The sequence below is a fragment of the Brassica napus genome, chromosome C2 (genome assembly GCF_020379485.1).
Source record: "Brassica napus cultivar Da-Ae chromosome C2, Da-Ae, whole genome shotgun sequence".
Lineage (NCBI taxonomy): Eukaryota > Viridiplantae > Streptophyta > Magnoliopsida > Brassicales > Brassicaceae > Brassica > Brassica napus.
In genome coordinates, this window is record NC_063445.1 from 23,707,674 (window position 1) to 23,776,449 (window position 68,776).

General features: G+C 38.4%; 11 protein-coding genes, 1 long non-coding RNA gene and 2 pseudogenes across 20 annotated transcripts in view; 4 read left to right on the plus strand and 10 right to left on the minus strand.

Moving 5' to 3' along the window:
• The window catches only part of LOC125582091 (glutathione S-transferase T3-like), a 6,762-nt gene extending 6,134 nt beyond the window's left edge, over nt 1-628 (minus strand). Inside the window, exon 1 of the mRNA XM_048748591.1 lies at nt 1-628. This exon is cut by the window's left edge and continues 4,432 nt beyond it. The gene's annotated coding sequence lies outside the window, so the exon portion shown is untranslated.
• A 10,870-nt stretch (nt 629-11,498) lies between these two features.
• Nucleotides 11,499-17,236, minus strand: LOC106379434. Its single transcript, XR_007319943.1, has 5 exons — nt 12,627-17,236; nt 12,428-12,543; nt 12,187-12,344; nt 11,974-12,086; nt 11,499-11,886 (listed from the first exon to the last, which is right to left on the minus strand). It is a non-coding gene; the product is annotated as an uncharacterized LOC106379434 (long non-coding RNA).
• Nucleotides 17,237-20,326: 3,090 nt separating this feature from the next.
• Nucleotides 20,327-21,677, plus strand: LOC106381276 (ESCRT-related protein CHMP1B). The gene is made up of 2 exons (XM_013821167.3): nt 20,327-20,969; nt 21,208-21,677. Exons 1-2 carry the CDS (start codon nt 20,645-20,647, stop codon nt 21,492-21,494), a joined length of 612 nt encoding a protein of 203 aa, XP_013676621.1. The 5' UTR covers nt 20,327-20,644; the 3' UTR covers nt 21,495-21,677.
• On the minus strand, nt 21,638-22,539 carry LOC106381277 (jacalin-related lectin 19-like). The gene is made up of 2 exons (XM_013821168.3): nt 22,156-22,539; nt 21,638-22,077 (listed from the first exon to the last, which is right to left on the minus strand). The coding sequence occupies exons 1-2, from the start codon at nt 22,375-22,377 to the stop codon at nt 21,769-21,771; spliced, it is 531 nt and encodes a 176-aa protein (XP_013676622.1). The 5' UTR covers nt 22,378-22,539; the 3' UTR covers nt 21,638-21,768.
• A 236-nt stretch (nt 22,540-22,775) lies between these two features.
• LOC106381275 ((R)-mandelonitrile lyase-like) lies at nt 22,776-25,309 on the minus strand. Its single transcript, XM_013821166.3, has 3 exons — nt 24,750-25,309; nt 23,148-24,651; nt 22,776-23,039 (listed from the first exon to the last, which is right to left on the minus strand). Exons 1-3 carry the CDS (start codon nt 24,847-24,849, stop codon nt 22,997-22,999), a joined length of 1,647 nt encoding a protein of 548 aa, XP_013676620.2. The 5' UTR covers nt 24,850-25,309; the 3' UTR covers nt 22,776-22,996.
• Nucleotides 25,310-26,084: 775 nt separating this feature from the next.
• On the plus strand, nt 26,085-41,253 carry LOC106381274. 8 transcript variants are annotated; one of them, XR_007319949.1, is made up of 11 exons: nt 26,085-26,335; nt 26,523-26,718; nt 27,024-27,086; nt 27,225-27,364; nt 27,450-27,487; nt 27,581-27,626; nt 31,826-31,990; nt 32,093-36,804; nt 37,230-37,401; nt 38,760-39,507; nt 40,835-41,253. XR_007319949.1 is itself a non-coding variant. In XM_013821163.3 (8 exons), the coding sequence occupies exons 1-8, from the start codon at nt 26,215-26,217 to the stop codon at nt 28,249-28,251; spliced, it is 933 nt and encodes a 310-aa protein (XP_013676617.1). In that variant the 5' UTR covers nt 26,085-26,214; the 3' UTR covers nt 28,252-28,392. The 8 variants fall into 8 exon arrangements, 1 of the variants encoding a protein (XP_013676617.1); XR_007319948.1 differs by lacking the exon at nt 40,835-41,253 and adding an exon at nt 37,771-38,665 and having other exon boundaries at nt 38,760-39,790; XR_007319950.1 differs by lacking the exon at nt 40,835-41,253 and adding an exon at nt 39,602-39,790.
• On the minus strand, nt 33,074-33,544 carry LOC106378087. The gene has a single exon (XM_013818274.1). The coding sequence runs from the start codon at nt 33,542-33,544 to the stop codon at nt 33,074-33,076; it is 471 nt and encodes a 156-aa protein (XP_013673728.1).
• BNAC02G21830D lies at nt 38,294-39,181 on the minus strand. The gene has a single exon (XM_048748860.1). The coding sequence runs from the start codon at nt 39,179-39,181 to the stop codon at nt 38,294-38,296; it is 888 nt and encodes a 295-aa protein (XP_048604817.1).
• Nucleotides 41,254-41,462: 209 nt separating the features above from the next.
• Nucleotides 41,463-42,353, minus strand: BNAC02G21840D. Its single transcript, XM_013820008.3, has 2 exons — nt 42,036-42,353; nt 41,463-41,935 (listed from the first exon to the last, which is right to left on the minus strand). Exons 1-2 carry the CDS (start codon nt 42,092-42,094, stop codon nt 41,659-41,661), a joined length of 336 nt encoding a protein of 111 aa, XP_013675462.1. The 5' UTR covers nt 42,095-42,353; the 3' UTR covers nt 41,463-41,658.
• A 552-nt stretch (nt 42,354-42,905) lies between these two features.
• On the plus strand, nt 42,906-44,794 carry BNAC02G21850D. 2 transcript variants are annotated; one of them, XM_022696155.2, is made up of 5 exons: nt 42,906-43,064; nt 43,459-43,555; nt 43,647-44,118; nt 44,199-44,338; nt 44,482-44,794. In XM_022696155.2, exons 2-5 carry the CDS (start codon nt 43,478-43,480, stop codon nt 44,659-44,661), a joined length of 870 nt encoding a protein of 289 aa, XP_022551876.1. In that variant the 5' UTR covers nt 42,906-43,064; nt 43,459-43,477; the 3' UTR covers nt 44,662-44,794. The 2 variants fall into 2 exon arrangements, with proteins under 2 accessions (XP_022551876.1, XP_013676610.1); XM_013821156.3 differs by having other exon boundaries at nt 42,907-43,064; nt 44,199-44,344.
• On the minus strand, nt 44,695-46,742 carry LOC106381267 (protein trichome birefringence-like 31). The gene is made up of 5 exons (XM_013821155.3): nt 46,334-46,742; nt 46,082-46,253; nt 45,810-46,009; nt 45,592-45,738; nt 44,695-45,219 (listed from the first exon to the last, which is right to left on the minus strand). Exons 1-5 carry the CDS (start codon nt 46,696-46,698, stop codon nt 44,862-44,864), a joined length of 1,242 nt encoding a protein of 413 aa, XP_013676609.1. The 5' UTR covers nt 46,699-46,742; the 3' UTR covers nt 44,695-44,861.
• Nucleotides 46,743-46,853: 111 nt separating this feature from the next.
• On the minus strand, nt 46,854-48,750 carry LOC106381264 (annotated as a pseudogene).
• A 337-nt stretch (nt 48,751-49,087) lies between these two features.
• Nucleotides 49,088-49,699, plus strand: LOC106378086 (putative RING-H2 finger protein ATL61). Its single transcript, XM_013818273.1, has one exon. The coding sequence runs from the start codon at nt 49,088-49,090 to the stop codon at nt 49,697-49,699; it is 612 nt and encodes a 203-aa protein (XP_013673727.1).
• A 765-nt stretch (nt 49,700-50,464) lies between these two features.
• LOC106381266 lies at nt 50,465-52,258 on the minus strand (annotated as a pseudogene).
• Nucleotides 52,259-68,776: the final 16,518 nt, after the last annotated feature.

The following is a 68,776-nucleotide window of genomic DNA, read 5'->3' on the forward strand; positions in this document are numbered from 1 at the left end:
ATATTAATTAACAACTATTTGTTGTCCAGTAATCAAACCGTTAAAGTATGAATAAGATTCGTCCTTTTCTGTTTGTGTGACATGTCATGCGTGTCCCATTAAAAACCTGAATCCCACTTAACAAAGCTGCTAAAGTTCCCAAGTATCGTGCAAGGTCTAATCGTAATGTAATGATTTAATATAATAGTTACATTTTACGTACACGGTATTCGAGGTGTGTGGGCTGTGGAGAACTCTGAGTGTCTAGATGAAAGACATATACCGACAAGACAAAACGCTAAGCCGTTGATATTTTGTTATTGGACCCGCTGCTAAACGCTAAAGTTCATACTCCCTTTGCTTTTTTACTGTTTAAAGTTTTTTTTACTGTTTAAAGTTTTCTCACACACACATATTTAAAATTAGGTCACAAGTTCAATTTCTTTCGTTTTTAATGTCTTTGTACTAGAATAAGCAGACTGCTATTTTATATGATATCACTAATCAAAAATTTTAAAGAACAGAAATAAAACTGAAATGTGTATAGAAAAAATGCAGTAAAAACCAGAAATGACAATACATAGTAAAAAAATATTAAAACGACATTTGATACTGTATAAATCTGATACAAGTTCAATTTCTTTCGATTTTAATGTCTTTGTACTAGAGTAAGTAGACTGCTATTTTATATGATATCACTAATCAAAAAGTTTAAAAAACAGAAATAAAACTGAAATGTCTATAGGGTTTAGTGTTATTAAGATTTAGTTTTTAATGTATGATTTAGGGTTTAAAATTTTTCAATGGTTTATGGTTTATCCAAGATTTAAGGTTTATAATTTAGGGTTTTGAGTTTAGGATTTAGGGTATAGGATTTAGTATTTTGCTAACGGTTTAACCATATTTATTTATTTATTTTTGTAACTATTTTATGTATTTTTATGGTTTTATTTTAAAAATATAATCTTATTTGGAAATTCAATTTTGTTTCCTTTTTTTAAAGATATCAAATATCAAATACTCAAACACTATTGGTTGGTAAATCTAGAGGTTCATCCTTGGAGGTGAACCCAAGAATTTCTCTAAAACAAATGGAATAAGTATTTTTGGTATATAAAGAATGTTGTCATATGCTTTATTAATTGGTCGTGAATGAATGTAGAGGCCACGACGTTGTCTTTGATCACTACAACAAAACGTTTCCATAACAACAAAGATTTACGACGAAAATATTTTGTCGTAAATTTACATGGTGTTTACAACGCAGTTACGAAGAGACTAAATTTCGTCTTAAACGCCATGTAAATTTACGACGAAAGTACGTGGAATGAGAAATACGTCGTAATCGTTACATCGACATAACAACGAAACATGTTACCGTTATATTTAGGTGAAAACGTGTATTCAATGTGCTTTAACTTACCTAATTTCGTCGTAAAGTCGTTGTAAATATTATGTTAAAACCATGTAAAATCCATGTAAAACATTCCTTGTAAAATCGTTGTTATATTTCAACTACCCAACTCGAAAATTTCTCTATATATATGTCATTTCCCACAACTCTCTTCCTCACAACACACAAACGGAAAAAAAAATCAGAAAAAAATCTAAGGAAAAAATGGCCGGTGGCGGTAGTATTTACGAGTTACGGAGTTGGATGTATTTGCACAAAGATTCCGACGGGAGGGTGACGAACGCATTTCTGAGCGGGCTAGAGACATTCATGCACCAGGCGGGCTATACACCGATCACGCAGGAAAGTGGTAAAATGTTCTGCCCCTGTCGGAAATGCAAGAATTCAAAATTTGCACGTAGTGAAACTGTATGGAAGCATTTAGTAAACAGATGATTTACACCACAGTACTACATTTGGTATCAACATGGAGAGGGTTATGGGGAAAATGAAGCTAGTAGTAGTAATAATAATTTTGAGGATGCTCATCATAGTGAAGAACCAAATCATTTGCATGATGAATATAATTATCATCAAGATCAGGAGCAGATGGTAGATCATGATATGGTTCAAGATATGATTAGTGATGCATTTTAAGAAACAACTACAACAATAGCTGATGAAACTGGAAATGTAGAAGAACCTAATTTGGATGCAAAAAGGTTTTATGAAATGCTAGATGTTGCAAATCAACCAATCTACACTGGTTGTAGAGAAGGTCTCTCTAAATTGTCTCTAGCAGCTAGGATGATGAATATTAAAATGGATCATAATTTACCTGAGAATTGCATGGATGCATGGGCGGAGTTGTTTAAAGAGTATTTGCCAGAAGATAACGTGTCTGCTGAATCTTATTATGAGATTCAGAAATTGGTTTATAGTCTTGGGTTGCCTTCGGAGATGATTGATGTTTGCATCGACAACTGCATGATCTACTTGAAAGAAGATGACAAGTTAGAAGAGTGTCGATTCTGCAAAAAACAACGATTCAAACCGCAAGGCCGTGGGAGGAATAGGGTACCGTACCAAAGGATGTAGTACCTACCAATTACAGACAGATTGAAAAGATTATATCAATCTGAGAGGACTGCTGCGCCGATGAGGTGGCATGCGGAACATGTCCAGAGAGATGGTGAGGTTGCACATCCATCAGACGCAAGAGCGTGGAAACATTTCAACAAGGTACACGCAGATTTTGCTACAAATATTCGGAATGTCTATCCTGGGTTATGCACCGATGGATTTAGTCCATTTGGAATGTCTGGTAGACAATATTCTTTGTGGCCAGTCATTCTTACGCCGTACAATTTACCGCCGGATATGTGCATGGAACAAGAATTTCTATTTTTGACCATATTAATCCCTGGGCCGAAGCATCCAAAATGGTCTCTTGATGTTTTTCTTCAACCGTTGATAGAAGAGCTAAAGCAATTGTGGTCAGAAGGGGTGATGACGTACGATTGTTCCTTGAAACACAATTTTACGATGCGAGCAGTTCTACTGTGGACAATAAGTGATTTCCCTGCTTATGAGATGTTGTCTGGCTGGACAACACATGGAAGATTATCTTGTCCATATTGTCTTGGATCGACTGATGCTTTTCAACTGAAGAATGGTAGGAAGAGTTGTTGGTTTGATTGTCATCGTCGCTTTCTTCCACTTGCCCATCCGTACAGAAGAAATAAGACATTGTTTCGGCACAAAAAAAATTGTCAGAGACGGTCCTCCTCCATATCTCACCGGCCAGCAGATCGAAGCAGGCATTGATTATTACAGAGCTCAGGAAACAGTTAAGGTTGGAGGTAATTGGGATGTTCCTGGAAATATGTCTGATGGGTATGGTGTCTCTCACAATTGGCATAAGAAGAGTATATTTTGGGAGCTACCCTATTGGAAGGATCTTCTCTTACGCCACAATCTGGATGTCATGCATATTGAGAAGAACTTTTTTGAGAACATCATGAATACATTACTTAACGTCCCTGAGAAGACAAAAGATAACAAAAAGTCAAGGATGGACTTACCTGATATTTGCTCAAGAAGTGAGCTACATATCAAGAGCAATGGAAACGTTCATGTTCCCATCTTCCGGTTGTCATCAGAACCCAAAACAACCTTGTTTGACTGGGTTGCATTAGAAGTTAAGTTTCATGATGGTTATGTTACAAATCTGTCAAGATGTGTTGAACGAGGTCAAAAGTTCTCCGGAATGAAGAGTCATGATTGTCATGTGTTTATGCAACGACTACTTCCATTTGCTTTTGCCGAGCTCCTTCCAACAAATGTCCATGAAGCACTTGCAGGTAATTATAATTTTATAATATATATACATATGTTATGAAATGTTATTAATTTGATTACTTTTGCAATATACAGCCATCAGAGTATTTTTCAGAGATTTTAGCACACATACGTTCAAGGAAGAAGTCATCGAACAACTTCATCAGAACATTCCGATCATATTGTGCAACCTGGAGAAGATATTTCCTCCTTCATTTTTTGACGTCATGGAGCATCTAATTGTCCACCTACCGTATGAAGCATTGCTTTGTGGACCTGTTTACAACGGATGGATGTATCCGTATGAGCGACATATGAACATTTGAAGGGGAAAGCAAGAAATCTTGCAAAGGTGGAAGGTTCAATAGTTGCGGGGAGTTTGAAAGCCGAAACATCTAACTTCACATCATACTACTTTGCTCCAACTGTTCGTACGAGAAAAAGAGTTCCTAGAAGATATGATGATGGTGGAGTACCGACACCATATCCAATTGATAGTGTTCCTGACATTTTCTGTGAAATTGGACGGTTTGGTGGTAAAACGAAAGAAGTATGGTGGTCATGTAAAGAGGATAAACATAGTGCCCACACTTATATTCTGCTCAACTGCGAGGATGCAGTGACCCGTTACTTTGAAAGGTAAATATTTTTGTGAATGTTAATTATATGAATTGAAGTTAATTATGTATGACTTGATTATTTGTTTAATTTGCACCATGTTTGTATCTCAAGTTGAAGAAGCAATACCAGGAATATCTGCAACTGATGTGGACACACGTAAAGATAAGCACTTTGTCAAGTGGTTAAAATCACAGGTACGTAATATATCTCATAGATTGATTAATTAAGTAAGTGTTTTGATACTTCAATATTAATTAAGAATATCTGCTTTTTGCAGGTTGATTATGACGATCCTTATTATCCCGTATGGTTTCACGAATTGGTTCAAGGTCCAGTTGCAAAGGTCACCACATCACCTATGTATTTCACACGAGGATTTACCTTTCACACATACGAGTATGGGAGACATCGGGCAACGAGTAACTACGGAATATTTGTGAAAGGTGAAACAGACTTTTACGGGATCTTGCAGGAGATTATTGAAGTGGAATTTCTGGGGTTATTGAAGCTAAAATGCGTTCTCTTCAAATGTGAATGGTTCGATCCTGTTGTGAACCGAGGGATTCGGTATAACAATTTTGGTGTTGTGGATGTCAATTTTGGGAGAAGATACAACAAATTTGAGCCATTCATTTTAGCTTCACAAGTCGAGCAAGTTAGCTTCCTTCCTTATCCTCGGCTTCGAACTTCCGGGATAAACTGGTTAGCTGCTATCAAAATTACACCTCGTGGACGCATTGTCGCTGGAGAAGAACTGCCCTTGCAAGAAGAAGACGCTATCAATGAAGTTGAGGTACCAGAACAACCAACTGATGAAATCCTTTTGATCGACCCGAAAAACTTTCAATATGAAGATATTCCCAAAGATGCGACAGATGAAGCACGTGAAGACGAGTTCGAAAGAAGCGACGATGATGATTGTAATGATAGTGATGAGAACGAAAACGATTTAGAGTGATGTAATATTGATGAGAACGAAAATGATTTAAAGTGATGTAATATATGTAACAAATGTTGTATTTCTCTATTGTAACGTATGTTTAAAGAAATATTGTTTTTTTACCATCTTAATGTATGTGTAATAAATGTTGTTGTATATAATGTATTTCTTTTGTTTTTAAAAATTTATTTGGAGTTTTAGGGTTTTAGAGAAAAAGATATGATGTTAGATGATATGTGACTTTGGGGTTTAGGGATTTCATTCTCTGTGTTTAGGGTTAAGCGTTGTAAAAACGTCGTAAATGGTAAAATCTATTCCACGTAATTTCATCGTAAATGGAAAAACACGGGCCTGGTAACTTTGTCGTAAATGAAAAAATGCGGGTCTGGTAACTTTGTAGTAAACGGAAAGCCTGGTAAATCATTTTGACGTAATTTCGTCTTAAACCGAAAAACGCGGGCCTGGTAACTTCGTCGTAAATGGAAAAAAGCGGGCCTGGTAACTTCGTCATAAATGAAAAAACGCGGGCCTGGTAACTTTGTCGTAATATTACGTCGCATTTACGACGAAACATTTTCTATATATTGAGACGCCGAGAACGAGGCTGCCTCGTTCATTCCTCCCAAACTCCTTTGCTCTCCCTCTAAGGTACACTCTCTTTCCTCTTCTATTTTTTTTAAAGTTAGTTTAGGTGATTAATTAGTTAGGTAATTAGTTTAGGTGATTAGTTAGGTAATTAGTTTAGGTAATTAGTTAGATGACGGAATACTATAGTTTAGGTGATTAGTTAGGTAACGGAATAATTTTTTAATTATGTCGTCGTAATTGATTAAATTTATTTTAATTTTTTTTAGATGGCTCCTATAAGGAAACCAGCAGCACCTACTTATGCCCAGTTGTTTGGCGATGGTTCCGGTACATCTTCTTCCGGTCCATCGTCTTCCGATGCAGTTCCAGACTCTCAGACTTCTCAAAGAGTTTTTTCGAGTCCTTCTCTTCCACCGCAGATGCCTCCACCTCCTCCTCCAGCGGCTGCACCTCAGCCTGTCCCAGAAGGTGCAGTTCATCCGAATTTGCGTGTGCCTTCATATGCTCCATTCGCAAGATATACGGTGGAGGATTTGCTTGCCCAGCTTGGACGGGAGGGTTTGGATGTTCTAGACCCCGATAGACCCCGAGGAACTTATTGGTAAGTTATTAATTTTATTACATTAAAATTTAAATTATTTTTATTTTCTAACGGTTAAATTGTTTTTTTCAGGTTTGGGGCTAACAACCGTGTTAGCCGGAGCGTTTCGGCGACGATTAAGGGTTACTACGACGGGGCATATCCGAACTGGAGCAGGACACCAAATCACGTTAAGATCACGTGGTTTAAATGTTTTGCGGTAAGATTTTTAAATTTAATTAAATTTTCACTTTTAAATATATATATATATATTTTTAATATTTATTATTAATTGTAATTTTTTCAAAATTTTTGTGTTTCAGCAAAAGTGGCATTGGTCTTTGGGAATCACCGAGAGGGTGAAGGCAGAATTCGTTGCAAAGGCAAATATCCGCCTCTGCAACACAGTCTCCAATTGGAAGGACAAGTGGGAGATATACGGGTATGAGGGAAAGCCCACTGAGCTCACGACGGATGTGTGGGATGGCCTCATCGCCTATTGGGAGCACCCCTCTTAGATCAAAAAGGCCAATTCGTGCTCGGCTTCTCGAAGGACGAAGGATAAAGATGGTCATTTGCCCATGGTTCACAGAACCGGACAAAAACCTCATGCAGGATTCCGTCTAGAAGCTGTAAGTTTTGTTTTAACTATATATTTTAAAATATTCAATTAATATAATTTTTAATATTTAATTTAATTTGTTTTTTGTAGTTCGAGAAGACGGGATTCTTACCATCTCTGTCTGACCTATTCAAGATGACTCACGCCACATCTGACGGAGTTTTTGTGGATTCTGCATCTGAGAAACTCTTCCAAGCAGTGGCTGGTCGGATTGAATAATGTGAGACGCAACTAACCCATGAGTCTCCCGATGGATTACCAGTCACATTGTCCACCGAAGAGGCCGACAGAATCTTCGAAGAGGTACAACTTAAATTTTTTGTTTACATTAGTTTTAATATTTTAACATAATTAACTATATTAATATATGTTTTGATTTTATAGGTGGCTCCTAAAAAGAAGGGAAGGATAGTCGGTATAGGCTCTGTTAACGAAGTTGCAAGGGCAACTTCGTCATACACTTCGAGATGGGATGAAGAGACTGCTCAGATGAAAGCTCGAATGGATAGCCAGCAGGTTCGTTTAGACTCTCTTGAGGATTTGCTAGACGTGATGGCCGTGGGAAACCCGGTTATGCAGAGAATGTCGAGTGAGAGACGAGCCGCTTTTGGGTTGCCAGTACGAGATCCCCAAGAGTCCGATCCAACCCGTTAACAGCCGAGCAACCCCACCGACTACTTCGAGAATATGTAGTTTTTTTTATATTTCTATTTGTATTATGAATTTAAATATTATTGTATGACTTTTAAATGCTTTTTTTAAAATATGATTTTCATTTTCATATTTTGTTTTAAATTTAAATTATTTTAAAATCTGAATATTAAATAAATTCAATATATATATTAATAATAAGAATCGATGTAAACTTCATGTAAATTTTTACGAGTGATTAACGTCGAAAGATTTACGAGGGTTTTACATCGAAAGGTTTACGTGTTCTTTACAACGAAAATACTTACGTCTGCTTTACATCGAAAGAGTTACGTGGAGTTTACTACGAAAAGTTACGTCTCGTTTACGACGAAACCTTGCCCTGCGCTTTACGAAGAATTATTTTCGTCGTAAACATAACAAGTCGTTTACAACGAAATCTCCGTTACGACGGACGTTTTACAACGAAACGTATTTCGAGGTTAATTCGTCGTAAAACCCAGTTTACGACAAATTTACAACGAATATTGCCTTCGTAAAAATATGTTTTCTTGTAGTGGATGCATAACACGACGAGAATTCAACCAATATGATTTTATTATTTCAAATTCGATATCTTTAAAAAAATATATATATTGTTAAGTTATATTATATTTTTAAAACGAAAAGATAAAATTAAAATAAAAAAAATAGTAGTTACAAAAAAATAATTAAAAAAAATATTTTTAACGTCGTTAACAAAACACTAAACCCTAAATTCTAATCTCTAAACCCTTGGGTAAATCCTAAACTATTGGATAAACTCTAAACTCTTGGATAAATCCTAAAATCTAAATCAAAAACACTAAACACTAAAATACTCAAGAGTTTAGGATTTAGGATTTAGGGTTTAAAATTTAGTGTTAAACCGCTACTAAAATCAGGGATACGAAAGACTATAGGAGCCGGCCTTAACACTTGTGTTTGGACCAAGCCATGGATTCCAGATACTCATGCGCGCCGACCAAAATCATCGGATCGATCGCGTTACTTATAGACACCCAAAGCTCCTTGTCCACTCCTTCATTAGGCGTGATACAAGAGATTGAGATACCATTCTTTTATTAGAGTATTTTCACCCTGAGGATATCCCGCTAATCCTTAAACTGCGACCAAGCAATACATGGTCTATGGATGGGTATGCGTGGAATTATACTAAATCGGGAGTGTACTCGGTAAAATCAGGATATAACCGGTTACAGTCGACTAAAGTGAGTGACTCTGAAGCTCATATTGTACAACCGAGTATCACTGGTTTACAGAGCCATGTGTGGAGTATCCCTGACCCTGGGAACATGAGACACTTTCTGTGGCAAGCGTTGACATGATGTAGTGCGACAGCCGAAAGACTCGCCTATAGACACCTGGGCACTGATAGGAACTGTCCTAGATGCGGTGACCCTGAGGAAACCATTAACCATCTTCTTTTTGAATGCCCCCCCCCCCCCCCCCCCCCCCCGCCCTCCAGGTGTGGGCTTTATCGGAAGAAGGAAAACGTGGCCATTATGGATCCACTTATCGAGTCATTCTCATGGATCTTATGGTACATCTGGAAGGCACGAAACGACAAACTTTTCAATGGAAAGGAGATATCACCTTTGGACACCCTTCAGCTAGCTCCCGTTGAAGCGGAATGATGGAGAAAATCAAATTTACCTGAGGACGAAGAGGAAGAGGAGAACCTATCTGCCCCGCCGGTTAGCTCCACTCCCCATATGAACCCCCAACGCCCGACCTGTCAAATTGATGCCTCATGGATCGATAATGGCACGGTCAGTGGTTTAGGGTGGTTCTATAAGGATCAAATGGGAGTCGAGAAATTTGGGTTACAAGGATGTCGAAAGAGCCTATCAACCCTCCATGCCGAGATGGAAGTACTTATTTGGGTGATGTTATGCTTACGGGTTCCATTGCACCGCAATTCACATGGAAACGGACTGTTCCGACTTGGTGGAAATGTTAGATAACCCTGCTGACTGGCCGGCTTTTGCTTCCGAGCTAGTATCTTTCCGTCTTCTCAAGGACGGTTTCTCGGACTTCAGCGTATTCCGCATACCCAGGACTAGGAACTTGTGTGCAGACTCTCTCGCTAAGGAGTCTATAATTAGCGGTACTCTTTTTTCTCATATAGATCAGACCCAGTCGGACATAGCGTCTCTTCGGAACGACTTAGACTCGACTACCACTTGATCTTAGAAGATGGGAGCCGACAAAAAAAAAGAAAAAAAAAATCTTTGAGCGTTTTAGTCTTTTTGATTTAGAGTTTAAGATTTATCCAAGAGTTTAGGGTTTATCCAACGGTTTAGGATTTAGGGATTATGATTTATGGTTTAGTGTTTTGCCGACGATGTTAAAAATATTTTTTAAAAGTATTTTTTTTGTAACTACTACTATTTTTTATTTATTTTTTTACTTTTTATTTTAAAAACATAATATAATTTGACAATATTTTGTATCATTTTCTAAAAGATATCGAATATGAAATAACAAAATCTTTTTTAATCTTTTTTGCTTTAAATAGAATTTTCTTTTCATTTTTTTGTTCATCGAATAAAATCTGACATAACCAACAATTGTGGAATAAACAAGAGTCCCAAACCAAAAAAAATCAAAACCAATTGAACTGAAAGACAAAAACTAAACTAAACTGATAATCTCTCTTTTCAACAATGGATTTCTAAGCAATCCTGTGGATATTAGTTCTTTGATAATAACGGGCTCTTCTAATCTATAAGAAAGTTTCGAGTTTTGAACGAGCAATATTTGTAACCATAATTTTTTTATATGTTTACTAGTTCCCGCGCGTTGTTGACTTTTGTGATATTCAAACTTGTAAATTCTGTTGTTGATTTGCTGTGTTATTCGAAGTGGAGGTCATGTTTTTGCGATCTATGTTGGTGCGATGCTAATTTGTTATGAAGTTAAAATTTCGTGTTTTGAGAATTGTTAGTGTTTGTTATCTGGTTTGTGTCTGTGGTATCTTGTTGTTCTTATATATGAAATCTTTCTTCTTTTTTTTTGAAAACATATTATATATGAAATTATTTTAATGGTTTGTTGGTTTTCTTTTTGTAAAAGTTTTTTTTTTTGTAATTCATACATGTTTGAGTAAGTCTGTGTTCTTTACTATGGTGGCCGATGTTTTAAATTTTGAAGAAGTTTTTGGAATTTTTTTATTCATGGAACTTGTGTTAAGGAAAATCAATTAAGCTGTGATAGAGATTGCATGTGTAGCAAGATAGCTCTATATTGGTCCCTTTATTCTGTTATTAGTGGATTGTAAACCTGGGTTATTGTTACTCGAAGAGCGTTTTCTAACTCTCGATTTGAGCCCACCAGAGACTCTGTGTTACGTTCATCAGTTTGTGATGGTTTCTTCTTAGCAAGTTGCCATTTGCCAAGGAATAGCTGGTGTTCCTACACAGCAAAAGTGGCTGATAATATTTAACGGAGAGGAGCTGCAATATGTTAGTTGTGAAAGAGAAGGTGCTGAGAATCTCTAATGTGCTCAAGTTGTTTCTTTGAAACCTCGGTGCCCGAGGTGTGGTGAAGAATAATAATAATAGGTCGATCGTTCTTACTGGAAAAAATGTGTTATATATTCAACTGTTCGTTTTGGGTTCACCTGATTGTAGAACCTTTTGAGATGATGAGTTAACTGATTTGATTTAATTTCAAATGATGAATATACGAAGGCCGAGGGAGAACATATATTCGTGACCTTGCATCAGTATTCAAAACGATCTATATGAATTCATCTCATTTATTTTTTTCTTGTTTTTTATATGCAGATTATTATATCTTCAGTGTGAAGAAATTTTTTATGGAAAATTTTAATTAATTTATGTACTGATCTAAGTTTAACATTAAATGTACAAATGACTAAGAAAATTAAACCAACTATTTTAAATTGTTAATAATTTGGTACTGGTTATATTGACCAACTGGACCTCAAAATTATGCTAGGGAGGACATTGGTTGTTGACTTGTTGTCAAGAATGCAAGAGTGAAATTTTGTTATTTTGCAGTGAAGTTGAAGTGAGATAGGTTTAAATAGAAGGTTAAAGTTCGCCCAACAATCTCCTGTAAGCATTGTGGAAGGTCCAATCATGTGGGTCTTGTGGACCTGTAGCCTTCATAAGCGAAAGAATGCGAAAATATTAGTAGCCGTTTCTTAAAAAAATAAGAACCTGAAAGTGCTAGTCAGCAGAAATAAGAACCTACTGGTGGGAGACGTCTGCAGGCCGGATATTGGTCAGTTTAGTTATTTCAGTGTCAAAAGCTGCAAATGTGTTAGTGTCGGTTGCACCAAACAGTCATTTGCACATGGTACCTAGCATAGTTTCCCATAATGGTGTCTTACTTTGAAACATATAAGGGATGAGAACTGAAAAATGGAACTTTAATTGGTGGTCTCGTTAAGGATGGCTTACCTTATGACTCCAACAGCATTCACCTCATTACAGGAAGCCCATGTGACTGATGTAAACTCACACTGCAATTTTCGGTAGCACTTGGAACAAGAAATGTAGCGCCATCCATTTGATGTGTTGATTCAACTTACAACGCCAGTGCAAATGAATTCTTCTGACTGAATTTATTTTGATTTATTAGAGGCACACACGGGTCAGATATGTTGCAGTAAGATAAATTATGTTTGATTTAACGGCAAACCTGCGGTGGAGATTTCATGACGGTCATTAAGCTCTGCTACCGTTATTAACTCAATCTTCTTAACACCCCCATATTTTGTAGGGCCGGAGGTCGAGCCTTTGCCAATGCCACATGTCCTAAATAAGAACCGCTTTCAGTCAGTGGGTTTAGACTATTAAGGTATTCTCCTTATGTAGAAAATAGTGGTGAAAGTCATTACCTCTCAAGATAACTTTTACCTGCACCACTCTCATTATTAAAATAGAAATGGATTGCAGAGGTTGCATTCAGGAAGAGCCGACCTGAAAAAGAGCTTGAGTCAATTAACATTTTAAGACCAGCTATATCATGCTTAAGAAATGGTGGTTAATTTTTTACTCCCAATTGAGGTTGAAGTTTGTGGCAACCACCACCTTCGGTTCAATACTCCTACTCAGAAATTCTCATTTCATCAAGGGCTTTTACCAATCCTTCAAACGCACTTACGCATACATTTGAGTTCCTGGAACGACAGTTACAAATTTTTTTATACATGCCAATGCATGGACCTAGTTGCTTTCTAAATTTGCTTGAAGCATTGGAGAAGATAAGATCAAATTATAATTTAGGATGACAGCTCAAATTATTTATTAAGAAAGGAACGTATAATCTATACAAATGTATGGGTTCTACAGAGATAATGCTCATTAATTATTTGGAACCTGCATTCGTAAGACTGAGAGTTTTATTTAGAGATGGTCCCACGTTTATCCATAAAACATACATATGATATGATGTTGATTTGCTTTGGTCCAAAAGCAGTTTGTATATAGTAATACCAAATCACGAAATAGTGAAGACAGCTAGAATATTACTTTTCAGTATAGATGAGCATACTATATATTTAAGAATTGGAGCTAGTTGCATGATAAAGAAAGTTGGCTAAACTTTAATAGAAAAAAAAATGTATGAGTTTATACCTTTTGATGCTTATGGTAATCATGATGCGTTGTACTCTGAGTCTCTTTTATTGTATGAAGTTCTAGTCCCCTTTACTTGCCCAACAATATATGTGGTAGAAACATACGCAAAGCTAGTAAGTCTTATATCAAAATAATATATTGAGAAGTATTAAAAGTGTGAATTTAAATTTAACCTGATAAATCTGAAGTGCTCCATCGGGATTGGTTTGAACTGTTTCGGATATCTCCATAAAGACTTCCCGGTTGCTTCTTGTTACATCAAAAGCACCCAGCTCATAAACAGACCCTTCAGTCAATAAGTGTTAGAAGTTGTTCAACCGATATACATTTATCGATGCCTGAAGCCCTGAACCACTGTCACCAGAGAAGAAAGCAAGTTACCTAGACAACATCTTGAACACAACTTCGATAATAATGTAGTTAATTAAAAAAGATCTCAGTTAAAAAAAATACCTTGGCATCAAGCAGTAGCATATCCACGCTCATCAATTAACCTCCTTTCTTCACATTCTGAGACGCCCAAAAACGGAGAAGTCTCGTCTGAACAATATCTTTTCACTGGTGTGTCTTCAACTCAGAAAGGTGTAGCTGGAAGTTGCCATTTTTGAAGATCTTGTCTGAGAGATTCAGTCCAGAAGTAATAGGTGGAAACTATGGGAAACAGGGAGGCTACGTCGAAAATATATATTGATGGTGAAGAGATCTGCTGAACAACAAATAAAGGCAGCAATGAAGACGAGTTCATGGGATTTTTAGGTTTTCCTCATTGAATGACATAAGTCCCGAGCGTTACTTGGCCGAGGAAGTGGAAGAGGGATGGTAAGCTCTTGGATTACAGAAACCCTAATGTTGGATTACAGGAAGCGGAAAAGGGATCGTAAGCTCATACACAAAACCTGAGCCTAGGAAAACAACATGATATAGGCCCGAACAGAAGTCTTCGTGTTGTAGAGCCCATAATGGGTTTCGAGATGTTTTTCAGAATGGAAAAAAATCGATTTCTTTGAAGATTTAATGAAGTGACACGTGGTAAAAATTTCCTATGCATATTGATGATGTGGCAGCATAAAGAGAGACTAAATCCAACTTTATTAGTATAGATAGATAGTTAGTTAGTTACCATAAATTTAGTAAATAATGACGTTTCCTATACAAATTCAACCTTCAGTAAACTTAATTTATGTGGCCTTTTTGAATTTTGATGGCAATTATACAAATCAAATCATGTGATATTTTGAGACTTGTCCTGGCTATATATATATATATGTTTTTTTCTAACTTCCCATATTCTAGAGATGTAATGGAATACATACAAAGAAAAAAAAATATTGATTCTTCATCATAAGACTTTCTTGACAGCATATTAGCAGCTTGATTCTCTATCTTTGACATTTTGTATATTGTAGAGGAAGCATATACGTGTTTAATATATAGCGTCATAAATAAAACCGTTGAAACTGCAATCAGGGGCATAAACACATTTGGTAATTTGATAGTCTGATTAGGTGAGGAAAATAACTGTAAACCTTACCATTCGAAAAAGAATTTTCCACTAATCCAAAAAGGAGAAATTGACAAATCATCTTTAAATGAAAAGAAAAAACCATATCTTTGACCCAAAAAAGAAAATTATTGTTCTAAAATTCCATCTTTTACAAGACTTTTGATCATAAATGAGAAAAGTTTACTAATCAATAATACGACCTTGCAACCATTCATCGAGTACACAAACTGTTATACACAGTATAAGAGATGTTCCAAGTTGTTGCTGATGATGTGAATTGTGAAACTTTTTACCATTCATAATGAGGAACACTATGTCCTCCTGTGTGTGACCGGTGACCAAAAAAATGAGGATAAATATTATGTTTTTTAACATTCGTTAAACTTTTTACCATTCATAAGTAATATGTTTTTCTTTTCATTTATCTTCATTCATTTGTTTGTAGAGAATTATAGAACAAATCAATTTCTCATTAATTTTGATAAAAAACCAGAATTCTTCATCATTTCTAAAATTTTATTCCCACTTATTATTTTCTTATCATTCCTATTGTTTTTACGATGGTTACCGGTCACACCCAGACATTAAAAATGCTAGGAGACCCATGATTATAATTAACCTTATCACACAGGACGCGACAAAAGATCTAACTGTCGCGCACACACACACAAAAAGCCTTTTGGTATTCTTTGAATCTATTTTCTTCACGTCAAGATTGCTCCCCGTCTTGTTGTTGACTCTGTGGCAGATTTAGAAACTATTTTGAGTGGAGACAAATAAAAATAAATAATATTAAATTAATAAATATATATTATTCTATATTTGATAATGCTATATAAAAAACTACTGAAATTGTTTAGAGTAAAGTTTTTTATATAATATAAGGAAGAAGATAAAATGAAACCAACTATCTCTTTGTTATAAATGAAACAAAATATTAAATACAAATTTGGTTTTGAATTAAAAAAAGAATAAAAAGACTAAGGAGACTTGGGGGTATTGGATTTAGAAATTTGATAGAATTTGAAGGAATTATGGTTTCCATTAAATTCTAGTGTTATTCAATTGTGTATTTTATCAATTCTTTTAAATTCTTGTGTTATTCAATTGCGTATTTTACCAATTCATTTAAATTCTAGTGTTATTCAATATTTGCTAGATTTAATAGGAATGTTATTTGAAAGGAATTTAATGGAAAATGTAATGTAAAATGCAAAGGATCAATTCCTTGCTTTTATGAAGGGATTTGTTATTTTTAGAACCAATTTGACCTCACGGTAACCCACTACGTCTTTAGAAGACATATCACCTACACCAGCCCAATTCCATGTCTCTCTTCTTCCAAAACCGGAACCGAAAAACTGAACTAGAACCAAACCAAATTATTCGAAACCAAAACCGGACCGCCTCAAATACCTGAATGGTTTCTATATTTCTATATCTGAATAACCGAATCGGAAACGAAACCGAACCGAGAACCGAACGGTACCCGAATATCCGAAAAAACAAGTTTCAACACTTTGATATAAAATAAAATGTCATCAGTTTCACTCAACCCGAATGCCCATGGCTAGTTCACCCAAAAAGATTCCTTTAGTAAAAAAAATCTATCTACAAAAAGTAAAATTTTCCCAAGTGTTTTATTTTGGTAAAAAAATATCTAAGAGTTAACTACTAGTTGTGTATTTTTTCGTTATCATTCATAGCGTTAGTATTACCATTTGAATTCCATCAAATTAATTTACATTCACTTAAATTCTATGGCAAAAAGTAAACATAAGAATTAGACAATTGCATTAAAATCTCATAAAATCATTTAAAATACTGCAAAAGTTATTACATGTGAATTCTTTCAAATTCTTGAATTCAATACCACCCCCTAAAATACGTGAGTAAAGAAAGGCAATACATGTAGACAAAAAAAAAATAATAAACCGAAGATAAGCTATAGAAAATTGAGTAAATGGGGACATGCGGAAGATTGAAACGTGGTATGGGGAGGGGACATAGTAAGATTTGGAACCAATTAAGCTGTTGAAAGTATAGTATTTCCCGTGCACATAAATTTCTTTGTAGATTTTACTGGGGGCAGCTGCCCCCTTCTTACAGAACGTAGATCCGCCCATCACTTGTTGTTGTTGTTGTTGTTTTCAGTACATGTCTTGTACTAGTGTCAAATTCTTCACACATGCTCTTCAGGGACAAGATGTGAGAGTCCGAATTTCAGAAGCAAGAGTATATATGTTCCATGATGAGAATTGCAGCTAGGTCTAGTTCGATCTTCCATTTTCCTTCTTGATCGTATAGGCATACCAAGAGCTTTGAGTTTATGCATTATACACGCTACTACTAGAAGTTGAACACAAGAAAGAGTGTTTAAAAAAAAAAGAATACACGAGAGTGGCAGATCTAGAAAATATTTTGAGTGGGGACAAATAAAAATAAATAATATTTAATTGATAAATATATATTACTCTATATTTGATAATGCTATATAAAAAACTAATGAAATTGTTTAAAGTAAAGGTTTTTATATAATATAAGGAAGAAAATAAAATGAAACCAACTATCTCTTTGTTATAAATGAAACAAAATATTAAATACAAAATTGGTTTTGAATAAAAAGACTAAGGAGAGTAAAGTACGTGAGGAAAGAAATGCAATACATGTAGACAAAAAGAATAAGAAAAATAAACGGAAGATGAGCTATAGAAAATTGAGTAAATGGGGACATGCGGAAGATTGAAACGTGGTCTGGGGAGGGGGACAGAGTAAGATTTGGAACCAATTAAGCTGTTGAAAGTATACCCGTGCACATAATTTTTTTTGTAGATTTTACTGGGGGCAGCTGCTCCCTTCTTAGAGAACGTAGATCCGCCCATGGTTGTTGTTGTTGCTGTTTTCAGTACATGTCTTGTACTAGTGTCACATTCTTAACACATGCTCTTCAGAGACAAGATGTGAGAGTCCAAATTTCAGAAGCAAGAGTATATATATGTTCAATGATGAGAATTGCAGCTAGGTCTACTTCGATCTTCCATTTTCCTTCTTGATCGTATAGGCATACCAAGAGCTTTGAGTTTATGCATTCTACACGCTACTACTAGAAGTTGAACATAAGAAAGAGTGTTTCAAAAAAAAAAGAATACAAGAGTGACGGTTCTAGAAAATATTTTGAGTGGGGGCAAATAAAAATAAATAATATTTAATTAATAAATATATATTACTCTATATTTGATAATGCTATATAAAAAAACTAATGAAATTGTTTAGAGTAAAGGTTTTTATATAATATAAGGAAGAAAATAAAATGAAACCAACTATCTCTTTGTTATAAATGAAACAAAAAAATTAAATACAAAATTGGTTTTGAATGAAAAAAAGAATAAAAAAACTAAGGAGACTAAAGTACGTGAGAAAAGAAATGCAATATATGTAGACAAAAAAAATAAGAAAAATAAACGGAAGATGAACTATAGAAAATTAAGTAAAGACTAAATAGGGACAGGCGGAAGATTGAAACGTGGTCTAGGGAGGGGACAAAGTAAGATTTGGAACCAATTAAGCTGTCGAAAGTATAACATTTTCCGTGCACATACATTTCTTTGTAGATTTTACTGGGGGCAGCTGCCACCTTTTTACATAACGTGCCCCCTTCTTACATAACGTATAGGGGCAGCTGACAAGAAAGAAATCAATGAGTGAAGCGAGATAAAACAACGGTACATGATCCCTTTCCTAGTATCATATAAAGCTTATTTTTTGTGCTATCCATGTCACTTGCCATACGTTTAACGAAGCTCCAATTGTTTCCAGTGTGACCAATAGCTTAAAGCAATTGGTTTTATTTCCATTATATTGCTCTGTGCACGACATATATTCATGTTTGCAAGAAACAAAAATAGAAAAAGCTAAAAATGGAAATGAAAATGACAAAATGTTAACTGTTACCACTAGGCTAGTTACCACCGCAGGAACATGGCATTCAACCAATGTTTTGAAAACCGGACAGGTCACTGATTCGGTATTATCACTGGACGACTGGTCGGATCAGTTTAACCGGTTCAATCAGGTTTTCAGAATTATATATATTTAACATTTATATATACATATACATAAATTTAGAAACCCTTAGTATTATAAATAAAATAATAATTAAATAACTATTAAATAAAAATGTTTGTAATCACTTTTGTTTTTAGGCGTGATCACTATTGTTTATAGTGGTATATATATAACTTATAATAAAATGATGGACCATCAATGAATAATAACTTATATTATATGTGTATAACGAAAAGACGGAAACAAATGTACAACGAATCTTGAAAAGGGAAAGAAATTATGATGGTTTTCAAACAAAACGCTAAGAATCTTGAATCAAATAAGAAGTTACCATTTCTATTTCAAAACTAATGAAATTACGTTGTCTTTTGTTGAACCGGTTTTTTTCACTGACCCGAGTCGTCGGTTTAGCCGGTTTTAACCGGTTTTGACGGTTTAATTCAAATCCTGGTTTTAACTCAACCCGGACCCGGTTTACTTAACGATTCGCGGTTGGACCAGTCCGACCGGCCGGTCTGGTCTAATTTTCACTGTGTATTCAAAAAGGCTTTTGCCTCGGAACCCTCTCTAAATATACTTATTTTGGGGCCCATTAGCATAATATTTGTGGTAGTCTACAGGTTAGCCAATATGTTTATGTGACCAAGGGCCCCAATTTCGACTCTTTCTTTTTTCATGAATAATTTCCTTTTGAAATTTGCCTTAGGCGACCTAAGCACGCTACTGTGCATGAAGGGCAAAAGGAAGAGCGAAGGCAGAAGCAAACATCATGATCATTCCAAACTAGTTAAGCCACTATACCTGAACTGAAATCAACCTAAGAAAATCTGGTTCTTCCCGGTTGGGATATGTACATTTTTTTCATGTTCGATAATATTCGTTTAGACCTCTGAGTCTTGGTTTGGGTTTCCTACTGAGATTCGATAGGATACCGATAACTCAATTTATATATATATGTTATTTTGGGATAATTCAAATATATTTGTAGCATTTTGGATATTTTTAAGTTGTGAGATTTTGATATTATTTTAGATTTCAGATGTACAATTATTTTTATATTTATTTTTCTCGGATATTCGAATATATTTTGAGTCTTCAAGTATATATTTAGGTATTAGAATAATACATTCAAGTAGTTCAGAACTAAACCATATCAAAATATATCGGGGTATTATACGACATGTTAATCAAAACTTAACCCAAACCAAAACCGATATAAACCAACCAGAAACCGAATTGAAACACTGTTACGTCTTCAAAACTCTTCTATCTGAAAGATCCATATCTAATAAAAACAACCCGAACCAACCGAATGACTCAAACGCCCAAACCTGTTCCAAACTGCAAGGCCAGCTTAATACAATTTACATTTCAGTTTTTTTCAGCTGAGGGGAGGCATATGCAATTGCAAGCTACATCATGAGGATCAAATGTTAAACCGGGTACTACCAACAATCACTAGATTGAACCAGCCAAGTCCGATCTGAATTTAGGAAAACCAAAGTTGGCTCCAACATTATAATTGACTTTTTTCAGGGACCCACTTAAATATTAGATTCTTTCTTCTTCTTCTTCTTTCTTCATCGTCATCATCTCTCTTCTTCTACGAAAGAACAATCGTAAAACAAACGCGTCGTGATCTTTTCCCCAAATTCAAATAAAACCCCAATCCTCTGTTTTGGGAATTCGATCTGAATCGATTTCAACATGGGTAACACAGACAAGCTGATGAATCAGATATTCGACCTGAAGTTCACGTCGAAGTCTCTGCAGAGGCAGTCAAGGAAGTGCGAGAAGGAAGAGAAGGCGGAGAAACTCAAGGTGAAGAAGGCGATCGAGAAGGGGAACATGGATGGTGCTCGGATCTACGCCGAGAACGCCATTCGCAAACGCAGCGAGCAGATGAACTACCTCCGCCTCGCTTCTCGCCTCGACGCCGTTGTTGCTCGCTTAGACACTCAGGCCAAGATGGCAACCATCACCAAATCCATGACTAACATCGTTAAATCCCTCGAGTCTTCCCTTGCCACAGGTATATTCATTCCATCGTTCAATAGGAGCTTTTGTATGTTGATGTAGTTCTAATCAGTTAAGTTAATTTGGAGTTTATACTTATTGGGTAGAGAGAAAGGTTTTGTTTTTATGGAAACACACAAGAAAGGTGCATCCTTTAGTCTCGGTTGCATACTTCTTCTCATAAGGGGACACTAGCATGAACTGTAGATGTCAGAACTTTGGGTTCTTATCTGTTTTATTGTTTCTTTTACCAGGCAATCTACAGAAGATGTCAGAGACTATGGATTCATTTGAGAAGCAGTTTGTGAACATGGAGGTTCAAGCTGAGTTCATGGAGAACGCCATGGCTGGTTCTACATCATTGTCTACTCCAGAAGGCGACGTCAACAACCTGATGCAGCAGGTAGCAGATGATTACGGTCTTGAAGTCTCTGTTGGATTACCGCAGGCTGCTGGTCATGCCATCCCTACTTCGACAGAGGAGAAAGTTGATGAGGATGATTTGTCAAGGAGGCTTGCAGAGCTCAAGGCCAGAGGTTGAACCATATGCTTGGACCATCTGCCACTTAGGACACAGATCCTTATCGAAATATTACAGCTATTATCTGCGAACATTGACGCATTTGTTTATATTGCTCACTTTGAGACATGCTTTGTTTACTAACTTTATATAAAACCTTCGTGTGTGCTTTCTTTTTACCATTTCAATGATATGATTTCGATATGAGTTTGTGCAACAAAAAAGTAACATCCTTATTCGCAGAGTTCAGTGTTACATCTATGCATAAATATTCTATTCTATGTAGAAGGCCTTGTCATGCAACCATTCTTGTGAACCAGTGAATCTTCTTTCGAAGCTTATGGATCACCTTGGTTGATTTAGGGCGTGAGAGATGGAAGCCGATGGAATCAAGGTACCAGCTGCTTCTACCGTTCATGCCAACAATACGACCTCCGTTTACTGAGAAACTGAAAGGTGTTCCTTGTTCAACTCCATAAGGTCCATACACTTGTTTATTGCTCTTGAAGGTCATTGATCTGATCACAGGAGTGCCACTGTGCACTACTGGACAGTAGTAACCACTCACGCCGATCAGATACTCTTCTGGGTATTGCAGCTTTATCTGCATATAAATACGGTTCATGTAAAAGAAACCAAAATCTAAGAGAGAAATGTACATAAACTGAGAGAGGAACATTACCTGTGTTGTTTTGTTGCCTCCCTGGCCTCCATGCTTCTCTGATCTCACAGCTTTACCATTCTTATCGTAGACCAGAGAGATGGAGTCAATGCAGTGATCATATACAAGCTTGATCTCACGGACACCATGATAGATCCCGTCGTCCCAAGCGGTTCCTCCATTTCCTCCCCAGGGTCCAACGAACACTCTTAGATTCTTATCACCCTGCTGTTGTTGATCCATGTGTCCGTCCTGCTGTTCAATTGACAGCTTACTTTTACAATCTTCTTCTTTGCTGCAGCAGAAGCGTTTTGGAATTCAAACAGGTTGCAGATTGATACATAACAAGTGTTGAGTTTTTGGTTTTTGCAACAACACATATAAAGAGGGCAAACGATGAAGAGACTGGGAAGCTTCACGGAAAGGTATTGGATTCCAAGACAGCACCATGTGAGGGTGATAGCTTTATGTCTGATTGTCCTATCATCCTTTACCGAAGGAACTGGAACGATTCCAGAAAACTTCAAGAAGAAACATTTAAGGAACATATTCCAAAAGTGTTCATCATAGTGCCAAAAGAAGACGAGAAGAATATTGCCTCTTGTTTTCACATTACCATGTTTTAAATTTGCTCTAGTATGTTCATTTAAGAGAAACATAGCTACTCTGAGCAAAATCCGCTATTGGTCATTACATCTCAGTCCTGCTGACTATTACATCAATCAACGAGAGGAGTCCAATGAAAACAATGAACAAAAGAATATACAAACTGTAAAAGCACCTAATAGAGAGCTAGAGTTGAACATACAACAAAAGAATCAGCAAAGGATTCCAGAAAATGCCATCAAACTCATCTGAAAGATCAGTATCCCATTCTCTCTTTCAGCCTCTTTAGACCCATGTACCTGAAATTATAGTCATATGGAGAATTGTTTTTACTCTTGACCAAATCTTGACCAAAACGCATTGGTAATGTATCAAAGAGTATACACTTTTGACAGTTTTTTTTTTACCTTCCAAGCATCATCAAGGTAGCTTGTGGATTAGTCCCTGGAGAGATATTGAAGGTTGATCCATCCACGATTCTTAGAGAATCAACACCCTTGACTTTGAGATCATAGTCCACTACTTTCCCCACAACGCAGCCACCATGGTAATGCCATATCGTGCTAACAGTTCGTCTACAGAAGTCTGCCATCACCAGATCATTTGTTTGGTCTAATGGTAATGGAACTCCAACGAACCTGAACCTATGGCTCCCAAACCATTCCCTGAACATAAAGTCCTGCATAGCTCGGCTCCTGAGTATTTCACCAATCTTCCTAGTCCCATTCACACATCTCTCCAGATCCTGTGGATCACTAAAGTAGTTGAACCTAACAACTGGGTTTATCCTCACATCCGTTGAAGCCAACCTTAGCGAACCAACAGACACCGGACCAAGGATCTTCTCCATTATAGTTGTCACAGGGACGTACAAAGGAGAAGCTGGAGCTCTGATGAAAACAGATTGCAGAGGAGACGCAAACGGGATCACATTAGAAGCAGCCTCCAGAAAAGCACCGTCCTCAGTAACGCCCACCACTTGTATCAGCGAGTTCTCCATTGGAACCGGAGGAACAATGGAGATACCGTTCCTCGGGTTATCATACACAAACCCTCCCACATGAGGCTGGTCAATAGCCACTGGGATCCCCCAAGTCGAAAGGTAGCTCCTTGGACCAATCCCACTAAGCAGCATCAACTGGGGAGTACCGAGTGAGCCAGCTGATAGTATCACCTCTCCTCTGTCCCGTATCATAGCGTGATGGTAACGCCCCAGCTGATCACGGTACACAACTCCAATAGCAGAGACATTAGAACCAGAATCACTTAGCAAGACTCTCTCCACGGTAGCGTAAACAGCTACTCTAATGTTGGAGTTTCTCGCATATCTAAGAAGATCTGCAGAGCTGTGTCTTCTCCCGTAACGATCAAACGTGGACCCTCCGATCTTAGTCCCCACTTTATGCTCCAACGTGAAGCCGTTAAAGGGATGCACACCAACCTCAAGCAACGCGTCTCTAATCGCAGACTGCCAAGTTCTAAGCTGAGGTCTAAACACAATAGCTCTCTCCACCCATTCGTAAGACTGATTCACAGTCATCAGATCCCAATCAAGACCTGAGTTCTCAAAGAACTGTCTATCAGCTCGGCTGTAGAACCCAGCGTTGATCGCGCTGCTTCCGCCAAGAACACGGCCTCTTGCGTTGGGTACTCCTTCCTCGGAGATGAAGGACTGAGCGGGAGAGTCGAAGCTGTTGACGTCCGTGAGAGTCGTCAAGAAACCGTCGTGTGTCATCACGTTAGGTCTGGTGTACGGAACGCCGCCGCGCTCGAGGAGAAGGACGCGGAAGGATTGGGAGAGCGTGGCGGCGAGTGGACATCCCGCCGTTCCTCCGCCGACGATTATGTAGTCGTAGTATTCCTCCGACGCGAAATCGGTTGCGTTCGTCACGAATCGCATGAAATTGGGATCTGAAAACGTAAGATGCAAACTATTGATCATCGCTATCTACAAGAACCTACGTCGAGCAAAAGCAAAGATTTTCCCGGAAAATTCTGGGGAAACTTACGTCGATTAGCGCGTGGCCTTGCGTTAGACAGAGAAACTGATCCACGAAGAAGAAGAAGAAGCACCGTGTAGAGAAGATAATAGTCCATCAGCTTACTCATTTCTCGCTCTTCAGTTCTTCTCAGAGGAGAAAGAAAATTGAACTTTCCCGGGAAAGAGAGAATTTTTGTCAGTTACAAGTTATAAAAGAAGACTCGTAGTTATGAGTGCTTATTATTAAGTCTTTCTCGGCTCACGAACTCTTCGGTGTATCTACAATATAAAATAACTTACATCGAGGATAATTAGATCGAGTGGAGATCAACGGTTATCAAGAGGAGTAATCATGAACCCAACCGCACTGGAACTTTCCATAGATTTAATCATTTAAATGCCACCGTTGGCAACAGTTTCATGTAGGCAGGACATTTTAACCTAGATACGAAAACTCGAACCGGAACCGACTAAAAAATACCCGACCGGAACCGAACCAAAAATTTACAAGTATTTTTTGGGTTTAAATTTTTTTTACCCGAATAGACTCAGATCTGAAAAAAACCGATCCGAATAGACCCAACCTGATAAGAACCGATTTGTACCCGACTTAAAAATAAGTATATCTAAAACTATGATTTTTTTGTGCTATATTTTATATATTATTTTATGATTTAGTTAAACTATCTTTTGTTAACAGCATTTGTTATTATTTTGTAACATTTTTTAAGTAATATGAAGCTTTAAAATGTAAAATTTAGAGTTTTAAAAATGTTTTATTTTAATTAGTAATAGTTTCATTTAAGTTATTTTTAAAAAATTTAGATATATATGACAAATATCGACTAAATTTTATGGAGTTGGGTATGCAATGTCCTTTTCAGATTCTAAATACCGGGACTCGATCCGGATCCGCAAAATTACGGGTATTTTATGGATATTTTAATCATAGACTCGGACCGACCCGGACCCGGGAAGAACCGACCCGAATTCGACCCGAAATTTTTTAAGTACCTATTAGATCTAAATATTTAGTATCCGAAAGACCCGGACCCGAAAAGAACCGTTCCGAAGATCCGAAGACCCGAACACTCGAGCCTAGTTTCATGCTTTTAAAACGTGGCCATTTTATCTTCTAGTTGGATGACTGCTAATCAGATTCCGGTTTAATCCGGTATAAAAGTGCTTTTTACTGAGTATTTCTCAGCTCTCGAACTCATCGGTATCTACGATATAAAAGGAAGACATCGATGATAATTAGATCAAGAAGAGATCAACGGTTAGAAAGAGAACTTATCATGAACACAACCGCAGTAGATAATAACGGCTACGCTTAGGGATGTTATTGACTCACTGCTAACTAAAAGCAACGCAACTCGGCCCATAGTTTTAATATGGGCCTACCTAACGCCTGTTACTTGAAGCCGTATTTTCGTCCGAAATCGACCCGTTGTTTAATAAAACTGTTGGGAGTTTTTTGAGTCTTGTCGGAGATGAAGATAGGGGCGGTTCGGGAGTGTTGGGTTGTGCGAACTCCGGTAACTCCTCCGGCGGTTCGCGGCTTAATTCGCCGGAATGAAAAGCCGCAGCAGCTCGGGTTTCCTCTCTCGAAGAGTGAGCTAAGCTCTTCACTTTTCATTTATGAAGTTTTTTTTAACTTTTGTCAGTTTAGTAGTTGATTGTAGAAGAAAAAGCTCAGTTTTTTTCTTGTAAATCTTTACATTTTCCTAGTGGGTTTCTTCGTGTTGGGTTTCTAGAAGAGAAATTTTTCTGACAGGAAGGATTTGGATATTTTTTGCAGGGATGTCTCGTAGTGTGGTAATGGAGGTTCAAGGAGGGAGAGGATATGAGTCTCCATGGGATGAAAAACCTTATGAAACTCTTCCCACTGGGAAAAAGGTTTACGTTGACGAATCTGATGTTGTAACGTTTCTTGATCCTCCCAAGGAGTTGATTCCATTGGACCCTACTTCATATAACTCAGCTGCTTATCTCTGGTTAGTCTGCTTGTGGTTGATTTAGTCTAAGCTGAAGGCTTTGCATATCTAAAGTAGTCACTACACTACACAACTGATAGCTATATTACATAGAATGGGATTTGATTAGATGTATGCTGCAGCTTCAGTTTACTGATCTCCACACTTGGCTGCCATGGATTGTTTTAGTTAATATCTGGATAGCTAATGAATAAGGATATATGATGTTTTATATTTCAACGCAAGAGGATTAAATATCTGGATTTCATTTGGCATCTTGTGAAACAATAAGATAACTATTTGATAGAGTTGATACTGATGTACAGGAAAAAGATTGAAGACATCCCTGAAGAGAGGCGCCCCCGCTTGCTGCAATTTATAGAGCCAAGGTTGTTATTCTTGCTGGAATCTGATCTCTATATATAGCTTTTTTGAGTCATGTGGTTTGTCATACGTCTCTTTGAAAAGATTGCATGGAATGAATGAACACGTAATGTATTTTTTTCATGAGAGCTATGTGTATGCAGGCTTATATCAAGAGCGTGGGAAATAGCAGGCGCTCGTTATGAAAATCCAAAGCTAGCTAAAATGACTGCATCAAAGTTGTTCTCTACTGGAGGAGATACGGAAATTTCACTTGAATACTTTAACTGCCGAACAAGTAATGGTAATAATCCATTTTAGGTCTGATTCTCCACAAATAAAAAATGGTTTTGTATGTTCTTCTAATATATTCTTCGCTTATTGTTTAGGTCCACTAATCATATCTTGGATAAGATCTTTCAAGATGGTAAGTTGGACTTATATCACTTCCATACCTGTTCCATTCAGTAATATCTATCCTTTGTTATCTTTCTTGACATAGTTTATATGTTCTTTGTAGGCTGTGTTTTCCTCCAACAATGGACAAATCTATGGGCGTGTTTGTGGTGTGTCCTTAATCCAATTAGTGTTTATATTCCTAATGTTCAAGAGATCGCTATGCGATAACTAGGAGCTTCATACTTAAATGACTTGTTGTTATATATGTTTAAGTAATATCTCTAGAAATGCCATTATGCAGGTGGACCGATAGTCTCAACCCTTGCCAATGCTTTCAGCCCACTATACTTTGATGTCACAGAAGCTATGGAAGTTATGGCCACAGAAGAACCCTGCGACATAGCCTGCAGATTTGGTGATGGGCTTCTTGCCACTGAAGATTACCCACAAGGGTTCCCTCGACCAGGTAAGATTCATTCCTTATATTATCCGTTTCAATCTTCACTTGCATTACACTACCCGTTATCAGTAATCATATATGACTTTATGTTTGAGAATAGCATAGACAAGAGTGTCTCTAAACTCATGGCTTCATATGTTAATTTTTTTCTTTCAATTGATGTTGCAGCCAAGCATCCGTATCCGTTCAACGACAGTGTTGTCATATACATACGACATATAGGTCCTGGTGTATGCGTAGGGCAGGCATGGCAAGAAGGCAAAGAACTGCAACAAGTTCCTCAAAGATTGTGCTCCGACATTCTTATGGTCAAACAATACAATTTAAATTAAGAAGGGCTTTTGTCAGTTTTAGATTGGAGAATGTTTCAAGTTGGCTTGGAGAGCCTTTTTTTTTGTTAACTTGTATAAAAAGCTTTATATTTGCGGTATAAAAGCCGAGGAGTTATAACATAGCTTATAGTTTATCTGGAATGGACTTGTACCAGTATCTATATCATTGATCATGAGAACAGGACAGTCATCTTATCCTTGCATTGCAAGTCATAATCAAAGTTCATGCCAATTCGGTATAGATAAATAGTCTGGGAATGATGAGAACAAAAGTAGCTCAAGCAGGGAAAGTACACTGGGAATGCTACGCACAAGGACTTAGATGTTTCGCACAGTTTGCTTGTTTCAGTTAGTTCCTAGTCAGTGGTTGGACCAAGGACTGAAATGATGGGAATAAATGTTTGTTTCAGAAAAATTGGTTCTTGTAACCAGTGGAGATTGGAAAATTCTGCTGTGGGTGTTAGACATTTACACTCTCAACCTCCATCATATATTGAACTTTATATGTATAAACTAGGAATCGAGTAACACTCTTTAGAAGCATACATTTTAAACCATTGGAATACTAAAGGTTCTTTTAAGTTTGTAAATCACAAAAGCATATATTATAATATTGACTTAAAAAAACATTACAAAAATAATACTCTCTCTATTGTAATACATATGTAGTTTTAGTTGAATGCACAATTTTTTTTTTAAATGCTAGCATTTGATATATAATTAGGTATAGTTAATCAATCATAAATATGTTTATATTATTGATTGGTCACAATATACGAAGAGAATCATATGTAGAAGAAAACACATATGAAACACATGCAATGATGCAAATGACAAAATAACTCATAACTCATACCTCAAGTGTCAGCTGGACAAGCCGATGCTTTGACGGAAGCATGTCGAACTTGACGGCATTTGAAGTTTCTGCGGTGATTGACGCATCTGGCTCGAACCAGACCGGTGGGAGAAGATATCCATGGAAGAGAGATTACGTAGAGTGATGCCATCAACATCTTCTCCTACACGGCTGGGGAGGTCGATCATGGATCGAACACGAAGATCCAAGTTGTGCTGCAGAAGCTTAGACTCATGGTGGCGGTTCCAAATCCCAACCAAGGTAACGGAAGGAGAACGCAGCAGGCGGAGGAGACGCTTGAGAGGCGAGAGAGGTAACTTAGTTGGATTACGATGCATCCCTGGTTGTCGAGAGCATCAACCACATTGTTCCAAGGCTATGACTAGTGGATGGTGGTTCCAAGTGGAAAGTCAGCACCGGTAGTGGCGGGGACATGTCGGTCGATCCATCATTTGCGAGTAACCCTGACGGCGAGATCTCCAGTTGTAGGGAGAGAGAGAGAGAGAGAGTAATCGAAGCTGTTTTTTTTTGTTTTTCAATTTTTTTTCTATTGGGAATTGATTGATTCATTTGTGTTCAAATAGCTACGAGAGAGGAATCCAAACATTATATTTGGAAATTAACTCTCTCTCTCTCTTTTCTAGCGTCTGCATTGTTTTTTTTGGCTCGTTAACGGTATTAACCTGAGGAATATTTAATAAAACCCAAAGGACTCGAAAACTACATTACTACATACATACGTTTTAGATTTTTAGGAGGTGGGATTGTATTCAAGAATTTAATTGATTTGAAAGAACTGAATTGAAAACATAAATAATAAAATGCACAAAGAAAGTACACAAATTTTACTGATAAAAACAATAAAACCATAATCATTTCTATATCACATAGATATAGAAAGTCACTTTAAAAAGTGGAATAAAAACTCTTCTAACAAAAAATAATAAATAGCCAATTATTTATATATCACAATATAAATATGTGGAGATAAGACTATATCGGAATAAAAAAAAATTGTTCTTTCATTGTAATATGAATTACAACAAATGATATATATTTGTCATTTCATCAAAATGATAATATATATTTTAAATTGATAACGAACATTACATTTCCAAATTTATTGTATTAATTATTTTGATGTACATATCTGATAAATAAATTATATAAAGAATTCCCTTCAATTCCTAGCTTAGGTCTTAAGAATTGGTTCTTTACATTTTATAATAAAATTTTTATTAAATTATTTTCAAATACAGTTATCATGAAATCTACTAATACTGAATAACATAAATATTTAACAGAATTAGAAAATTATTGACCTGAATAACACTAAAACTTTTAAAAAATTTAAAGTATTTTAGTAGAATTAATGATTGAATAACAAAGAATTTAATGGACACTTCAATTCTTTCAATTTTAGTTGAATTTTTAAATTGAATACCTCCACCTTAGTAAAGATAGGTCAAACCCAGAAAAGGAAGAAGAAGGCCACAAAGACTGCAACACAAGTGAAGTCAAAGTGGTGGGTTGACTAGTGATGGGAAATGGATAGCAAAGACTTTGAGTCAAAGAGTCTTTGTCAAATAAAGAAAAATGGAGGAAGATAGCAAAGACTCGGATGCACAAGGAGGCTTTGAACAAGGAGTCTCAAGACATGGGGTCAAAAGAGAAATTCTAACCAGTTTACCAACGCAAAAACATGCAGTATATGCCTCTTTTTTTCTTTTTGTCACTGAAGCTTTAATTTTATATCATAGGGGTTCAATTGACCGCCCTATCTCCAAGATGGCTCCGACACTGGTTATACACTGTTTCCTTATGCTTAATGTTGTTTGTTCGTCATGAGACTTTCCTCCCTTGATAGTCATGAGAAGCTAGGGCTTCTCTAAGGAAAAATATTTGTGTTCACTCCATGTGTTGAATTTCCAAATTCACCTCACATTTTATCACAAATCAAAATGCCATGTAAAATTAATAAAAATATTAATTTTTAAAAAAAGGCAAAATAGCTGAAAAGGAACCACGCTGACGTTAATGCCGATGGTAGGATTTAGGTTTAAAATTTAGTGTCAAGGGTTTAAAGTTTAAGATTTTGTGATGTCATTCTTTTTTCCAGTTATTTTGATTTTTTCTTTTAATTTAATATGTTTTTTATTAATTACACATAACTTTTTTTTTTTGACTACTAATTACACATAACTTTTGATTGTTAATAAGAGGTGATGTGAATTTGAAAGTTCAATCCATGCAAGTCATGTTCAACATAAAGATATGCTTGCAAGCGCCATTAAACTCTCCAAATCTCAACACAGTTAAAGTTACCTTTGAAAAAGAATCTGGCTTTTTTGACTTTCATTTCAACCCAAGTTAGGATGTTAGAGAAGAAGAGCCATTTGCTCAAAGCCAGCTGCATGGGTCTTGTCTAAAGTCATGTCCTTTTCTGTTATTTTCTGAAGTCATGTCTTTTTGAAAGAAAGAAATAACATTCTTGTTTCTTGTCTGATAGTAGTAGGCTAGTAGCTAATTAATCCTCTGTGGTTCTCTAAGACAATGACTAGTTTTGGTCACACGTTCAACTTCAATCTTATTCTCTGAGATTTTTAAATTTGTTTTCTGAGATTTACAAATTTGTTTGTATCTTTATGACTGTTTTAATTGCATGTCACCATTGCTATATATGTTTTAAGTAATATCTCTAGAAATGCCATTATGCAGGTGGACCGATAGTCTCAACCCTTGCGAATGCTTTCAGCCCGCTTTACTTTGAGGTCACAGAAGCTATGGAAGTTATGGCCACAGAAGAACCCTGCGACATAGCCTGCAGATTTGGTGATGGGCTTCTTGCCATTGAAGATTACCCACAAGGGTTCCCTCGACCAGGTAAAGATTCATTGCTTAGATTAGCTTTTTTTTTCTTGCACACACATTGTATCTCAACTCATAGGTTCATATATTTATGCTTTGGTTCACTTAATGTTGCAGCCAAGCATCCGTATCCGTTCAACGACAGTGTTGTTATATACATACGGCATATAGGTCCAGGTGTATGCGTAGGGCAGGCATGGCAAGAAGGTAAAGAAGTGCAGCAAGTTCCTCAAAGATTATGCTCAGACATTCTTATGGTCAAACAGTAAAATTGAATTTTACGGAGGCTTTTTTTTTTGAATTTTAGATGGCAAAACTGTTTCGTGTTAACTTGTATAAGAAGCTTTATCTTTGCGGTATAAAAGCAGAGGAGTTGCAACATAGCTTATAGGACTTGATCATTGACCATGAGAAATTTAGAACACTCGTCTTTCCTTGCATTGCAAGTCATCATATAAGTTCATGCAATCTAGTCTGGGAACGTTAAGAACACCTTTTAACTTGATTTTTTTTAGCAGAAAAAATAAAAAAAAAAACTTTTTAACTTGATTCAGAATAACCTGTTATATGGTTCTATTAAGTTGTAAATCATAGAAGCATATTATAATATTGAACGAGACATTACAAAAATAATAGCATATTATACTATTGAACGAGACATTACAAAAACACATACGAAATCATAGTTATAGGCGATCGAAATACAGATACGTAAACACCTGCAAAGACCTCTCAGATCTGAACCGCCAGCTGGAAGCAAGCGGCTGCCTCCACGGAAGCTTGACGGACTTGATTGCGGCTGAGGTTCCTGCACCTCCAGTCCGACTTCGTGATAGAGGCATCTGGCAGGAAGTTGAACCCCGGCCCAAACAGCTGGAGAAGATTGATGGGTTGGTAATAATGGTTTCAAATGTTTTATCTTTATTTAACCTTTTGTTTAGTGGAAGGGTGTAGTGGATGTATTAGTTGCCATAGTAGTTACTTTGTTTATTTAGTTTTGTATTTAAGCATGAGTTGTGAAGAGAATGAAGAAGAAGAGAAAATTGTAGTAACTTGTGTTTTGTTTTATTAGTTTGTTTTCACAAACTCTCTTAGCTTTCAAAGCAACTTGTGTTCTAAGGTATCAGAGGGGTGATTAGGTTCACTCCTAACAATGATCTCGGTGCTAGAGAGATTGCGGAGAGCAACACCGTCATCTTCTTCTCCCGCACCGTTGCGGAGGTCTATCAGTGAACGCACCTGGAGATCGGAGTTCTGCTGCAGAAGCTTAGCTCCATCGTGTCCGTTCCAGATCCCGGCGAGTGTGACGGATGGAGAGCGAAGGAGACGGAGGAGACGCTTGGGGAGTCGAGAAAGGTAACAAAGCTGGATTAGGATGCATCTCCGGTCGTAGCATAGAGCGAGAACAGCGGCGGGACTGTTCCTCGGCTGTGGCCACTGTACGGTGGCTCCAAGTGAACAGTTATCACCGGCGGGGACATTCCGGTCAATCCAACGTCCGATCCGTCTATCACTCCTCGCAATGGTGACGTTGAGCCTTCCTGCATAAAAATCTACTTGCATCTTCATTCTTAAATAGCTAGTGGAACCCAAACATTTTCTATTTGTAAATTATATTGGTGTTTTGGCGTCCGTGCAATTCTGTTACGAAATTGATTTTGATTCTCACTCTCTCCCTCTCACAGAGTCACACGTGTCACTCTATACTACTAGTACTAGCTACTGCTATATTTGCAGGAAGCGGTTGTTTGTCCCTCTGCAACCTGATGGATGATGCTTTATTTTAATTTTAATTTTTGAATTTTGGTATTTCCGATTTTAATCCTGTATTAGTGAGTTTTTGCGTTGATTTGCCAGTTGACGAGCATCCGTCAACTTCTTCTTTTTTAAATGCGAATTGGAATTTTTTAAATTTCATAGAGATTTGGATTTTGGACGTTTTTGTCCTTGGAGTTTGGTAACTTTGGAAAACGCGCGAAAGAGGAGACAATTAGGATGGCGGGGCAAGAAATAATCGACAAATAACAGATCGTTAATGATTTAACCTAACGAATACTTCATTTAATCATTTTTGTTTTATTATGCTCGTCTCAGGTGAATATGTCGAACTTGATGAATTCATTCAAAATGCTCTCTACCTTCCCTTTATATTTTTATATATCAACATAAAAGTTTAAATATGTTTGTTTCTAAATTAAATAAAACACTAATATAAATTTATATATTTTCTGAGAAATTTCCTACACACAATATATTTTACTTTTTTACAGTTGTATATATATATATTTATTTAAGTTACAAAAAAAGTTTGCTATCAAGTAAAATGTGCCAATAAACTAAAACCTAGGTTATCCTGATCTCTTCTGCTATGACTTATTAGTAAATGGTTTTCATGACTACCTTTTCTTTTTACACTACAGTCCACGATTTACGGGAGAAAAAAAGATGTTACTGATGGGAAGGGTTTAACAAATAATCAAATTTGCAAAGATAAATAAATCCAAACCCTTAAAAATAAAGCCACCGAGCCACTAATCTCCTTATTCACTCTATAATCATCTTTCGGTCTTTTTGTTAATCCCAATAAAATGAACCAAAAACATACAGTATTAATTAACGGCTTTCGTTTTGTTTATTCTTTTTTTGATTTCTTATTTCCTTGTCTGAATACGGAAGTTTTCGTGTGTGCTTTGTTTTTTTTTTCCTTTCTAATGTATCTTTTATTTTAATCAAGTTCCCCTAATTATGTTTTTGTTTTGCTTAAATTCCCCTAACTATGTTTTTGTTTGTTTTTAAAAAATCTCATATTATCGTCTGATTGTTTTTTTTTTTTTTGTCATTAGAAATAATGAAAATGTATCCTTGTCAAAAGACAAAGGGGATGAAACAACCAAAGTACTGAAAACAAAACCATAACAAGCTCCAATAGGAGATTCAAAGAAAAATAAGAAATGATAATAGGGCCGGGAGCAAACCGGTGTCCACTGTAGAGTGAATAATTCATGTTGATGCTTCCTGACAAATCTGAGATGAGAGCCAAGCAGGACCATTCCTAGCGACATACGACTGCAACCTTTGATCTCTTGTAACGCTAACTGCAATTAGATTAGCTATCAGATTGCAAGAGCTGGAGACAAAATTTATCTTCGCTTCCCTGATTGTTAAACATATGATCGATCTTATTGTATATTTTCATCAGTTTGAGTATTGGCATGGGGTTAATGGAACTTCAAAGCCATTTGCTTTAATCATGTTGATGCTTAAATTAGTATAATGAATAGTTATTCTGAGTTCGGCATGTGTGTAAATTAATTCTGGTTAAAGTAAAAAAAAATTTAAAAGTATTTAAGATTTGCTATTTGTAAACAGTATGTCATTAAAAAAAAATTATATCTATATATATATATATATATATCATGTCAATGAGAGTATCCTTTAGGTTGGTAACTATTGTAAAATTATATGAAATCCATGTCCCTATAAGGATAACTTGCATTCTTTACAAGTAATATTTCCCAAAAAACTTGATTTTCTCAACCGGTTAAGAAAAATGATTGCTTTCCTTCAACGCTTATCACATCCACAACCATCTATCAATCTACACCTTACCACATCTTTTCATCTTCCGGCTATTCAGCACCAAACACTTAAAAATGTCGAATTCTCGATCCAACACCAGAATCACAGTGGAGAATCACTTTATAATCTGAGTTCCTCGAGTCATACCAAGTTCACTTTTTCACCATCTTCTTGCTCTCTCTCTCTCTCGATCGACATTTTGGGCTATAAGTTCACCTTTTCTATTTATCATATAATTTATATAATATTAATAATTAGTTCACATTTTCTAAGAGATTATATATAATTAAGTATTCCCATATATATATATATATATATATATATATTTTGCAGAATCTCATATTATGCCATATTTTTCTTGTATAATTGTAGTGCTTATCATCCTATGATATCTTTTTTTTGTAACTCAAATCATCCTATGATATCGATGATCAATTATATATAGGATCGAATTTAGTTAGCGCCGTGTGAACCCTTTTGGTGGCCTGAGGCTAAAATTTTATTTAAAACATGATTCTTCTTTTTTTTGTAAACACTTGAAATTGTAGATACACTAAATATCTCTAAGACAAAAAACTATCAAAAAGAGACCAAATGAAAATGTAGAGAACAAACTATATGGACAATCAAGCTCCTTATATAAACATATGTATGCACTCCGTATACACCACGAACTACTACTTTGTTTTGTATACATGGGGCCCAGTATTGATAAAAAAAGGTAAGAGCATGTTTATAGGGAGCTCTTAATCATCTCCAATGTATTTCTTTATTTTTACCTCTAAAATAGATGAACTCTATAATAGAGATATGTTTTGCTCCAATGTATTTCTCTAAAATAGAGATTTCAAAATACAGAGCAAAATATAGAGGAATGCTATTTCTTCCTCTATAAATAGAGGAGAAAATAACAATCTCTATTTTAGAGGTAAAAATAGAAGTGGATTAGAGTGATTTTGTCTTTAAATGCTATTATAGAGGTAAAAATATGGGAAGGTTGAAGATGCTCTTAGTAAAATTAGGATTTAGAAAAAAAAGAAAAATAGTAATTAAGAGAAGGGACGTTGCTTAAATAAGGGCTAGAACAACCGTGTCTTAGAAACACCTGTTCTAATTGTATTGGCCAGAGATTTTGAGAAGGAAACGAAAAAACGTTCCCTACGAAGAAAGAAAAGTCGAGACCCTTTGGTTTCTCTATCTCCCTCTCTCGGGTGCTCCCGGACGAAGAAAATCGCATGCTGAATCGAAAGGTAAAGCTTTATTGTTTTGTTTTTGTGTTTGAATCCTTTGATTATGTGTTTGAATCTTTCACTGAGATTCTTATAAACTATGAGAGATGATGATTTCGAAATTCTTTTTTTTTATGATTATTGCTGGATGTGAGTCGACCATCCGTGACAGAAGCTGAAAGGTTGAAGCTTATCTCCAAAGGATGTGGTCCTAAAACCGTAGGCATGTGATCTTGTTGGTTCAGTTAATTTGTAGAAGAAAAATGATCTGATTGGTTTTTAACCACGGTATGGACCAGATTGTGATCCTCTGTTTGAAGCCACGGTATGGGCCAGATTGGTTTGGCCATGTCTCCACTGAGCAACAACTCTCTATAAAATCTAAACTTCTTTTAGAATAAAAAGCTTGGGGCTTTTTGTTAAATTTGTTTCATTGGATGTTGTAGGTGAGAAGAGAAGGAGAATCAGGGAGTTGACATCTCTTGTGGAGAAGAGATTCAGGTTTCCTCAAGACAGTGTTGAGCTTTACGTTGAGAAGGTTGCCAACAGAGGTCTCTGTGCCATTGCTCAGGCTGAGTCTCTCCGTTACAAGCTCCTCGGTGGACTTGCTGTTTGCAGGTATGTACATTTCATAAAAATAGATGCAGTGTATCTGTAAAACCATGTTAGAAACCTGATAGCTTCACATAGTGATATCATTACACATTATAATGTGGAACCAGTTACTTGTTGTGTGTGTAATATGGTACGAACTGATGAATACAAACATTATAATATGTTTCCTCTGTAGCCCTTATGTTCTCTTCTTTTGGTCTCAGTTGCAAGTTTTTTTTAGGGTCGTGTCCGAGTGTTAAGATAGCTTTCCTTGTTGTAATGATCTGAGTTGCTAGCTTTTTGCTTCTCTTTTGGTCTGAGATTGTAATATAATCTGAAGTGCAAGCTTTTCTTTCTTGTTTTGGTCTGAAGTTTTTAACTTGTAATGATCAGATCTCTGTTGGGATTTGAGCTGTGAGTGTCTTTTGATCTCTGTTGTTGCTGGTGAGGTTGCAATCTATAACTTGTAATAATTTTTTTTTTAATTAAGAACCTACCAATAAAGCACTAAAATTAAAGGTCTCTTAACCAAAAATTTTAACTTCACTTTAATACTTTAAAAATTACTAAGAACCCCTAAATGGGGTTCTCCCAATAAACATGCTGGGGCCTGACTGAGGCTCTTGCCTTGTTTTGTAAAATGGTAAGCACGGCATTTTTAGTGTATGTTTTCATGAATTTTAGTATTGGGCTGACATGGATTAAAGTTCGCATTGTTGAATTAATGGCTTGTAGGTTTATCTTAATTTGAAAATTCCAACACATAAATTATATAAAAGAAAAAAAAGCTATATAAAAAAAATGAAGGCTTCGTTTTTTTGGGGCAAAATGTCAAAATGAGATCAAAAAGGGAAACAAGATCAAGCAAGGTTGACGTAATTAATATATATTCTTCCAATCTTTGGGCAAAGCTCACTCATCTTCCGATGGTGTCGGGGATCAAGGATGGATCTAAGTGAAGTGTGAGTGGTATTACCTTGTCATATCGGGTCCAGTAAAAGTGGTAGCCCATCCGTCTAGTTCTGGTGGCGACTTTAGTTATTAACCTCAGCTTTTTTGTTGTGATATCAAGTAAGACGATGCTTTCTGGTAAGTACAAGTAAACGAGAAGAGGGTTGTCTGGATGGCAATGCAAAGGCTGTGGCCAAATGATCTGCTGTCTTCTGGTTTCTCGAGGAAGCAAAAAAACTTCCTTAATAAGGGCCATGCAGTTTTCTTTACTTGTCGTCAGATTATAACGCTGCATGTAGTCTTGTATCCATGAAAGATCAGAAACCATGTCACTGAAGTATATTGGCCCATGCTCTTCTTGTTTCCATATCGATTTTTTGTAATCCACCAGTGTCCAAATAACAAGATGGTGATCTTTTTCACTCTTACAGGGATAGCAAACGAGCTGAATGACGCGTAGATAGCCCATTGAGATTGTTAAGGTCTCCGTGACCACCGCTTTCTCACCATATGATTCATGACGCATCTCTGGGAAACGATGGATGACTATGCATGCATGCCTATACTTTGGATTATAAGCTACAATAGGTCCGTTTTGGCCTAGCCAATGTAGAGCTCCCTCAAAGTTCACGGCATGGCACTGCGTTGGGCACCATCCAAATTCTGACCAACGCGGATGCTCTATAAGACGTATTCTCCATTTACCGCGCTTAGTGTCCAAAACACTGAGGCAAAGCAGACAAGGTTCAGACCTCACCAGGTTAACAACATAGTACCTGCCCTTTGACCCATTCCCTGTTAACCCAATAGGAGATAATCTGCCGCACGTTTCAGGAAGTCGGGTCCATTGCATTGTCACGGGATTCACAATGTAGAATCGTGATTCCTTAAATTTCTTGCATAGCAAGACATCTCTGTACGAGGCTAGTACACAAACCGGAGACTTAATCTCGGGATCCATATAGTTGCTTAACTGGAAACCTTTCCATCCCTCTAAAGATAACTCGTTCGTAGTACACAGAGGATCTGTGTTGACGATCAAAGCCAAGCTGCTCCATCTGTGATCATCGAAGAAAGAAGAGATCAAAGAGTTCCATCTCTTGCTTACGCTTTTGCAGGCCATGATATATCTGGGATTACGTAGCCTCATGAAGATCTCGACCAACAATAAGCTCTCAGGTAACTCATCAATCATGTTTCTTTTTCTTCTTCTTACATCATCATCATTGATTTTGCCCTTGATGACTTTTCTTGCTCTCTTTCTTTTCCTAAGCGATACCATCGATGATCGATCTCTACTTAGTTTTTGACTCTATCTAGGGTAATATTTAACTGCATCTATGATCTATCTATATATATAGCACAATTCCTAAACCCTAATCCTTGTTGGGCTTTAAATTTTTGTAATCTTTTACCTGCTTGATTAGGAGACAAGTTTCTATTATATTTAGACTTTTACATCTTTCTAATCTTTCCTTTTTTTTTCTTACATTTGTTTTTAGTTTACACTTTTCTTTCTATAATTTTGAGATTCGGAAAATTACGATGAGCTAGCTATGTCCGATAGTTTCCCAATTGATTTATAATTCATAGGGTTGAAAGTTGCCCGGAGTAAACAAATACTACGTCTACGTGGTGTTTCGATAATTACTGAAAAGAATAAGATAAAGAGATTAGATTTTGAAAGCTGTTAGTGTTTCTCAGTATTGTACATTTGGATCTCTCGAATAATGTCTTAACACACGTACCATCTTATTGGAGATGTAATTCTTGTGGCTTCTACCAGCAGCTTCTTTTCACAACTTGACAACAGCTATGTTGTTTAGCTACTTCTTTTGGTAGATAACTCGAATTATAAAAGAAGGGTCTTCATATCTTAATCAACGAGAAGAGAGTCCAAGAAATTATAAAACGATGCTACTGTCCAACACATGTTGGATTATACTACAATTCAAGGCTGGTCTGAACATGAATAAACCAAAATTCAATTTAATAAATACAATATGGGTCACGTTTGTAGACAAGTGGAATTCTAAGGATATGTTTAGCATCCATTACCTTAAGAACGGTTTATTAGAACTAGCCATGAGATAGTTTGTTATGTTAAAAAAATGTCTTTGCTTCATTTATAAACGATAGTTTGTATGCACTGTTTCCTTACGCTTAAAGTTGTTTGTGGAATTATCATCAGACTTTCCTCCCTTGATCGTCATGAGATCATATATAGGGTTTCTTTGAGCTATTCGTTGAACTTCGCTTATGGATAATCAGTAAGATCGGTATTTTGCTTTTCATAACGAGTACCATTTCGTGAGATTAGAAAGAGTGAAATGAGTCGAGAGGGAATAACGAAGTAATGAACTTAACACCAGCTCTCCCTCAGACATTATAACCGGTTCCACTCCCATGGTTTTGAACATAAGTTCCGTCTGAAACGTTTTGCCTTGTCCTTTACCCACAATGTTAAAGAGATGGTGGGCTGATATTAATCACTGGCTCTTAACAGAGTAGCAACAGTCATTCGTTATCTTGGAGAAAGAGATGGAAGATGGTTTTTTAAGGGAGGTTAAAGTGAGTGAATGCGGAGAGGAAGAAAGAATACTGTAGTGGGGTAAAGATATGCTTGCAAGCGCCATTAAACTCCCCAAATCTCAACACAGTTAAAGTTGTACGTACCTTTCAAAAAAGAGTCAGACTTTTTCTGACCTTCTTTTCAACCCAAGTTAGTGTTAAAGAATAATAGCCATTTGCTCAAAGCCAACATGCACGGGTCTTATATAAAGTCATGTCTTTTTTTTCTTTTTTTTCTTCTGAAGTCATGTCTTTTCGAAAGAAGGAAAGAAACAATATTCTTGTTTCTTGTCTGATGTAGTAGCTAATCCTGTGGTTATCTCAGACAATGACTAGTTTTGGTCCAACGTTCAACTTCAATCTTTTTTTTTTGTCACTGACTTCAATCTAATTCTCTTTGTTAACTACTTGTAGTTCCAATAATGCAGAAAACTAATTTCATTCGGATAAGGCTTGACACTTAACAAAGCGTTACTTAGTTAATCTTTAAAAGGTGATCAGCAAACAAATTAATGAAAGCATGCATAAAGCAGCGGTTACTTGCTGCATGCATTGGTACTAAATTAATTCATACCATCATCATTATTCATTATCATTGATTATATGAGCATATACATACATATCCACTTATAATTACACACAGATATGTATGATACAGCACAGAACAGTAAAGTTAGTTCCCCTTACAACAATATTGAACTTAGATATAGAGAACAATATTGTGATCATGATGAGATCGAGATGAAAGGAGAGTGTGGATCAAGAGAACCAGTTAACGAGATCGTACACATGGCTACCAGCTGGAGGAGGAGGCACATCTTGCATGACCTTCTCTTGTCCCTTTGGATAGTATATTCCCGTGGCTTCATGTGGGACCCAACTACTCTCTGAAAACGATGTCGTCTCTCTGGCGACGTTGAAACTTCTCATCGTCTTGATCTCAGCCTCTCCGACGCTGGCGCCATCAGTCTTCATCGCCTCCCTTACTATGTCGTGCGATGCAGTCTTCTTGTGGATAGATTTCCTAAGCATCGGTCTGTACATGTAATTTCATGTGTAAACTATAAGTTAGTCATTTACGATCTTGCATGTGATCATGCATTATCAATATGACATGCAAGTAGGTGTAAACTTACTTGACGAGCATGGTGTTCATCGTTTGTGCACCACGAGACGAGAAGGCGGAAGTTGCCATGTCAATCTCTATATATGATCTCTTACAATAATGTGTTAATAGATACAAATATACAATATAGTGTGTGTGAGTGTATTATGACTTGTGAGAGTTGCATTACTCCATTTATATACACGCATCAATCATCAAATGTGAATGGAATTTAACATACAAAAAAATAAAATAATATTGGAGTGGGAGAGAATCCACACTCACATCTTCCAATGTAAAGATTATGGCCAGACCCATGCCTCTCTTTGGTCATCTCCTCCACGTGACATCATCATCGACGTCCTATAATTTTGGATCCTTCCTCTAAACATAGACATAGGTCTCCGGTTATTAACTGAATCGAACCAAACCAAAATATTTGGTTTTCAGTTCAGTTTGATTTAGAGACTTGGTTTGATCGGCAATTCAAGAAAAAAATGGTTTTTGCATTGATTCATAATTAATTCGTTTTTTTTTTCTTAATTTACAAAACTATATCGATATTAACCAAAATTTGGAACTCGATAAACCAAATTAACCGAACTTGGCCACAATTATTCAATTTATAATCAATTTAACCGAATTTGAAGACTTCTGCAAAATATATTTTAAACCGAACCAAAAAAATTTCTGGTTCAATTCGTTGAGATTTAGACCGAACGGAGCTAACCGACATGAAAACCCAAACTCACCCAGCGCACACGCACTTTTTAAGTCATGATGGGCATTAAAAATACTCAACGGACCCTTTTAGAAAAAAAGCCCATATATGACCCGAATAGATATCCACTTGGTTAATAACAAATTATAAAAAGAGAGAAAAATCTTAAACCCACCCTTAAAAGATCTTAAGTATATTTATATATATAATAATAATAAAAGCTTTTAGAAGATATTGTTGTGTGATGATAATGATGATTCTGTTCATGTTCAGGTTTTGTCTCGTTTGATCATAAGTTATGTTGTAGTCTCCTCCTCCTCCTCCTTGTTACTTTCTCAGGTAATCCTTCATCTCTTTCCTTTCGTCTTTCAGTCTTATGTTTACTTTCAAATTGAGGGTTTGTCTCTTTCTGCTTTGTTCATCTGAAAGTCTCGTTCTTTTTATGTAACTCGATGCGTCTATGAGTTTCTCTTTTATCAGCGATCCGATCACAAACTCGGGAGACTTTTGTGTATAGTGTTTTAGTTAACTACTCTTCTTGCTCCGTCCGAGAACATATCTAAGTTACTCAGTTTCAGGGGGGGTTTTTGAGTTGTTTCTAAGTTGGGACTTGTCCTTTTGTTGTTGTTGTTTTAACATTTTCATACTCGTTTGAATTCATCGTCTTTCCTTATTGAGATGACTTTGTTTCCTAACCAAAGTTTGTACCTTTTTGTTGCTGTTTACTGCATAGTTTTTTGTAGTGTAAAACAATGGGTCCAGCATGGTTTGGTAAAATTTACAACAAGCTTGAAACAATACTTGTGGAGGTGGACACTTTCACTTCACAGGTACTCTTCTCTCTGATTCCACTGTTGATTGAAATGATGTTAGAGAGTAGATAGACTGAAACTGGGTGATTGTTCGTTATGTTTTGGACAGAACACTCTGTGTTTGAATTCAAGTGATCCTTCAGGATGGGAATCTGTAAGAGGTGAACCAGATGATAGGCTTACTTCACCGAGCTGTGAAAGAAGTCCTTCTGATCCACCATCACATCAGAACTTTGACGTTTTAGGAAATGTTAGTGTTGAGGAACAAGTTGAAGAGGATATCATGAAGGAGGATTTATCAGTCTCCTCCTCCTCGTCTTCTGATGAAGAAACACTCTCTAAAGTTTCATTGATTCAAGAGTACTGTGTTGGTAATCTGACATCACCCACTTCACATGGCAATGAGGAGTCTCCTGGAGAAGCTTCGGTTTTTCCAAGAGAGGAGAGTGTAGAAGAAGTTAGGGTTGAATCATTCAGAGATTATGTTTCCACAGCTACGCTTGAGATCTCAAATGTAAATCCAACCGACACAAAGTTTCCAGATGCACCTGCTGAAGATAACATGAGATCCTCTAATGAGGGTTGGTGCTTCAACTCATTTCTTGTTTTGCTACAAGTTTTGGACCCTTAAATATCTTTTTTTTTTTTTTAATTTCTATAGATGATGTGATTAATGGTAAGCCTGATGCTCCATTGGATACCAAAGCATTGTCCGGCATAACATTTCAAGAAGACCACCCCGGGTGTGTTGACGACAATGAACTCTATGCTCTCCATTTTAGGACCAAGAAGCTCAGATCAGTAAAGGTTCCTTTGCTTTTCTCTTTATATAATATGTCTGTTGTGATAAACCTTTAAATTTGGCTTCCATCATTTTTCTTGGAAAAAACTTAGCATTACTTATCTCTCATTCCCTAGTTTTCACCTTTTTTAATCAACATCAGAGAAAGATCTTGGATGCTTTAACGACAAAAAGAATAAGAGAGAAGGAGTATGAGCAGCTTGCAATTTGGTTCGGAGATGCAGATATGGGTTCTGATCTGGTCAGTGGTGACTCTGAAGCCATAGACTTCAAAAGCTCGCAGGTACATGAATCAGCCGATTCCCAATGGGAGCTATTGTGAGAGTCATGCTTACATCATTTTAGTACCTTTGTATAGTGAGACTCCTATTGCTTTATTAAAAACATAAACGAGCTAATCTGCTCTGAGATGCAAACTGTTTTTTTTGACAATGAATAACCAAAAGTTTATCCTATATCTTTACTTGCTTTCATCTAAAAACAATTGATGTTCCTGAGCTCTGCACACCCCTGAGAAAGGGGTCAGAAGTTATTTCGATGACTGCGTAACAAATATGCATAGAGAATCTCGTTCCATGTATCAGGAACTCCAGGCAAGCACCAGTGGATGCAGTCTCCATAGTTTCTAGGATCAGCTCTCTGCTCCTTTGTCAAGAGCTTCCCTCTCCGTTCTCCATACACAGTCGTGTGTCCGTCTTTCCTATATTCTGACAGTTGTGTAATGTTCAGTAACGTTACTTTGTCTCCAACTCTGCTTAGAACATCACCAACTATCTTCATGATGTCTTGGTTCGATCCTGTGCCCCAGTAGGATGGTTTGTCTATTGGATATAACTCATTATAACAGGTTCCATCGCTCCCTGGATTCCACTCCCAGCTCCTGCCAAGATCACACCCCAAACTCACTCTCAATTGTTTGGAAATTTTTTAGTTTGGTCCAGTTTCGGTTTTGTGATCTGTTTAGTTTGGAAAGCTTTTGAAACTATTTCGGTTTTTTTAGGTTCGGTTTGGTTAGTTTGGTTTTTTGAAAAAATGAATTATCTAAAATTAATTGAAATAACTTAATTTAGCCGAAAATATCTTAGTTTTTAAAAAATTATACCAAAATTTGACTGAAATTCAAAAATAGGTTATTTTCGGAAAGAAATAAAATCAACATTAACCGAAAACCGAACCATATCGGTTTACTTCAATGGGATTATGGTCGAACCGAACTAACCGAAAAAAACGAAACAGCAGGTCTAAAACATACCATAGATGAGTTGGAGACATGCTTGTGAAGAAAACTCTTTGCTTCAAGGGATTGATCTTCGTCTCTAACCACTTAGCCCATGTTTCCAACGCTATTCTATAAGCAGTCGTTACATTATACTCTTGAACTTTACTAGTATCACCACACCTGCATATGCATATATAGATATAAATTTTCCTTGTAGGCGCTCGGTTTAGCTTGTGGGTTATACAGCTTACGTTGCATTGATCTTAGGTTGATGCATCCACCATACATAGCTCTCAAAGACTAGAACATCGACACCTTCCCAGCTCTTGCTATGTTTTTCAATAGCGTCTAGGTTAACCAACCTTTTGTGTACTGTATGATTAGTTGCATGATCTGAAATCGATTCCACGATGAAAGGTGCCCAGTAATACTCGATAGACACATTGTATTCCTGATCATACATTTAATATAAGAAACCATCTTTGCCTTTTTTTGAGTAGGAGTATGTGTTTTTTTTATGTACCTCAGCTTTGAAGATCTTCATAGGAGCTCTCCTGTGAAAAGACTTCTTGTTGTCAGGTATTACTGATTGTACCATACAGATCATTGACTCGAACGTGCTTCTCTGCACTGAGTCTCCTATGAACATCAGTCTTTTGTTTCTCAACACGTCCAACAGTTTCAGAGCATCGAACCTGAAACATCACAAAGATTACTTAAGTCACTTGGATCTGAGACCATGAATCAACACATGCTTCTTTTCTTTTCATAATACCTGGGCAAGTCACATGAGCTTGGTTGCCATCGCCAGTTCTGGTAAGAAGAATCAGGCCGTCCGTTTCTTTGACATGTTGTTTGTTTGACCAAATAAGGACAGCTCTTCTCCGTGTAAAGAGGGTACGAGACATTGTCCCAAACCCATTGTCCTTCAAAGACGTTGCAGCTCTCGTTAAACTGATCCTCTTTGGTAACGAACACTGCTGGTTTCTGTCTGAAACCATAGAGTTGTAATATCCGGCTCTTGTTGCTCTTGAGTTCATCAAGGATCCATCTCGCGGATCCTATGACTAGAAGACTAAAAAGGACAAGCTGGAAAATGGATTGAATAATCCGCGAGTCTGCAGATGTTTGTTTCGACATTTGAAAACAGACTCAAATGAACTTCTTGCTGTTGAGTTCATGATTTCAAAGAAGTGAATAACTTCACATACAAGCATCGACTTTGTTCCATTTAACAACCGGTTGGTGAACTTTCTGCATTAGGTAGCTTGTCTTTTTTTTTTTTGGTCTCTCGGTTTAAAATAGTGATATGATTAAAGACAATAAAAACAATTAAGAAGTATAGAACAAGCCTGTTCGATTGATGACAAGTGTTGTTCACTTTTATGTACAGTTAACAATTAACTCTAATACAGAAACAATCTGATGTAGAAAACGTTGGAACAAAAAGGTAACCTAGCTTTGCTACTGAAAGAGTATGTAACTGACAACACCATGGCTCTCTCCTATGCTAATCCTTTGAGAGTCTTGGTTAGTTAACAGTATCAAGATCCATGCCCTGAGCTATCACTGTCAGAATCTGCATAGGGAAAGAGGAATGTAAGTAAACTGGTGATAATGGAGAAGAAGGATAAACAAGTTTCAACATTACCACTAGAAGAGCCTGATCCACTACTAGAACTACTTGATACAGCATTTACATGGCCTAAAATGTTAAAAACAAAATAAAAGTAAAGAGTTTATTGCAGTGAGGCTAAAAAGACTAATATAGTACTTATAAACTAAAATCTCACCTAGTTCTGTAACTTTTGTCGATTCAGGTCCAGTTACTAGAGTGTTCTGTGAACAAGAAAGAAGAAACAGGATACCATTAGAGTCTAGATACCAGTTAATACGATAAAAGACAGTTAGTTATTTGCTCTCACCGGTTCTTGGACACCGTTGTGAACAGACTCAGCTTCTCTTTCAGAGCTCAAACCCTGTTCTTCTTTTTTGTTACCCAAGCTCTCCTTATATCCTGTCACGAATCTGTAAAGCTCCCAAAGCGTTTCGAGGTCAAGACTATCAATGTGTAACTCAATCTCGTCGTCTTGTTGAGCGAGCTCCGGCTTAGTCTTCTTTATAATCTCAACAACTTCCTCTAGCTTGTCGAAAGGCAAATCCTGAAGGTCTTCACTAAGCCTCCGCTTCTCCTCAAACGCCAAGTCCCTATTCCCAGACGCCTCCTCTTCTTCTTCTTCACGCTTCTCAGGGGAAACGGTTAGAGCTAAAGGCTCCACTGGCTTTGTCATAGAATCTGCTCTCTCCAAAGTCTTATCTTCAACCACTATAGAAGGAGACAGAGACGGTGTAGGAGCTCGTAATGGTAATGGTTCTTGTTGCCTACTATTAAGAGACTCATACTGGTCTTCAAACATGCTCAACAACAACTCAGCCATACGATGGACATCATGCCCCACGGGATTATACAGCAAAGCGTTGTTAAAAGTAAGCCTCACATCCTCAGCAAACTCCAAGGGAGACTCATACCAACTCTTACTCAACCTAGTCTTCACTGTACCCAAATCCATAGGCTTCTTAACTATAGTGTGATAATCATGTAAACCGGACTTAACCGCATCAACCGGCGTGTTGAAAATCGACCCAAACTTATGCTTCATTAACTTGGTAAGCAAGTTCTTAAAAATCTGAGCACTGTTTGCTGTTTTGAGCTTCTTGCTGGGGGTGGACAGGTTCGAGGCGGTTGATCAAGTTCCGAACTTTTTCAAGATCGGATGTTAGTTTCCGCTTCAAGTTGCGAACTTCAAGCTTTGAGATTGAGTTCAGACTTATCTTCATCATCTGACGATTGACGTCAGACCCAAGTGAATTCGACGGAGACACCAGCCTCGCCGCCGTCGTGGGTTTCAATCTTTTGCTGCTCCGTTTATGCTTCGTCTTCGAAACTCCACCGCCGGCTATAGCACCAGACGCCATTGCCTCTGATTGGGAAAATTAGGGTTCTTTCTAGGGTTTATCACGGGAAGTGGCGATATTGGAGATTCGAATCGAAGATTGGTGAGGTAATCAGAAAGGGGTTAGTGATTGCCAACAAACGAAACCCTAGAAAGCGATTGTGAGCCGCTCTGCGGTCGCGAGGGTGGAAAAGATGCACGCGCTTTTTCTCCCACACGCGCGTTAAGAGCCCGGGAAGATAGGGGAGTAAACGCTTACGTGTCTCTCTGATAAATGCTGAACCGGAACTAACCGAGTCAAAATTCGATACGTGTGTCCCCGGTTTAGTCGAAATTGATCGTAGAAAAGGCATATAAAAGTTGCTAACCCATGTGAAAACTCCATTGAAAAAGGAAATTACTTACCTTTACCTGTTTTGATTTATTCAAGTTTAGTAAGTTTTCCTTTTAAAGAGCAATGGTAAGATCACTTAACCTATAAATTACATGTTCATGAAAACAAATCAAAATCAATACGACTAATTCTTACTCAATTGTTTCAGTTATTCTGAAAAAAAAAACACATGTGTTCGAAGATGAGCCAGAATATGATACTTATTTGTGCTGTCTCTATGTTTATTATTGGTTGGCTGTATCCGCTTTCTCATCGTGGTGACAAGAATGCCCAAAGAGTGGTTTTGGTTGCTACTATCGTTCTGGATTCGCTTGGCTTCCTTGTACTACTGAGTGCCGGCGCTTATAAACTTTACTTTGATGATGATGATGATGATGCCAACAATACCAGCGATGACCATGTTATCATCAACATCACGGAGTTGGCCAGCGTTAGCCCCTCCATCCTCATCCGATCAATCCCCGTCGTTGATTTTAACCCTCGGAACTTTGAGGACGGCGGCGTCGAGTGTGTGGTTTGTCTCTCTGAGCTCGACGAAGGAGACAAAGCCAAGCTCTTACCGAGCTGTAAACACTGGTTTCACGCCCATTGCATCGACCCTTGGCTTGAGTCGCACCCCACTTGCCCTATCTGCAGGACGAGAGTACGCCTGTTCCAAACTAACGAACCAAGTTCCGGCAATCTAACTTGTTCTGATGGGCATTCAGCAGATGTGACGGAGGTTGTAGTAAACATCCCGACAACCTTGGAAGTTGGAGATTCGGGCCCCATTACATCCCTGACCCCACTATGAGTTTTGCAAAGATGAAAGATTCCAAGGCCTAAAGTTTTTTTTTCCTGGCATGATGAGATATAACTTGAGCAAGAAGTTAAACGTGGCCATCTCCATGAAGACCAAATCAATTGTTCAGAAGCTTTAGTTTCAATATTGCCTTAATTTGAGGATGTGTGTTACTTACCCACTCACTTAGTAATTAGTTTAATTCTTTTAATAATTTTGTATTTAAGCATGAGTTGGAGTTAAATAAAAAGGGAAGACAAAATTGCAGTAAACTTGTCTTTAAGAACCAAAGTGTTCTTGTTTTGATCAACATTGATTTCGCTATAACTGGGACCTATCATTACAACCGGTTTTGCTTTCTGGTTCCAACACGGTAGTGTTGGGATTGGAAGGCTTTGGAGGACATATGCTTTTACCTTTCAGTTAAATATCGTCTAGCTTCCCCCTTTGTTCGCCGGTATAGTGGTGAAGACATATCAAAAGCCACTTTGTTGGGTTCAGGAGAGAGCACTTCCACGGTCCTCCATTAAGGTGATAATTTGAACATTCATTTTAACACCTTATCAAGCTTCTCAAAGCTTGTGTATCCATCCATCTACTACTTTAGATGTTGTGTTGTTGTAGACATGAGGCTTGCACACTGGGTATGTCAGATGTTGTGCTCTATCATTGTAATCGATTAAGCTTAGTAATGAGGTTGTGTTACAAAAAAAATCAGATTCAACTCTTTCATTTACGCAATACACATACTTGCAAGTTTTAGTGGATCTGGTAACGAAATCAGAAGTATTGGTCTATATATTGATCTTCTAACTTTAAAAAAGTCTAATTTCATTAAAACCATATCCTTGTTTTCCTTATGTTTTTCTAATTCAGTCACTATCTTATCTCTCTTTTACTTCGGAAAAAGGGTAACCTAGCTTTGCTACTGAAAGAGTATGTAACTGACAACACCATGGCTCTCTCCTATGCTAATACTTTGAGAGTCTTGGTTAGTTAACAGTAACAAGATCCATGCCCTGAGCTATCACTGTCAGAATCTGCATAGGGAAAGAGGAATGTAAGTAAACTGGTGATAATGGAGAAGAAGGATAAACAAGTTTCAACATTACCACTAGAAGAGCCTGATCCACTACTAAAACTGCTTGATACACCAGCATTTACTTGTTGAGCTGGAGATGCCACATGGCCTAAAATGTCAAAAACAAAATAAAAGTAAAAGAGTTTATTGCAGTGAGGCTAAAAAGACTAATATAGTACTTATAAACTAAAATCTCACCTAGTTCTGTAACTTTTGTCGATTCAGGTCCAGTTACTAGAGTGTTCTGTGAACACCAAAGAAGAAACAGGATACCATTAGAGTCTAGATACCAGTTAATACGATAAAAGGCAGTTAGTTATTTGCTCTCACCGGTTCTTGGACACCGTTGTGAACAGACTCAGCTTCTCTTTCAGAGCTCAATCCTTGTTCTTCCTTTTTCTTACTCAAGCCCTCCTTATACCCTGTCACGAATCTGTAAAGCTCCCAAAGCGTTTGGAGGTCAAGACTATCAATATCCAACTCAATATCATCCTCTTGTTGAGCGAGGTCCGGATTAGTCTTCTTTATAATCTCAACAACTTTACTCTAGCTTATCAAAAGGCAAATCCTGAAGGTCTTCACTTAGTCTCTATTCCCAGATACCTCCTCTTCCTCACGCTTCTCAGGGGAAACAGCTAGAGCTAAAGGCTCCACTGCGTTTGTCATAGACTCTGCTGTCTCCAAAGTCCTAGTCTCAACCAATATAGGAGGAAGAGGAGACGGTTGTTGCCTACTATTAAGAGACTCATACTGTGTTTCAAGCGGGGCCCACTTCTCTTCAAACATGTTCAACGAAAACTGAGCCATACGATGCACATCATGCCCCACGTTGTTGAAAGTAAGCCTCACATCCTCAGCAAACTCCGAAGGCGACTCATACCAACTCTTACTCAACCTAGACTTCACTGTCCCTAAATCCATAGGCTTCTTCACTATAGTGTGATAATCAAAATCTGAGCTTTGCCTTTGTCGGAGCCTCCCTTATTACCATTGTTCCCTTGTCTTGTCGGGGACAGGTTCGAGGCGGTTGATCAAGGTCCTGACTCTCTCAAGCTCAGCTGTTAGTTTCCGCTTCAAGTTGCGAACTTCAAGCTTTGAGGTTGAGTTTAGACTTATCTTCATCATCACGAGCGGAATCGGTCTCACCGCCGCGGTCGTGGGTTTCAATCTTTTGTTGCCAATTTCCCTCCGTTTATGCTTCGCCTTCGGGACTATAGCACCAGACGCCATTGCCTCGTTGATGGGTTTTGTGATTGGGAAAATTAGGGTTTCTTTAGGGTTTATCACGCGCGGTGCCGATCTTGGAGATTCGAAGCAAGGAATCGAAGATTGGTGAGGTAATCAGAAAGGGGTTAGGTTAGGATCGCGATTGCCAACAAACGAAACCCTAAGAAGCTATTGTGAGCCTCTGCGTCGCGAGGATGGCGAATACTCACGCGCGTAAAGGACCCGAGAAAGTAGGGGAATGATACATGTGTCAAGTGTGACGGGGGTAATAACGCTTACTTATCTTATCTCTGATGAATGCTAAACCGGAAGTAACCGAGTTGAAATTCGACATGTATGTCCCCGGTTCAGTCGAAATTGATTGTAGAAAGGCATATAAAACTTGATAACCCATGTGAAGACTCCATTGAAAATCGAATTCCGAAATAAAATTCCGACAAATATGAAATATCTGATATCTTATAAGTTATAACACACTGCCTATATAGTATTGTTTAAATTTTAGACATTAGGAAATTAAAGTCACGTTTTATTAAGGTCCGGCCAACACACAAATCCGTCTTTATGGTTATGGTTTAGTTTAAACTAGTTTTTGGCCCGTACTGCATGCGGGAAAAAGAATTCAAGAAATTATGTATAACACATCTAAAAATTATAACTAACAGCAATAATGTCACAAGCCCAAATCCAACAAATTTTAAAACCTTAAACGTAAAGCCCATGTTTTAAGCCAAAACTCTAAAAAATAGTATTTTAGTAATTTTGAATGATCTAAACCCTAAACTCTTCTACATATATATATTGAGGGCACGACCTAGAGAGAAGAGGGAGATACAATTTTTACGGCGAAGCTCTACCAAAATAACCGACAACCAGCCTGCAGTTACTCTGAGATATCAGTGCCAAGTTGAGATTTTGGAGAGAAGTTTGCGACCAGATACGAAAGTGTTAGGCAAAGAACTAAAGTTGGATTGATAGATCTCGTTGCAAGGAAGACACAACAACTTTTGGGTCTCAATTACGAGGTAATCTCAGTTAGTTACTCAATCTACAAGTTGAGAGAAAACTATTATGTTTCTGAAATCGGTTCAGATCTGGTTTTTCTGTTTCGCAGAGCCATATTGGGAAGAGATTTCTGGTTGATACAAAAGGAGTTAGGTGACGTTCGTGATATTGTTAGAAAGCTGACGTTACCATCTTTCTATATCCACTAAGAACACTTCATTACGAGGTAAACTCTGGAAGTTATTTTATCTTCAATTTGGAGAAAAATCAGTGTTTTCTGAATCCAGAAATTTCAAGTCCGAAACCTGTTTTTCCAGTTTTACATAGGGGTTTTCTGAGAAGTTTTCCCGGTGAACCAGGGAGAGTTAGGACGCGAGTAAGGTGTCGCTGGAAAGATCTAGCTGCAAGGAATCTATATCTGTTGACGTTATCTTGTTTAGAGGTAAGAACAAATACTTATTCGCGTTTCTTCCTGGACAAGAATCATCTTGTTTTGTCAAAACCAGAAACTCTAATTCGCTTCGAATGCAAATGCAGTTTCAGATCACTAGAACAGAGTGTCAACCCGCTAGTTTCAGAACCCACTTTCAACCTTAACGCAAAGGTGAGGGTGCGATCTGTGGACTTTTATTATTATTAGTCAAGTTGTATTCTTAAATGCTAGGTCTAGGAATTTGGTATGTTTGATTGTTTGATGATAATTTGTGATGATAATGTTGATGATGATCTGTTAGTTGATAAATGTTAAAGTGATAAGTGATGAAGTTGTTAGGTAAATATTAAATGTGTAAAGTCGGACTGAGGACGAGGACATGGCGATCCCGTCAAAGCCCGTAAACCGGCTGACAAGCCCAAGGTGGCGTACGACCTTTCAAGGTGACGACCAGCCTAAGTTGTCATGTTATTATTAATATTGGAAATGGTTATGAGATGACAAATGTTAATATGATTAATGAATGTGTATTGAAATAAATGATGTGTTATGTTTGTTAATTGCTTAATATGTTGGGTGATGAATATTCTAGGACTAATATTTTCGCATGCAAGTTGGTTAATAATGTTAGGAGTCATGTGAGCAGAAATGACCATTATCACTGAATGACTGTATGTTGTTCACTCCTTTCCCTCTTTTCTTTTTAGCGTATGCAAGTGTTTCTTATTGTTCAAGTTAGGGCACAAGAGTATGATTTGGGGACGGGCATTACAGATTGATTCTGGTGTATCCATCGTTTGTTTACGATTAATCAGTTTCTCTAAAAGTAAAAAAAATAATATATATATATATATATATATATATATATATATATATTTGATCATCACAAACTGACATCTATGTTTAGATCTGCGTTATAGTTTGTTGACTGATATGTTGTTGAGTTATGATATCAAGCAGTTTATACTTATAAACTGATCTTTATTTTGTTTAAGCGTAGTATATTATTTTAAAGCTAAAACTTCTGTACGTGACATAGAATTAAGTGCTTTGAAATAACTGATTAACAAGATAAATAAAGCAAACCTCTTTGTTCTATTTACTTTCATGATAGTTAGATCTGAGTATTTAATTGACTTTCATATTCATGGAAGAATAAAATATTTTGGTCTTTATAAATATATGTTCATGCTAAACAAAACCCTAACCGATGTTGTTTTGTTCACGGACATTCTTTGACGTATCCGGCATAACAACCCATCTTTAACCATCGGGTCAAACCATCGAGATGAGATAAGTTACCTCATCCTCATTAGTTAATAAGTTTAATGGTTAACGGTTCTATGGTCGGTTGGTTCTCTGGCCAAAGTATGTACTTTTTATTATTGGTGACAAATTGCATAACTTTTCTTTATGCTTGAGAATTATTAAGAGAGAATTAATTGTTGATTTAATATAAAGCACATGGAGTGACATGTTTATTAACTATTAGTACTTTGATCACACGTATAGTTTGTTTGGTTTGATGATAGTTAATTTAATGTTTCAAAAGATTTCTATGAACTGTCAAATATTTTATTGCTGTAATCATCAAAACCCACTTTTTATTGCTGGTTAGTATTTAGTAACTTCGTAATCTTTAAATTTTTAATGGTAAATGTTGATCGTTGCTAACAAAAAGGCCATATTTCTATGAGCAAACTTTTGATTATTTAAAAGATAGATTTTACGAGAAGTATGTTTCCAGCACCATCACCATGGCAGATATCCAATCATCAGTTCACTTCTCCTTGAGATAAGTATTATTTAATAGATTCATAGTCAATTAAAATTTGATTAGGTGAATTAATCTATATGTCATCTGATTTTTATTTGAATTCTTAGTTTAAAAATATTAATATAGAGATGACTAATCGTATGATAATAAAAATCTAGTGATTGAGAAAATTACTATAGGAATATTATTTATTTCCTAATATAATAAAAACGTTTACATATCTCTATAATTTGAAATATTTATTATTATTATATTTCATTACCATTATATATACGAGCGTTTAAGCTTAAAGCTTTATCTTAAAAATCCATAAATTTTGGATAACAATCCAAAGAAAGATACGATCATCTTAATGTGATTATCTAAAGCTCATTATTTATTTTGCATCTAAAGATTACAAAACCTTGAGTCTATAAATATCTCAACTATGTTGTATGTTAAGTTTAAAAGTAAAATTTCTCGAAGCAAAATTTTAATGATGCATATATATTGGAAAATATTATTTTCACACAAGTAATGTTGTCTAGTAGACACACTGTGGGAACCGAAATTCGCACTTTCGATTTCCGTTTAATAAGGAAACTAGAAAAGCCCTAATTTCTCACAGGTCCCGAATATCTGCTAATACCACATGCCAAGCAAACAGAACACAAGAATAACAACGATAAAGTATAAGAAATCGAAAAGAGAGCTAAGTAGATCTTATTCCGAATTCGCGTTTGAGCGTTACAACAAGGTAAGAGCCTGGGCTACGAGAGCTGCCGGCGAGATTCCTAGTTCTAAAACCCTAAGGCGACAATAACCTAGTTGAGTCGCAGCTCGAATAACCAAAACGGAAATATGCCTAATTGCTCTAAGTGCTAAGTTTGCTCTGAGAAAAGTCCTCCTCCCATGCCTCTCGCCTAGGACTCCTTATATACTGGCTCCTATGTCGTTTTACGCTTTTCCTGTTCTACCCTTAAGCCGCCATAGCATAAAAATGGAGATATTCTATTTTTTCCGATCTTCGTAATTATCTTCCAAATTTTGTATTTATCCGAGGAAACTTGACATTTATCTTTCCTTGTGAACCAAGCGTAAACCATCATGCGGCTTATGGGCTGTTGGTTAAGAAATCGTAAGTTGGGCCTCGAGTCATGTCTTAGGTCCCTTTGGGCCGTATTCTGACTCGAAGCGTTTATTATGGCTTCTTTCGATAAAGAATGAACTTTCTACGGTTTTTACCGTAAAGTTTGATCGATGACTTAGAATGGCGGGAAACATGATATGGGTTCACTACGGTCTTCGGGAGATAGCATCGAAGGGTAAACGAGAATGCATGGACTAATGTCGTATCGACGTTTCGGAAGAGCTCGGTCGCTACATAGCGACCGAGCGGAAAGAACGCTTGGTCGCTACGTAGCGACCGAGCTTCGGCTTGGTCGCTATGTAGCGACCGAGCTTTGGCTCGAGCTCGGTCGCTACGTAATGACCGGGCGGAAAGGACGCTCGGCCGCTACGTAGCGACCGAGCTTAGGCTCGAGCTCAGTCGCTACGTAGCGATCGAGCGGGACGGATGCTCGGTCGCTACGTAGCGACCGGACAGCGTGCATGTGCGGTAGTAGCGTAATGACCGAGCTTGGTTCGTCCGTGTTCCGATCGTCATACTCGGACCTATCCGTAACCGGTCTGGGTATGTTTCCGATGGCTTATGTTCGATCTAAATAGAATTGGAACGAAGTTTTATCTCGGGAACATACGTTTCGACGTTCTCTTGACCGATCATGATTTGTTGCGAAAAGACATACTTGTATTTTGCGGGGATTTGGACGTTAACTTAGTCGTAACCGTTTTCGACCCCAACGGTTAGCCCCCAGCTTGTTAGGATCGTGGATTTCTAGTGAGATTCCAACGTGCGGTATGGTGAGTTCGGACGAGATTGGTGTATTTGGGCAAAGTTAGTGTCCAAAAATCCGCAAGTAAATAGTAATTTCTCATGCCTATAAGAAGGGAGGTAATTTCTTCACAATCTTTACACTCACTCATTCTCATAGAGAGGTTTCTTGACAAATTCTTTCTTCTTTTTCTTTCTCTCTATCATTTCCTTCTTGATAAAAAAAAGAAAAACACGAGATGTCGAGTAAGAAGAGGAGTTTGAAGAAAGGGTCCTTGCCCGTGAACGTTTCTGAAGAGCTCCGTGTGCCAAAGATAGAATTCGTTTCTCATTCGGTAGACCCGGCCGAGAACGAGGCATGGTGGGTGGCGTCTTATGGTTCGATCACACCTCCCAAAGAGAAATCATTCCCGGTCATGAACCATCGCCCGGTCGAGGAAGGTGCACCAAGTAGGAGTACTAGCGAATTTCTCGAGGTCATGCGGTCGTTCTACCATATTTTGGATGCGGTGGAGTTCAGGGTTCCTCGTCAAGCAGAGCGCGCTAGTAGTCCCCCGGAGGGTTACTTTACTTGTTACGAAGCATTTGTAGTGCGCTGTCGTTTGTGGTTCCCGATTCCTGAAATTATCGTCCGTGTGTTGGATCATTTTGGGGTGGCGATAATCCAACTGAATCCCCTTGGCATCTAGCACCTCATTGGAGTCCTGATCCTGAGCTATGAGCATGGTCTCTCTCTTACCGTCGATCATTTCGAAGCGCTTCTTAGGTTGCAGATCATCAAGGATACAGACAAGTACAGGCTTGTCCCTCGGAACTTCATGTCAGTGGTTAAGGGGTTTACTTCTAACTTCAACTCGTGGAAGAAGTTTTTCTTCTTCGTTCGTGTGGACGCTGCGTCTATCGAGAAGAGTTGTATCCCATTGTTCCGGAGGTTGCCAAACGATCGTCCCTTCATCAATCCCCTTGCTCCGTTTCCTGAGGACATTATCGCGGTGAGGGATCCGCTCAGGAACGGTCCTTTCTTCTGGACTTCCTTTACGCCGAAGAGAGTTCGAAAGGCGTTGAGGTTTGTGCATCCTACTCCTGCTTTGGGCGGGGAAACATGGAGTGATTCCGAGCATGATGACCAAGGTCCCGACGCTGCTCCCGCGGTTGCGACGGGGTTGAATTCTTCGAAGGGGAAAGATATTGACCTCGGTGACCTGGAGTTTTCGGTGGACGATTGCATGCTTCCAGGATGGGATCCGGACCTTGCTTTCGGCGATGGAAGCGGTACGAGCGAGGTCCCTATTCCGGACTTTGATGATTTCTTTGCTGGTCTTCCCTCGGGCTTCGATGCTCCTCCGTCCATGAACGAGTCGGGGAGGCCAAAAGTCGTCGCGGAAAGATCTCGTATCATCAACGGAGTATAGGCTTTAAGAATTTTGACGATCGTTTCAAGTGTATATATATATTTTCTTTTGCGTATAACGTGTCAATCGGTTTTAGAGGGCTTGAACTTGCTTGGATCGGCCATTGAGGCGAGCCATAGAGAAGCCATGATCTATCGCTTTAAAGCGGAGAAGGCGGAAAAAGATCTTGCTCGCATGCGAGACGAGATGTTGGCGCGAGATGCTCAACTCGCTCATGATCATGCGAGGACTGTTCGTAGGGCGGAACGGAAGGGCAAGAGGGAGATTGTCGAGGTGATGAAGACTTGCGCCTCTCAATCCCAGGTCGAGTATGGGAACCTCAAGGATGCTTTCAACTCGCTGGGTGACTTCCGAGAGTGTCGCGGTTCAGTTGGGAGCCTTTGGAAGACGAGGGCGGATGACTACGTTTTCGAGAGGGAGATGGAGTTAATGAAGGGCGGCATGAAGGATCATGCTCACGCTGAGATGCTCATTTCTCCGATCGACGGGAGGATTCAGGGATTCTGGGATCCCATCCCGGTTTCTCCTGATACCGTAGAGACCACGACTGAGTTTACTGGTGGCGATGAGGAAGTGAACTATCCCGCGGATGCATTCGGAGCTTCTTTGTCCGGGAATTTTAACTTTGATCTGTGAGAGGTGAGTGTTTGACGGGAAGAAGTTTTTCCCTTATCTAGTATTCTGCGGCCAAGTGTGGCCTTCGTTCATATATGTCCGGCCGAGTTTGGCCTTCGAACTTTGTGTGGGCCTGTTTTGGCCGCTTTTATTTTTATCGGGACTGGCCTTCGGTGGCTTTGAACCCCTACCGCTATGCGGTTTATATATATAGTGGATGTTTGTTTGAGTTACTTTGTTTCGAGTGGGTTTGAAGTAAACATGAGTTCTCTTCTCATATTTAACTTCGTTGAGGCGTTCAATCTGTTGGTTTGTTCGAGACGTGAGTTTTCATAAAAATTATTTATTCTTACGAACTTTCGGGAACGTTGAGAAATAAACGGAGAGACATGTTTTAGGATCTCGTATCGTTTAGATATCATGTCTTTGAGATGTCTGAGACCAATGCGATGGGTTTACGGCAAGACCTAGGTTTACTCTCGGTTTTAAGGTTTGTGCGGTGACTAGCCGGCTATCGATTTTCCTGTTGCGATTTCTACCTGATTCGTACCGATTTAAAGTCCGCTATAGGTTCTCGGCTTATATGACTTGTATGGTATGAATCGAGCATCTTTCCAGAGACAATTTTTAAAGCAACTGGAAGTGCTAGACCAAAATTTCGGATTTTTTTTGTAGCGCGCTTTCGTCCTTGTGTTGGACGTTCGAAAATCAAAAGAGTGATCAAGTTGCGTTTGTTTAGGACGGCTGATGTGTTCGTCGGGGCCAATCGACGAGCGGAGTGTAAGGTTTTTGTGGTCACGTTCGGACAATTTGTTCGCATCGTCTCGACTTTTAACTTGGCGACGTCTCGCAGTTATTTCGAAGACTATACGTATATTTTCGGTGCTGAAGAGGGATTGTTTAGCGATTTTGGGCCGTATGAGGCTGCTGACAAGAGTCTTAATGTTTGTAGATTTTCTAAGCGTGTTCTGAGATTTTTGCGTTAATTGAAGCGCAAGTGTCTTAAAAAGGAACGATGTATATTGTAGTAAAAATTTTCGAAATCTATAAAAAACTCGATTACAATAACGTATCTTTTCCCATGTGGGAGTATACGAGTATACGCCGCGAGCGTTTTTACTCGTCTTTCGACGAGCTGACTACGTACCTCTTTCGAGGATCAAGCCATCTCGTAGTTCTATTTTATGCCGCGAGCGTTTTTACTCGGCGATTGTCGCCGTGCTGACCACCTTGATCGTGATGACTGTGGCCGGGTCACCGTTCTCTTCCGGATGTTACGGTTGAGTCGTAGTGTCAGCTTCGGACTCGTGTTGAGTTTCGACACCCGAAGCGTTTGCGTCAGCAGAAGATGTTAAATCGTCTTTTCTTGAAACGTTTTTGGCCGAAGATTTATCTATCTTCGTGCGTTTGCGATTTTCCGTTGCAGAGGTCGTCATCTGCCTTAACTTGTGCTCCACGAGGAAGCATAGTCGCGACTGTTTCTGACATCCCCAGATGGTTGCGACTCCGTTTGGGGTCGGGAATTTGACACCCAGGTGGTACGTTGATGGAACGACTTGCATGGTGTTGAGCCATGGGGTTCCCATGATCACGTTGTAGATGGAAGGATGATCGACCACCGCGAATTCGATGATTTTCATGATCTCCTTGGCCATGACTGGCAGCTGGATTGACCCGAGGGTCATCGATACTTCGCCTGAAAAACTTGTGAGTGGTTTCGGCGTTGGAGTTACTTCTCCGAGTTCGATGCTCATCCTATTGAGAGTGTTGCGGAAGATTACATTGATCGTGCTTCCCGGGTCAATGAGTACTCATCCAACTTCCAGATCTCGTATGACGAGATCTATGACGACCGGATCGCAGTGAGGTTGATCGATCCCGCCGGCTTCCTCCTTCGCGAAGGTGATGGAGCAATTCTGATCATCTCGGGTAGGAGACCATGTAGGCCATTTTGCGCTCGACTCCGCCTTCCGCTGGTAAGCCTTGATGGCCGAAACCGTATTGTTGCAGAATTACGATCCTCCAATGATCATGTTGACTCTGCGACGATTGTTATTGTTCCCCTTGTCGTCTGGCCTTCTACCGCGTTTATCCCCAGATTGGTTTCTTTGAGGAGATCTCTCCGCTGGAGGATTTTTGTCCGGCTTCGGGGGCCGATCGGTCTCGAGGATGAGATCTTTCACGCTGGTCACTTCCGAGAGCTCTCCAGCTAGTAGCTTCGCGGCCAGCCTTGCTCCCAAGACTTTGCAGTTAGTCGTGGAGTGTCCTCGGGACTGGTGGATCTCGCAGAAGGTGTTTTCATCATATCCTTGATTGCGAGTCCACGTATTACCCATGGTTCGGCCCTGGTCCGAGCTGATCGCGTAATTGTGCGCTCCTTGTAGATCTTCCCCCTCGTGATGGACATACTTGTCGTTACGAGGGTTCTTCTTCTTCGTTTTTGGATCTACATCTTTCGAGGATGGTCTCGCCAACTTATGTTTTTGCGATAAGACTTTCGTTTCTTCCTCGATCATGATGTAGTCCGTTGCCTTGTGGAGGGCGTCCTGGATCGTCCGCGGTTTGTCGAGGGCTATCCATTTTCTGAATTTTGACTTGTACTAGAGCACCTTTCTGAGCACATCAATGGCCACCTTGTCGCTTATCCTGCTGACCCTGTACATTACCAACTTGAATCAGCTGATAAACTCGCGGAGGGGTTCGTCTTCCCTCTGGGACAGACTCCAGAGATCGACATCGGAAGTTTCTCTATCTATGAACATAGAGTATTGCTTGAGAAATTCCGACGCGAGCTGTCAGAAACTTCCGATAGAGTTTCGCTTAAGGTGTGTGAACCATTTGAGGGCTGCCCCTTCCAGATTCTCGACGAACAAGCGGCACTAGCCGGCATCTTTTTCGCCATCCTTCAGCCTCGCTCTTCCCATCGTGATGTGGAAAGTCTGAAGGTGCACCTTCGGATCGGTCATACCATCATACCTCGGTACTTTGAGTTTTCCTGGATCGGATAACCTCATATCTGAGATGCGAGTGGTGAAGGGGGTCTTACGAGCCCCTTCCAGCAGCCTGTCGATCTCGGGTGCAGCGCTGGTAGCGTGATGGATTTGGAATTTCACGGCTCTTACTTCTGTCGCAGTCTTGGTGATATAGTCGCGAAGATCACGGATATCCGACGTCTCGCCAGCAGATTTCCGAGCCTGTCAGCATTTACTGCGAGTGAACTCGGTTTTCTTTTCAGCCAGCTCTTCTTGCTCGTTCCAATAGAGGATTTCCTCCTTTTCTACCATTGGTTTGTCGAACGGAGAGCTTTCCCGAGTGAATTGGCTTCTGGTCCTCCTTGGATGTCTGTCAACGTCCTCATCAGTATCGTTGGAGACATCGCTAGGATCCAGGTCGATGTGCTCGACTCCGTTGTCCTCCGAAGCCTTTGCAGGAGGCGGAGGACTTTCAGGGTTTCCCTTTTCGATGGGAGATTTCTTGCTAGGGTTTTGACTCGAAGGTCGTTCCTGCGCGGCGCCAGGTATGTCGAGTGGGGTTGCGAAGTCGAGTCTTTTCCCGTGGACTTTAGTGGTTCCGCGGGGGCAGATTGCTTGAGTCCTTGCCGTTAAAGTTTCAACTTGTTTGGTCAAGGTGTTCACGAGCTTATCATGTTCTTCCGACCTTTTTTCGTCGGTGGCGAACATCTTTTTAAACTCCTCGAGCGCCGCGGCGTTGGCTGGTGCGTTGGCCGCGGATATGTCCGTTGCGGGAGCGTGGAGGTCAGTGCCACTGCTTTCGTTAAGAGGAGTCTGCACGTTATCCGCGTCACCAGTTGACATGTCTGGTTGAGCGTGATGTGGTTGAGAGTTAGATTGATCCGTACCCCCTCTCCTTCTAGCGCCAAACTGTGGGAACCTAAATTCGCACTGTCGATTTCCGTTTAAATAAGGAAACTAGGAAAGCCCTAATTTCCCAGAGGTCCCGGATATCTGCTAATACCACACGCCAAGCAATCAGAATACAAGAATAACAACGATAAAGTATAAGAAATCGAAAAGAGAGCTAAGTAGATCTTATTCCGAATTTGCGTTTGAGCGTTACAACAAGGTAAGAGTCTGGGCTACGAGAGCTGTTGGCGAGATTCATAGTTCTAAAACCATAAGATGGCAATAACCTAGCTGAGTCGCAGCTCGAATAACAAAAACAGAAATATGCCTAATTGCTATAAGTGCTAAGTTTGCTCTGAGAAAAGTCCTCCTCCCATGCCTCTCGCCTAGGACTCCTTATATACTGGCTCCTAGGTCGGTTTAAGCTTTTCCTCTTCATCCCTTAAGCCGCCATAGCATAAAAATGGAGATATTCCATTTTTTCCAATCTTCGTAATTATCTTCCAAATTTTGTATTTATCCGCGGAAACTTGACATTTATCTTTCCTTGTTAACCAAGCGTAAACCGTCTTGCGGCTTGCGGTCTGTTGGTTAAGAAATCGTAAGTTGGGCCTCGAGTCATGTCTTAGGTCCCTTTGGGCCGTCTTCTGACTCGAAGCGTTTATTACGGCTTCTTTCGATAAAGAACGAACTTTCTGCGGTTTTTACCGTAAAGTTTGATCGATGACTTAGAATGGCAGGAAACATGAAATGAGTTCGCTACGGTCTTCGGGAGATAGCATCGAAGGGTAGACGAGAATGCATGGACTAATGTCGTATCGACATTTTGGAAGAGCTCGGTCACTACGCAGCGATCGAGCGGAGCGGACGCTCGGTCACTACGTAGCGACCGAGCTTCGGCTTGGGCTCGATCGCTACGTAGTGACCGAGCGTCTACGTAGCGATGAGCGGAACTGACGCTCGGTCGCTACGTAGTGACCGAGCGGAATGAACGCTCGGTCGCTACAAAGCGACCGAACTTCGGCTCGAGCTCGGTCGCTACAAAGCGACCGAACTTCGGCTCGAGCTCGGTCGCTACGTAACGACTGGGCGGAACGGACGCTCGGCCGCTATGTAGCGACCGAGCTTCGGCTCGAGCTCGGTCGCTACGTAGAGACCGAACGGGACGGACGCTCGGTCGCTACGTAGCGACCGGACAGCGTGCATGTGCGGTAGTAGCGTAATGACTGAGCTTGATTCGTCCATATTCCGATCGTCATACTCGGACCTATCCGTAACCGGTCTGGGTATGTTTCCGATGGCTTATGTTCGATCTAAATAGAATTCGAAAGAAGTTTTATCTCGGGAACATACGTTGCGACGTTCTCTTGACCGAGCATGATTTGTTGTGAAAAGACATACTTGTATTTTGCGGGGATTTGGACGTTAATTTCGTCGTAACCGTTTTAGATCCCAACACACACGATTGAGAAAAGAGATTAAAGAAGTTTATAACTATATTTTGTCTCTTGAGATTAAGAAAAAATGAGCTATTGATGTCAGATGATAAATCACGTCTAGTTGATTATGATCATTCTCTTCAAGAGAATCTGACATTTTATATTGAGGAAGAAAATCAACATTAGTCAAGAAAATGGACATAAAAGTGGTCTTAAACGTGAATGTGGATATAAATAAGGTCAAAATCCAAAGAGTTTTTTTTAGAACTCATACTCTCACTTGAAGTTTAGAAAATAAAGATGGTTATAAAGAAGAGATATGATTCATTCATCTAAAGATGAAAGAAAATTATTGTGAGTACAATGTCTTGTGGTATCAAAGATTATTGGAAGCTCTGGAGGAGCAGTTACATGTTTTCTTATGGGAACGCATGTAACACCCCCGATCCAGAATAAGTAAAAGTTAATTAGTTTGCCATGCACCAATCAAACAAGAACATGCACGACGAACTAAAGAACTCTTACCATATCGAAGATACTACTACCACGTGCCCAAACATTTGACCCGAGGTTCCCGGACAGACCCGGAATCCCAAGATCATATGTCCAAGAACGGGTTTCCTAGTGATTCCAAGTTAAGGCTTTGCAACCCGAGTTTGAAACCGTTAGTTAGTTCGCCCCGGACTAGGACTAGTATCATATGGAATCCAAGCATTTCACAAACCTTTTCTTATTCATATATACTTTAAGTTCAACCACATCAAAAATTTATACATGCTCGGCCGATGTTCAAAACCATATCTTACATATTACAAAACGTACATGTTTGCCAAAGGTAGCAAATCTACACCAACAGCTTTGTGCTCCTCCGATCCCAAATGGAACCTACTACGGGTTACCTGCAAAACAAATAGTCTAATGAGCAACTATTTTTGCTCAGTGAGTTGGTTTCCTCACAATTATTTATCCCCCCATTATGCATCAAAAATTAAGCAACAAAGATCAATTATATTAAAAAAAAATGCAATGCAAAAATAAAGCAATCACGTAAACAAGCATACACTCTTCACGAGTGGTTAGATCATTATCGATCGTCGAGGACTGCCTCTCGCCATTGGTTCCTATCTCGATACGAAGTCCATAACACATTCCTTCTTGCGCCCATTGACTCTAAACACAAAGTCTAAAAAGCCGATGGCCCGAATAACACACTTGCCGCATCGTCATGCAGCTACACGGTCGAGGGTAGCTAGCCCTATCACACGTGTCTTCGCTTCCTGTCCAGAACTAATTTTGGTAAGGCCCCGGACAAGGCACGGGCCTCGAGTGGAGACCAATGACTCTCACGACACTCCACCCGAGTGTCGGACCCTCACAGATCAAGTCAGTGGATTTACGGGTTTCCCCGTTAAAATATAATCAAACATGTTATATTATCTGAGCCGAGGCCCAAACAATACAATGCAATGACATAAGTATATGCAACACAACATCAATGTATCACAATCATGTTATACCCCTCGAGCCGAGGCCCGACGATATAACTCAATATCTTTCACAAACATCAATCATTATTATATCATTATATATCTATACGCACAACCTAGCAATGCATCAACCAATACTATTGTTTTGCAGGCGCTAACCGCACACACACCAATCATAACCATAACCAAGACTCACCTCAACACTTAGATGAAAGTTTCGGACTGCAAACGCTCCTATCTCGCGGTTGGCTTCACTTTAAACTTTTATCGGAAAACTCTAGAACTTTAGAAATCTCGACACAGGAAGGGTAGGGTATGAAAGGAAAAGAAAGAAAAGAAAGAACAGAAAGCTAACTAAAAAATGAAAGCTAAAGACTAAAAAGTTACCTTAAGGTTCGGGTGTTATCGGGTTCTCTCGGGTGCCTATGGTCGGGTCTTCAAAAGTGGAGAATGAATTGAGGGGGTAGTCTGCTATTTATAGGCTGGAGAATGAGCTCATGGGAGGGTTTTGGTCGTGCATGGCAAGCAGGAGCTGTCTCTGCCTCCCAAACCAACCAATAGGAGACAGCTTGGTGTCTTAGCCACAATTTTGGCCAATAAAACCAAGCTTTGTGGCCAGCCACCAAAGCATCCAGTAGAAATGCGACAAGAACTGCTTGGAGGTGGTCCAGTCAAGGAGAAGCACATGTCCAGCTGCCTGAAGGAGGTAAGCAAGCAGCTGCATCTTCCGGAAGCTTCCAGATATGCTTAACACATCGTAGATGGGCACGAATGGGCCGCATTCAAATCCATACGTGTTATAAGCTGATCCGAGCTGGCGGAAATTTTTCTCCTTGACGAAAACCTAGATTTCTTAGACCAAAACATTTTTAAAATAATTCTAAGGTCATTCCTATCTTAAGGCCCTATAATAAATTTTTCGATTAATTTTCTCGTTCGACTAGGACGTTCTAGGCCGAACCGCGAGCATTTTCAATCCACTAAACTTCCCGAAGAATTTATTTCTTCAGATGGAAAACTATTCTAAGACTTTTTAAATTTTTCTTATGTACCTTGGGATCCACAAACATCCACAAGAAAAGATCAATCCGACTTCCACTTACTTGAGTAATTTTCTCGGCTGTTATATGATTTTTCCTTGTCTGCGTTTTACTCTTTAAAGACGGTTATTGTAACGCAACTTAAAATCATTAATTCGTTATCTTTCCCAAGTCTCAAAGATCAAAAAGATCTAAGATATAACACATGACCTTAAGTTGGGTATATTGTTGATTATAAAGTGAGATTCAATTCCAGATATATGAACTTGGAGTATCATTATCTCGAGAGGAAGAATTAGATAATCTCACATCCCTAGTAAGTGGAACATCCCGAAGTATTTTAACACTGGAAATAGACTTGAGGAGTCATTTATAAATAAAACCACGGGATTTATAATCTAGTAATATTGAGACAATAAATAAATGGAAATGTTGAATACCTTCGAACATAAGTATTACGCAAGACACTATTGTATTTTTTTTTTTGAATTATACAGAGGTATCCTGGCCCCACAGAAGTGATCCAGACTAGTCACGTGTTTCCACGTGTCAGTCCTCTGTTTCTGGCGATGCCGAAATGTTAATTCCACAGTGGTCGGGATTCAAACCCAGGTGGCGGTATTCACAGCTGTAAGCAAGACACTATTGTATTGTACTACACAATGATTAAAAAATGGAGATAAATGTAATAGTAAACCAGAAGTTTACCGAAAATGTAATGTTTGGCAAACCGGTTATGCATCCCGGTTTAGTAATGATGCGAAAGATAATCATATGCATATTCGTTGAAGAACCAGAAGATTCTTACGAATGATCTGCTATATGCTGCTTGCTTACAAGACAATATAAGAATACAGTTTTCACCAGTCAAATAGATTTAGAACCTATTTAAACAAAGACATGTTTGTGGGCTTGATCACCCACTGGTGGACTGATCATCCATCATATGTTAATGCATCGACAAGAAGATCGTATGTATCCTTGTCATAAATCGCAACCAGATGTTTGCGAGACTAATTGGTAAAACTGGTGAATTCAAAAGCCTTTGATGATTATTTTATGCATGTGGATATACATGAGGAACATATTGTAGCTAATGTTCATACGTAAGATGCAGCAACAATGATTCGCGTAATGCCAAAGAGTAATTAAAAACTCTCTCTATTAAATTGGTTTTGGGTCGGGAACCAAAGATCACCATCTAGAAAATTTGCAAAAGTTGTAATTGCTCCACCATACAACTAAAAGATGGGACCTCAAAAGAGGTTATGAATATGTTGGATATGACCTCCATTGATGATAAAATCTAGCAGCTTTTATAAGATTTATGCAAAGACTCAAAGTTAGACTATCCAACAATAGAGGGAGAAAATAAACAGCTGGAGAATGAATGAGCTAAAATGAATTATCATTGATCCTCGGACTAAAAATCGTAAATAAAAGTCCAAAATGAATGTATGGAGATAGCTCTATTACAAAGATTAGCATATGAGTTGCCAGACTCATTTACTGACCATAAGAAAGTGATTAAGTCACAAGTACCAGTTGTAAATGCTCCACTTAAAATAGCCAGAAGGACAATATCAAACTGCTAATGAGTCTAAAGAGCGCTTGAAGCGTGAAAGACCTATCCGTTCCAAATAAAATAATATTCGGAAAATAAAAGGAGCATGAATGAGAATGGCAGAATCGAAGAATGAAATATTAAGGATCTCGAAAAGAGATAGAAAACATGACACGAAGGAATTCAGGTACCTGAGAATAAATAAATCTCAAATAGCTATGTTATGTCTGGAACAATATGAACCGATACCAAATCGACGTCGTAAATACTTAT

Excerpts from the sequence above, each read along its gene's own strand:
- LOC106381276 (XM_013821167.3), top strand. The coding sequence starts at position 20,645 with ATGGGTAACACAGACAAGCTGATGAATCAGATATTCGACCTGAAGTTC. Across the intron at positions 20,970-21,207 it reads CGAGTCTTCCCTTGCCACAG|GCAATCTACAGAAGATGTCA; the intron begins GTATATTCATTC and ends TTCTTTTACCAG.
- LOC106381277 (XM_013821168.3), bottom strand. The coding sequence starts at position 22,377 with ATGGATCAACAACAGCAGGGTGATAAGAATCTAAGAGTGTTCGTTGGA. Across the intron at positions 22,078-22,155 it reads GAGGCAACAAAACAACACAG|ATAAAGCTGCAATACCCAGA; the intron begins GTAATGTTCCTC and ends ATTTATATGCAG.
- LOC106381275 (XM_013821166.3), bottom strand. The coding sequence starts at position 24,849 with ATGAGTAAGCTGATGGACTATTATCTTCTCTACACGGTGCTTCTTCTT. Across the intron at positions 24,652-24,749 it reads AAGGCCACGCGCTAATCGAC|ATCCCAATTTCATGCGATTC; the intron begins GTAAGTTTCCCC and ends TTACGTTTTCAG. Across the intron at positions 23,040-23,147 it reads ACCTTGATGATGCTTGGAAG|GTACATGGGTCTAAAGAGGC; the intron begins GTAAAAAAAAAA and ends CTATAATTTCAG.
- LOC106381274 (XM_013821163.3), top strand. The coding sequence starts at position 26,215 with ATGAAGATAGGGGCGGTTCGGGAGTGTTGGGTTGTGCGAACTCCGGTA. Across the intron at positions 27,365-27,449 it reads TAACTGCCGAACAAGTAATG|GTCCACTAATCATATCTTGG; the intron begins GTAATAATCCAT and ends CTTATTGTTTAG. Across the intron at positions 27,488-27,580 it reads GGATAAGATCTTTCAAGATG|GCTGTGTTTTCCTCCAACAA; the intron begins GTAAGTTGGACT and ends TGTTCTTTGTAG.
- LOC106378087 (XM_013818274.1), bottom strand. The coding sequence starts at position 33,544 with ATGAAGATGCAAGTAGATTTTTATGCAGGAAGGCTCAACGTCACCATT.
- BNAC02G21830D (XM_048748860.1), bottom strand. The coding sequence starts at position 39,181 with ATGCAATGGACCCGACTTCCTGAAACGTGCGGCAGATTATCTCCTATT.
- BNAC02G21840D (XM_013820008.3), bottom strand. The coding sequence starts at position 42,094 with ATGGCAACTTCCGCCTTCTCGTCTCGTGGTGCACAAACGATGAACACC. Across the intron at positions 41,936-42,035 it reads ATGAACACCATGCTCGTCAA|ACCGATGCTTAGGAAATCTA; the intron begins GTAAGTTTACAC and ends TTACATGTACAG.
- BNAC02G21850D (XM_013821156.3), top strand. The coding sequence starts at position 43,478 with ATGGGTCCAGCATGGTTTGGTAAAATTTACAACAAGCTTGAAACAATA. Across the intron at positions 43,556-43,646 it reads TGGACACTTTCACTTCACAG|AACACTCTGTGTTTGAATTC; the intron begins GTACTCTTCTCT and ends TGTTTTGGACAG. Across the intron at positions 44,119-44,198 it reads CATGAGATCCTCTAATGAGG|ATGATGTGATTAATGGTAAG; the intron begins GTTGGTGCTTCA and ends TAATTTCTATAG.
- LOC106381267 (XM_013821155.3), bottom strand. The coding sequence starts at position 46,698 with ATGTCGAAACAAACATCTGCAGACTCGCGGATTATTCAATCCATTTTC. Across the intron at positions 46,254-46,333 it reads AGCTCATGTGACTTGCCCAG|GTTCGATGCTCTGAAACTGT; the intron begins GTATTATGAAAA and ends GTGATGTTTCAG. Across the intron at positions 45,739-45,809 it reads CAACCTAAGATCAATGCAAC|GTGTGGTGATACTAGTAAAG; the intron begins GTAAGCTGTATA and ends ATGCATATGCAG.
- LOC106378086 (XM_013818273.1), top strand. The coding sequence starts at position 49,088 with ATGAGCCAGAATATGATACTTATTTGTGCTGTCTCTATGTTTATTATT.